Source organism: Hesperophylax consimilis, chromosome 18 (assembly GCF_061612785.1).
Source record: "Hesperophylax consimilis isolate HC1 chromosome 18, BYU_Hcon_1.0, whole genome shotgun sequence".
Classification (NCBI taxonomy): Eukaryota; Metazoa; Arthropoda; class Insecta; order Trichoptera; family Limnephilidae; genus Hesperophylax; species Hesperophylax consimilis.
The window spans coordinates 33,166,073-33,238,161 of NC_142853.1; the positions used below are offsets into that span (position 1 = coordinate 33,166,073).

Below are 72,089 nucleotides of genomic sequence, written 5' to 3' on the forward strand. Positions count from 1 at the left end.
CAGAATAGTATAGGATCCCTTAAAGAACGACCGTCACCGAGATGTTTATTTGATGAAACGTATTTTATATTCAATTTAATATGTCAATAAATATATTGCATATCGGTTGCCTAACAAATTTTAGTCCAGGGTATGATTAATTAATAATTTAAAAAAAAAATTTAAACATTGCACCGGTTTGATTATTATAAAAATTCTATACCAATCGAAAGTATGAAACCCATAGAATATGCAAACGTTAGGTTGCCTACGCTTTTCCGGTCACAACTCTCAGGTTGCCATGTATAAACAGGAAAATCGAAAAAGCATTTTGCACCGGTCTGATTATTGAATAAAAATTATATGAAATTAAAGATTATTTCATTATGAACACGATGGTATAAGGTTGCCTGCTAAAAATCAGTCCCGAATTCCGGTTGTCAAATTTTGAAAACTAAAACTTTTTGAAAACTAGCCGGGAATTCTCGTGTGCGACTGAGAGGTCCCAACCAACCATCCCATGCGATAGAAGAGGACAAAGCATACCAGCTGTCCGTCCATTAAAACAAAGAGAGTGCGCATTTTTTTTTTTTTTTTTTTATAGTGAATACCTCACAAGAGTCCCAACTGCTCCCGTCTGGAGCCAGTGAGACTATGGCATCCCCAATTGGGGGATGTTGTGAGGCTGAAGGTAAGTGGGGAAGGGAAAGAGGAAGGTGGGGAAGTACCTGGCTATTCAGATCTAGTCACTAAACACGGCTAAAGCCATTTGGAGCAACGTTTCAATTCTGAATGGTGGTCTTACACCAGGGCGATACTGGTAGTATCTTCCACTCTGGAACGTGCCGCAAATATACTATATATTATTTTAATTAATTTTTAATTACTTAATTGTGAAATAACACAAATTAATCAAATAAAATTTATTTGCGCACGCCGGGTTCGAACCCGCGACCTTCGGAATGGCAGTCCAATGCGTTACCACTGGACTATACCGGCCGTCGAATCGTCGGCGCATGCTATTTGTTCTTGAAAATGAAAAGGATAGCGATAGACTCGTGCACTCTGTGCACTCTAGACTAGATAATAATAATTTTAATAATAATAATAATAATTTTTTATTAATTTCTTACACAATTACAAATTAGGATTTAATACATATAAGAAATTAGGTTATATAAATTTTACAAAAGATGGTTTTAAGTATTTATACATAGAAAAAGAAATTTCAAGAAATGTGGAATTTCCAAAAAAATTCAGGCAGTGGTGAAAGATCTCGTCAATGTGGAGAGACTCTTTCAAGAATCAGAAGAATTTCCCTTCTGAATCTCTCCTCACTGACGCCAAATATATCAATCTCGGAGGAGATTTGGTTCAGGAGCAATATACTCCTCCCTACCGGGAGAACCATTGGTAGGTTAGTTCTGCAGGCAGGAAGATAGAATAATCTATGATGACGTTGTCTAAGATAGTCATCTGGAACATAGAGACTCACGCGCTCCAAAATGGCTGAGTTCTCAATATAGCCTCGCAGCAGTCTGAATAAGTGGGTAGCGGCTAGATGGTACCTTGATGGTACCTTGCTTAATCAAACCGGTGCAATGTTTAAAATTATTTTTTTTTAAATTATTAATAATCATACCCTGGACTAAAATTTGTTAGGCACCGATATGCAATATATGTATTGACATATTAAATTAAATATAAAATACGTTTCATCAAATAAACATCTCGGTGACGGTCGTTCTTTAAGGGATCTTAGACTAGAAGAAAATATTTTGGAACCATTAATGCATACTTATATGACACTTTTTCAACTAACAATATATTTTATTTCGAATGTGAATAATATTCCCAGAGGTTGGGAACCTCCATTGAGATTGGATGCGGCCAAAAATTGACGGTGTTTATTATTAATATATAAGAAAGGCGTCAAAGCCAGAGGTTCCCACGTGGTCTATTGACAGTTGACAGTTCTGTTGACAGTTTGTTGACACCCTGTGGTATAGTGAACAACACGAGACAAATATATCCCAAGCTGTGACAGAGGACATATTTGGGTCCCATCTAACCCATGTTTGACCAATCAGTAATGATGTCTGGTCCCACCTATATCGTGTTTAAATTAATTATGTTTGATTTTCACCTAAGCTAAAATCTTAGAGATTGTATGAATACATGTTACTCATACTGTTAATCGTCATTGTTAAATAAAAACATACACATTATGATACTCCTTACTTAATATGTCAGCGCGGAGATGCACTGGTGCCTGAAATGTTAATACGCAAGTCTTGTTTTTGAATAAACTATAATTTTTAACGTACTTGATTTATATAATTTTTGATATTTGTATTTTTATGTTGTGTAACCAAAAGGGCTCTTTCCTTTTTTTTATTCTGCAAAAAACAAAGATAATGATGCATATTTATTTTGACGAATACATTTTCTACTTTTAATATATGTGTAATTTTTAACGGTAGAAAGTGTTTTTGTCAACAAAAACTTTAGTAACGGATGATTTGGAAACATTGATCCCATTTACTACTTCTTACTTGCGCGAAAAGGCATCTCGTCTATGGAAGCTTTAAAAACTACAATCGTCTAATTATCATATGATAATAATTTTATTACTTGTGTAGAATCTTTAATGCGAAAACAAGGTCAACCATCGCATTGATTAACCCATTTTTTTACAAGGCGAAATTTGTCTCTAAACAGTATAAAACAATGTCGTCATCCGTATATTTGTGCGCTTAGTTCTTCTAAACTACGCAACGGATTTATATCGGGTGTTCACTATTTATTAATCTTAACGTAGTTCACATCGTCTTGTTTAAAATTTTAGAAATATATTTTAACATTCTTTGGCAAACACAATACATAATTAAATATTTTAAATTTAAACATACAAAAACCCAAACAAAACATCAGTACTCGAGGTGAGTATACGTTCTTAATAGATTTATGTTATCTCTATTTATTATAAATAATATATAACACGTGGTTATTAGATACATATACCTTGAAAAGTCCGGGTCGGTATATGTCTGTCTCCAAAAGATAACCCACAGCAACGAAGGGTACAAGTCATCTAGTTATTTAATAAAATGATATTTGGTGTGGGTACATGACGTATTTCTTTGACCGATTGAGAAACGATGCCCTAGATTATCAGTTGGTTATTTATTTGTATGAATACAAATTATCTCCCCATTTCGAGAATATACTGTACGATCCGATTTGTCATCTGAGATAAATAAATCTGATCGTTAAAAATAAATTCTTATGATGACCACTAAAGTTGTTCGTAATATTCCAATTAAGTCATATTAGGTCCCTTGTCCTCTCATTATAATATGTTTTATTTGTTTTTGATGCTACTTCATTATGGAGATAAGATGTTCGATCATTGAATTATTATAGACGATCAGAAAGATTATTAAAATTAAACGGCTATTTGGTTAACCAAGTGACTTGAAAATAATATTTGACACTTTTTGACGATGATTATCATTAATTGATTACAAATTTGATGATATAAAAGAGTGGGAAAAAGTTGAGTTTTCGGGACTAGTCTTTAAGTAGTGAAATGTTTTGACTTTTTTTGACATTTTTCTTTAGCGAAACTAAGTAATTCTGAACAATTTACATCGCATATTTAGATGATGATATGCAGTATCTACCAGAAATGTTTTAAATTTAACTATTGTGTTTAATTTTCGGGAAAAAAATATTTGACTGATATTTACGTTCTTATTCAGTATTTCTTTTTAGTTTTTTTTATCTGATCTCTAGTAGAGCAGAGTATTGCGACAAAACTTGTTCAAATCTTTGTAGTGATTTATTTTTGGGTTATTATGTCGTGCTGCGTTACCTCCTTCTTCAGCCAAAGTTTTGGACAGCATTATAGTGTCCATCGTCAGGGCAGATGTGTAATGCCATGCCATGTTGATGGACACTGTAATGCAGACCGAAACATTGGCTAAAGGAGGAGGTGGCGAAATACGGCAAAATATCTCAAAAATATATCATTATAATACGTGAAATCTTAAATCATATTTGTCCAAATCTTGTAAAATTTTAACATCATTTTGAAAGTTTGAATTTTCTTTGAGCGATTCGTGTACGGGTGTCTTAAAACTTTTATTTTTTCTTTGAAACAAATAACACAATCTTTTTAATACTCAACAACTCACTAAATAACGATTCCAGTCAAAAAAAAAATCACATCAAAAATGTTTTACTTAAAAATAATTTCGCACGTGCAATGATATCTAAAATTATTTTTCTCAACTTTACACGCATTTAAAAAATCTGTGCGCTTCGTATTGTTTGATCTGATATTAACAACTTTTCAGCAATGTTACCCGTCAAAAGCACATGATTCTACATGTTGCTGTATCAAAAAGCATAAATTTATTTCACAACAGATTGAGTCATTGTTATCTCATAGATAGTTTTTCTAAGAGATAATGTATGTTCGTATCCCAGCTGATATTTATATCTAGCGAGAGAAACAGTGGATATACATCGGCTATACTGTACATAAAAACAATGTCTTAATTTCATACTCTGTTACTCTTTTTTATCGCTTAAGAATGTGCGTCTAGAATAAATAAATCATCTATCAAATGTCTGAAGACACAGAAGCATGTCAAAGGTAATATTTAGATCAATATTCTTGAATTGATTTAATTTTAAAAAATCACGTAGTTTGAGACACTTAACAAAATCGTCAAATCTGTAAATATATTGGAATTATTGTTTGATGTTGTCTGAATAGAATCTTTTGATAAAGTGGTTAAATTTTGTTTGTTTGATATGTTTACTTGTTTGAGATTTAGATTTTTTTGTTGGATCACCTGCAGTGAAATGTAAAATACCTTCAGTAGAACAATGGTATGAAATGTGACTGCAGGCAATGCTTATTGTTTAATAATAATTGAACCCATTGAATATTCAGATATAGAAGAAAGCAGATTGGTTTTTTGATTTAAAAAAGTTGTTGGAACATTTTTGGACTTCAAAAAGCATTTAAAGTATATTACATTCAAATTTTTCTCCAAACTAGCAAAACTTAATATAACTTGTAGTGCTTTAACGTGGATTAAAAAAAATATCTAGTAAAGGGCAATTTGATAAGCTAAATGGCTTTCTGAGTAATTCACAGACCACGAATATTGGCATTCCACAGGGAGCTGTTCTGAGACCTATTTTATTTATTATTTATGTCAATGATATTTTTAAAATTCCTAAGTCAAAAGTTATCTCAAACGCTGATGACATAGCATTATTAACTGAGGGTTTAACCTGGAAAAAAACTCAGAGAACGGCCGAATTAGACATAAATTTGGTTCAATCAAAACCTATTACCGCTAAATACTGACAAATCATTTGTGAATACCTTTAAATTCCAAGAAGTCCACCCGATTAAATGTGTTATTTTCACGACAGGAATTTATCTGCTTAAACCGGTGATCTTACGCGACAACACCCAGAACTGCCGTGTTCCATCAATACGTATTGTAATAATATTGAATTATTAATTATTAACTGTACCCCGCCACGCGTTGCTGTGGAGATAGAGATAAAATCGTGCGTTTTCAATCGGAGACTTAAGACATAAGATTTTGAACAAACGAACATTTTTATTTATATTGAAGGTAAAAGATAGATGACAATTTTAATGTTTTATCGACTGTGGCCTGGCGATTTCATTCATTATTTTTTCTTAGTTAGAGCAATTGTCCGAAAACATGATTTACTAGGTATTTATTTATAATTATCATATTTACTAGCCAGCGGATTTTGCTTTCTAAACATCGATTCAATCCGGAATTTTAAATGTTTAATATAATTTTTCACTAAAATTCATATAAGTTCATACATTATAAATTATAACCTTGTGTAGTATTTTCCACTAATAATTTAATTTATTATATCAATATAATTGGTTATATTATACTAATGTAGATACCTACATATATCTCATACATTATTTATGATTACAATAATCTCTCACTTCTTTTATGTTCAAGCCCATTTCATATACAACCGGTTTTATTATAGGTTATTCTTGTAATGACAATTGACGTAACGTATTATGTTATAGAATATTTACATCTTATAATATCTAAATTTATTGTAGGCCCTTTCTTTTAGTTATACACTAACTAAAAGGTATGGTATAAACGTTACATTAATGCCTAGACACTATCATCAATGTTTTTAATTAAAAGCAGTGTTTTACTGTACTTACCCCGAGCTTGATAAATTAAATCAAATGAAATTTCATATTTGTATTTTACAATAGAGTGACAAATTTTGTTCGATGAAAACAGAAACTGGATGTCTGGGTAATGATTTGCCGGTCTCTTCGAGACCCATATTCACACCTTCATCTTCTTACTCATCTACACAGCATCCCCAAAAATTATTTTCCTTCGGGCCTCCTGGATGGAGTTAATTTTTTTTTCAAAAACTGGTGTACTGATATCACTTTCAATAATATATATTTTTTTAATTCTGATAATGCCTTGGGATAAGTTACCCATATTAATGTTACACTACTACGTCAACTGTATTATTTTTCAAAGAATTCTATAAGTACCAACTTACAGCATCGACCTCCTAAACCTTTCCACTGCCAATAGGGGTAAAAAAAGTCTCCAAAATCACTAGTGATTACTTACGCCAACCTTTCATTGAATAAACAACACTATACGTCACCCCAAGTGGTTCGCCAAGTTTAGTGACTTGGCAGGGGTGCACGAGTTCGTGGGATGAGGATCGACTAGGTCTTGACGTGTGTACTGTGTTGTGAGCTGGATTTAGAGATCTGGTTGAGGGACATCTTTTTACTTGTTCTGTAATTAAGATTCTCTCAACCCATTGCCTTGTTCTGCAGTGGGAGGGATTTTCTCAAAAGTCCGTCACTCTTGGACATACTGACCACCAGATTCCTACCCAACCTTCGCATTTTTTCCTTCCGAGATATTCCTTTCTTCAAAAAAAACCTCCACACAGCGTCTCCAAAGATGATGTCGGCCCCGAGAAGAACTATTTTCAATGATAATATTTTCATAATTTACTCAAAATTTAAGGGATTTACTATCCAACAAGAAGTTTTGGAGCACTAATCTTATTAACATTGAGGTATTTTTCCAGTCATTAGTCACTATGCAACAAGAAGTTCTGGAGCACTAAACCTATTAACATTGAGGTATTTGTCCAGTCATTAGTCACTATGCAACAAGAAGTTCTGGAGCACTAAACCTATTAACATTGAGGTATTTGTCCAGTCATTAGTCACTATGCAACAAGAAGTTCTGGAGCACTAAAACTATTAACATTGAGGTATTTGTCCAGTCATTAGTCACTATGCAACAAGAAGTTCTGGAGCACTAAACCTATTAAAATTGAGGTATTTGTCCAGTCATTAGTTACTATGCAACAAGAAGTTCTGGAGCACTAATCCTATTAACATTGAGGTATTTGTCCAGTCATTAGTAACAAGAAGTTCTGGAGCACTAAACCTATTAACATTGAGGTATTTGTCCAGTCATTAGTAACAAGAAGTTCTGGAGCACTAAACCTATTAACATTGAGGTATTTGTCCAGTCATTAGTCACTATGCAACAAGAAGTTCTGGAGCACTAATCCTATTAACATTGAGGTATTTGTCCAGTCACTAGTCAGTCTAGTCACAATCCAACAAGAAGCCGAACAATGCAAAAGTCACAAAACACAAAATATTTCCAACGATTCTTTCACACGAAAACTTATCAATATTCGCAGCTCATCTTTCGGCTGAGATGACTCGGACAATGGACAATTCATATGCGTCGAAATAAATTACACAAGATAAACCCACCACCGAAATAAAAAGGTATACTAAACCCATTATTTACGCTCACTTTCGAAGTAATATTAAATAAAATACATACTTCACGAAATAACTCTTTTCGCTAAAAGTTACAAAACTTAAAGGTCGAAATTTATAGATAGGTGAGAAAAATAGAGTAATTTAAAAAATACAAATTTTACAATCTTTATAATATTGAAATACAACTTCAAAAGCTCTTTTTGCGCGAATTTTAACCTTGCGTTTTCGATTGTTTACAAATTATTATTGAAAATTTTACTAAATGGGATAGGTTTAATGAAATGTCAACTTTCTTCTGTTAGTAATTAACCCAATAGATCATAACGGAAATGACGTGAAGCTCGATATTATGTGTTAACTCTGACATTCCTGACAGAAAAGAGATGTGCCATTTTTGAACAATTTTTTTACATTCCAAAGCTCATCGCTCAAGAGTTATTGCTGCTTCTGTTGACGTTCTCTTAGTAATAATAATATTATTTTGATTTTGTTTACATATATGCCACTTAAGAGTCCCAAAATTGCGATAACATTTTTTAGTCCGCATAAATGTCAGGAATCAATGAAATGTGAAAGAAAATCAGATTGTGTCTAACATCCTATACAATAAGTCTAAATAGTTATAGAAATGCGCTGTAAATTCCTATTATTATTATAAACTAGTTGACGTATACTCGGTGTTGCTGAAAGTTATCCTTAGGAGATAGACATATATCGTCGCGGACTTTTCTGTAGGCCTTTTAAAGTTATACAATTCCGAAGTACATTATTTTGATGTATCTTACAAGGTTTAGCCAGCGTTGGCAATATAAGCGCCCGAAAATATTTTTTTACAACTTGATTTCAAAACATCGACTTTTCTCAACTTTCTGTACTTGTAATATGCGTGTATTATATATATATAAACCTTTCGAAAGAAATTCTCTAAGTGATAATGAAAACCCTATAAAAATCCGTTGCGTAGTTCAGAAGAACTAAGCGCACAAACAGACACGCAAAGCGACTTTATTTTATAATATTTAGAGATGTAATGCATTGTATTAATATTATTTTTATTTATTTTATTTTATTTATCCCATGTAAAGCCCAAAAACGTCGTTGATTAATAAATTAATACATTTTTTACAGCTTTTGCTATCGTATTGATTTTTTTATGGAGTATGTTTTATGAGTAGTATGTTCTTCCTAGATTTATTAAAGATGGTGCTGGAATATGGTTTTACCGTATTTTTTCGTAATAAAAATAATAAAGTGAAAAGGGAAGACAATTGCTTCCATATCTGCAATTCAGTTCGTGTGAAGTGTCAACTGCCAACCTCGTGATTTATATCTCACTGCCACATAATGCTATTTATTTAGTTTGTTGATTCTCTACACATACTCCTGCAGCCCCCGACAGTCCGACAAGAGAGTTAGATGTGCCGAGGGCCATCATTCGACGCCGGCTCGACGGGCTAACGAGACCTGTGATCGATCTCATCTCAACAAATGATATTTCTCCAATCTTCGTCTCGGCATTTTTTTTCGATCATTGTATGCAATTCTTAACGGGCTAGTTTTTGCGGCGAACTTCGCAATGGAGTCAGCAAGCATTTTATCGGCCGTGTTCGACTTTTTATTTCCAGGATAAATTGACAGTTGGAGTGCTTTCCTCTCAAAGCTTTCTGTATAAAATTAGCGAGAGAATTCGTAAGCTTATTACGTAATAGAATGCAGTAGATTGTAATTCATATAAATAGCCAAAAAGGTGTTTTACAAGTATGGAGTGAGTACAAATTGTGAATGATGAGTACTTGGAGCAATTGGATGAGTTTGTGTATTTAGGAAGTATGTTTACGTGAGATGGGAAGGCCGATAGAGATATTGAAAAAAGGTACATACAGGTAACTCTATTAATATTGTAATGTATTACATTACACTGCCCCTGCATAATTTCTGGAACAAATTATTATTATTATTAAACACTCTGTACTCTGGAATAAAACCATTTTATTTCACATTTTTCAGTCAGGTGCTCTGGACCACTGCGCTACATCAGCTTATTCCCAACCCGCCATTTAATTCAATATGTACAAATACTTAAATCGATAATTACTGCTTATTATATGTTTATAAATTTTTTCACCTGTAAACAACCAAATTTATTTTAGTAGGAAAGGCTTTGTTAGTGCTGAATTTCCCACTAGATGGCGTCAAGACATATTATATCTACATTTGTTGGTGAAATATTTTGACTTGTGTCAAATATTATTATTTTTTTAATGACAAATTAATGTTTATTAGATAAGATTTTTATGCATAGCACAAAGGCTAACACATTATTATAAGCATCAATTACTCGCCTGAAATATCCATGCAAATTGAAAATATCTCCCGAGTAAAAATAAATGAAATATCCATATCCATTCAATTTGTATGGATTGATGCTTTTAATAATTTTTTAACCTTTTTGCTATGCATAAAAATCTTGTCTTATTATCATAAAAAAATAAATCATTTAATAATAATATGAAGATTCTCTGTATTTTAATAGAATTACAATCTAAGAATGCTGCAGAGATTACTCAGAATAATACTGATCCGTCAAAAGATATGCTTTACTTACATTAATATAAACATTTTTTCTGCATTTCTTAATAATATAAAATTAAACAGTAAAAAAACATGGTTTATTTTTAGAAGTTGTTGTAAAAAAATGGTATGACTGAGGATTAAGCCATCCTCCCCAGGGACTGGCTCTTTACTGCTGTGAACTTTAAAAATGTCTTATAAAACTTTTTTTTTGTTTTCTGAGGATTTAGTCATCCTCCACAGGGACTAGATTGAACAGGAATCATCTTAGCCAAAATATAATTGGATGGTACCAGCATTTATTTCTAATACTAATTGCTGTCAATTTTTAAATATTCAATATAATGTCATTCAATTTCAGAAAAATGCGTGTGTGTGCATTAGGGTGGAGTGACGTTGTATGGGACTTTTTTTTTTAAAGATGCCAGTACTGTAATAGCAAAAAAAAGTTGCCTTTATATAACACCTCTTTCGTCTAAAAAAATCAACTCGATCGAAACATTCCTTTATTCAACAACCAGCACATTTATCTTTAGAAAAAAATTGTATGAAAAAAGTCGCTGAAAACTCTGCCAAGCATTATAAACAAGCGATATTCATAGCAAAAATACAATTTTATTAGAGGTTTTATAGCTAATAAGGTGCATAACACATGTGAAAATAAAAATAAAATTACCATAGTTTCAAGGCGGGGTCTATTTTTGGTTTTTTGAAGAGGATTATTGATTTTTTATTGTTTTTTTTGTGTTTTTGAGAAGCATGTTTTTTTATTAAATAAAACACTTTAACAAAGAGAAAGTTTTTAAACATTATCGAAGTTTTATAATATTTATCGTGTTTTGAAATGAGATTCTGTGTGAAATTCGGGCATTATATGTCTAGATTTTATTGTCGCCCGAATGAATCCATCTCTTGCTTCAGGCCCAACTGTAGACAACGATGCCTGGGTAACTAATTTGATGCACCTCTTGACTGCTTGAGTGTGGCAGGGAAATCTGGGAAATTCAATACTGTCCTTTTCTTCACCGAAATTATTTATCATTTTGACTAGGTCGTCATTACTGATTTCGGATAGTATCGGTGGCGGTGTAACTTCGCATTCCTGCCAGTTGATAATATCGTAATATTTACTTGCTGAAAAGTTTATTGTTGGAATAATAAAGTCTCTAACAACAGATGGACTCGGACATCTATCTCGCGCCTTTAATATTCGTCTCAAACCCAATTCTCTTACAATAAGGTTGTCATCCATTATCATGGATAGTAGCAGATTTTCCGGGTGGCAAAAATAGGCGTTTCTTTGAATTACTGGATTAATTATATCTCGTAGATCGGTGCTCAAATATCGGGTGAGTTTTATTATAGTAAAAACATGTAATGCCCCATCTTTACACGACGGGTGCCTCTTTATCTCAAACCATGTCGGAGCATATGCTTTAACAACATATTCAGCAAGAATTTTTAGGTTCACTGAAGGGTTAGTTGTTCATATATATAATCGAAGTATTGAGTTTGCTGTCGTCAACCAGCGTGAGTGACAAATACTACCTGGATGACGGTTTGCTAAATTTGGTGGGCAGTGACCTGTTGTAACTGCAAAACATATTTCGTACAAGTATTTTTGGTCCGTGCTCAAATTTTTCAATTCCTCTGCGTTGAGTTTGTGCATCTCAAAGTGTATTGGTGAATAATTTATAACGGTGTTTTTAGAGCTGCTTGAAAGAAGTTTTCCAATAGGTCCTGAAAACCCTTTAGGTCCTGTTGTAGCACCATCTAAGTGTTGAAACAAGTGGCGAAGGGGAAGTTGGTTTGCATGCAGCTGACAGATAAACCATTGTAACGGATGACCTAATTCCAATTCCATGAATCTAATAGTTCCATTTTTTTGCCTGTATTGACAGCAGTCCCATCACATCCAATCGCTGATAAATCATTCAAATTAAAACCGTTCATTTTTAAATGGTGTAACATGCTCTTTGCTATGTTTTTGCCAGTTCCTGATTATGGTGTAACATGTCCAACATATTGAGACCCCGGCTCAGATAAAATGGAATAATGTTCTTCTGAAATCGTTCTCCGATGAGAAAAAGTTCTCCGATCTATCCCCTATTTTTTCCTGAGACAGTGTTTTATCCTTCCTTCCATCGAAATATAGACCTCGAATTTTTGTTGACTCCGACGACATCTGCCATGTTTTTATTAAAGAAGTGTGACACGTTTGTCTAGCTCGTCTGAGTTTGCTCCTATCAATCACCATTTTAGAGTCGTCTTCGGTTACTATGCCAAAATCTTGTAATGTAGCACTTGCGACAGCTGATGCCGACCTGTCTGACAAACCATACTGATCGCAGATTCTGGCCAAAGTGGGGAGTTTTAACATCATACGGAAATTTTCTGGAGGTTGCGAAGAATGTGAAGAAAATTATTGGTTTTCATCAAAAAAGGGTTGACGTGGTTTTGTCGCTGATGCTGTAGATGAGCTGACCTTCGAAGCAAGTTCAGATAAAAGAGCTTGCATCCTCATTTTCCGATGTAATTTTTTTGTTGTGTCGGTGTCTATTGCTCCCAGATCATTTTTCTCGAAGATCTTTGGTCTTGAAGGAATGCTTGTTCTTTGGTGGGTACCTTGCGCGTCTTTTCGCAGGAACACATATTCAGATTGTTACATTTGCATGAAGCAATATCCAAAAGTTTATTCATTTTGATTTTATAAGAATTTAACTTAACATAATAATGCACACTTTTTTTTGGCCAATTTTTAAGTTTTAAGTATTCGTTATAATGATCTTGGATCAGTTTCATCACTCGATTGTGTGAAACAATGGGAATAGAAGCGCTTCCAAATTCCTTCAACAAATGCAGATATAACACTTTTTATTTCGAATACTGACGGTTTTTTTGTAGAGTTAAGATTACGCTCATATCGTAAGAACAAATAATGTTTAATCACTTCTGAGACAGTAGGTAACACTTGAGAGTTCATTTCAGTTGGTGCCCCGAATATTGGACATAAAATTTTGCTTCTCGTGTAATTTGCATTCATTTTCACAACAATTATATGTGTTAAAATTTAATCGGACAAGGATTCTAACACGTCTACGGTCAGCGGTAGCCGAAACGAAACTAGATGCAAGTCGCATCTAGTTTCTGCGACGAAACAATAGGAGCGAAATTATCCCCCCTACCTCCACAGCGCTCACAAACTCACTAGTTTATGGAGCTAGAACAGCAATTTATGCAGTGTTTTTTTTTTATAAAACATGTAATGTTCAATAAGGTAAATGCAATTGAAAGTAATGGATATTATTTTATATTTTTGTGACTGTACTCAGATTTTGGGAAAAAAAGGCTAAATTTACGTTTTTTACGTTACAAAATCACTAGGTTGTTGAATGAAGACATAAGTTTAGATTTTTTTAAGTATTTTTACGAGAATATGAATGACATGAAGCATCTTTTGGCAGTTATTACAATACCGAGATTTGATTTTTGCAATGTCGCTCCATGCTAGTGTGCATTAGTGCCACCATACAAAGCAATGTCATCGACAACGAGCCTATCTGCCGAGTTTCAGCGCGATCGGATATAGGAAAGTGGGTTAATTTCCACTTCCAAGATTGAAATTCAAATAGATGTATTTAAAAAGGCAGTGTAAAAACTACGAGTGTATATACAGGGTTTTCCAATAAGAGGCGTTATTTTGATATTCAATCGTAAAAGATCATTGGTTATAATGTTATATGGTTATTCAATTCCAGCCATAAAAAATCATTAATCATCTCCCGATAACGCAATTCATTCACCGTAACTGTTGCTCCAGCCTCATTTTCAAGGTAAGGTCCAATGACTCCGCCGGACTATAAAACGCACCAAACAGTCACACGTTCAGGATAAAGAGGCTTTTCAACAATAACTCTTGGGTTTTCCGAGCCCCAGATGCGACAATTTTGCTTGTTGATGAAGCCACCGAGGTGAAAATGGGTCCTATCACTCAAGATGATTTGCTTTTGATTCACTCAAGTGAATTTTAATAAGTTCAATGCATTGTTGATGCGTGTATCGTTCCATTTTTATTAATGGCGTAGTTTTTACTTGTCAAATGTAAAAAAATGACAGCTTCAAAAGTAACATCTACCGAAATAACGGGCTATTCAAAGTAACACCTCTTATTGGAAAACCTAGCTACCCGGTAATTAGAGAAACATCGTGGTCAAAGTGAAAAACATCCTCAAGCGATTTATTTCGTCTCGAATTGGGTCAGGCTCGCATCTTATTTAGTGTTTGGCCGATTGAAGCACTTGCTGCCAGCGAATGCACTGAGGCTGCTTGAGTATGGTAATCTGCAAGGGCTGCACCGAGATGCTATAAGATGGCGAGATGTCCAACATATCCTCCTTACACTGTTTTGACAATATTACAAAGAACCATTAATTAACTCGACGTTCGCAAAGAGTGTAGCGTGGGGTGAGTTGCCGAATTGCCGACAGGATGAAGACTTTCTCATTCGAGTTTCTTTAATTTATTTATGCAACCAATCTTATACCAATCATGGTGACATTTTAATTATTGAGACTTTTTAAAACGTATACAACAAAATAATTAACAATATTTTTGACAACCTACTTGGTAATTGCGATAAAATTTACAAACCGACTTTTAGTAAAAGGAATTGTGAGATTTTCAGAATGAAAAAAAAATTATTATTAAATTTACACTATTATTGTTTAATGATAAACTAATGTTTATAAGACAAGGTTTTTTATGCATAGCATAAAGGGTAACAAATAATTATAAACAATAATTGACAAGTCAAAAAATATTTCACCAATAAATGAAGATATCATTTGTCTCGACGCCATCTAGTGAGAAATTTAGCACTAACAAAGCCTTTCCTACAAAAATAAAGTTTGTTTACAGGTGGAAAAAAATATAATAAGTAGTAATTGTTGATTGAAGTACTAGTACATATTGAATCATTTATGTATTAATGTAACTATGATCTATATTAAAATAATAAAAAATAAAAAAAAAAAAAAAAATTTGCGGGTTGGAAATAGGCGACATAGCTCAGTGGATACAGAGCACCTGACCGGACATCACAAGGCACGGGTTCAATTCCCGTTGGCGGAATTTATTTTTACTCGGGAGATATTTTCAATTTGTATTAATATTTCGGGTTATATTACTAATTATTGTTTATAATTATAAGTTACACTATGTTTGCATGTCGTTTCAGATTTGAGATATACTAGACCCAGAGAGGTCGTACGTGAAGTTATACAAGACGTGTGAGAAGGAAGAGTTTTTTTCGTTAACCTACGTACGACATTTCTCTGGGAAATTAAAAAAAATTTGAAACCTTTCTCTGGGGCTGCTTTACTATATCAATGTCAGAATTCAAAAATCTTTTTTCGTGATTTGATCTGATTAGGCGAGCACTTATTGGCGTAAATTCCACTGGTTGCGCCGCAAATATAATATAACATAAAATGAATAAATTGTGAAATAATACAAATCAATCAAATAAAATAACTGAAATTGATCCCGCGACCTCCGGATTCGTAGATACAGATCGTAAATACCCCACTTTCTTCTTCACGGGGGCCGTCAAGTACCTACTCTAAAAATAAGTAATAATAAATCCGTTCTTACTCCACAGATTACTATCACCCTACTTTAAACGACATGAACATGAATTTCACGCTGATTTATAGGGTCTGAGTTGCAGTATTCATCTCCTTAAGTGTTGAAGGCGATTCTGAGACCGAAATGCCCCGAGGACCGCGACGAAAGCTGCACTTACAGGCTGGACTTCCCGGACCATGTTGCACATAGTGCGGCATGTGCCGTGCGCCACGTGCATTACTTGCAAAGTGAACACTTCACCCATTTCGGCTTCAAATTGTGGTGGGCATACATAACCTGTCCAGGAGGTCTAGCATGGTTGAAGCCCTAAGTCAATACAATATTGCCCAAATCCATCATCTATGGTTAGTTAGCAATATTTGCGAGCACGGTCAGAACATGATTCCGACACCCGGTTGACAAAAACCGCTACTTTTAGCGCGGCCTCCAAGGTGTAGGATAAGCTGTTAATATGTACAACTGTCTAATGTCTTCGTTATGCAAATAACTGGCTGTGAATTAAGGCGATGCCATACGTAGTAATGCAAAATCATGTGTTTTTGGTTTGAAAATTTGTTCGCCTAGAAATGTTTCAGATGCTTTAATTAAATAGAATTAATTAGTTGAATACATCTTGGCCTTTAAAATAATCGAGTAATTTTTTGATAAGTAGCCTATGAAAACTGCTTTAAAGATCAAAATTTCCTTCTTACGAACCCATTTTCGGTTATAATTTTATTGTATTATGTGGAAAATTAAGTTATTTATAAAATAATCGAAAAAAAATTAAATATTTATGCCTGAACATCCACAAAATAAAATAAAAGGCACTTTTTGGACATGTTTTTTTCTTGTTAAAATCAAAAAAAGGCGGATGGTGTTAAGCGAGAATTTAAACCTTATCGCCATTTTCGTAAGGGTTGTTATTGATAGCGGCTCAATTTAAAATATTACATGGCGTAGTGCATTGCCTTAACTTAGTTCTTTCAGCTGAAAGAATTTCTATATAATATGATCAAAAGACTTAATTCATTCATCCAAAACACGGTCAATTGATTACGTTTCAACTTGTAGAAACAGTCTGCAGTCAGATTTACAGCCTCCGACGTCAAGGGGTAAGGCTCTCGACCAGCAAGCAGGAGGTCGCGGGTTCAAATCACGGTGTGCGTAAGTAAGTTTTATTTGATTAATTAATAATGACACATCATTTCACTTTTTTTTTTAAATATAGTATATTTGCGGCAAGTTCCAGAGTAAAATATACTAACAGTATCGCACTGATGTGAGACAACCATTCAGAATTGAAACTTAGCTTAAAGTGGCTTCGGCCGTATTTGGTGACCAGATCTGCATAGCCAGGTACTTCCCTAACTTCCTCTACCCCATCTCCTTCCCCCTCCACTACTTCCAGCCTCACAACATACCTTAATTGGGGATGCCGTAGATTCACTGGCTCCAGCCAGTCGGGAGGAGTATTATTCTTTGTTTGGCGGTTCCTGGAGGAGTATGTTATATCGAGATTTCAAAAATTTCTATATAGTTACCTTTACTTCTTTTGACGCGGCGGTTAGTTACCATCAAATAAATTATCGCCCTGTATCCTAAGGCTGTAACATAAGAATTAATACTTAACCATTGTTATCCAATTCGGAGGTCTTCTAATCCCGCTCCAATTTTCATGTTGCCATTATAAAAAAAATGCAGAAAGAACACCATGTAAAAAAAATTACGTTCTCTTTCCTTCAATTGATGAGACTAACCAAACATCTTTAATATTATTGTGCCAGCGTCTGGACGGTCTGGGCCCTCTGATTGGTCGAATTCAAATTGTCTGTTTCGGCTAAATTCCGCTAACTTGAAAATTAAGACGTGATTTCATACTAAAATAGGATCACCAGATTTCTTCAAAAGCTTCGTTTCTGCTAATATAATTTTTGAATAATATCGAAGAAAATAAGTTTTAGAAAGTTCACAATCCATTGGATTAATTACATTACAGTAAAAATGATCCATAATTACGTTTTATATATTTGACGTCTGTCAAGAATCAAACATTCCAAGGTTCCTTAAAAATGTCAATCCCTCCTTTACCGGCCGCTGGAGTAGTTTCGCTATTGGCCGACAGAGCGCATAATAGCGATATGCAAATACGTACAATTTCATTTATTCAAACAACGGTAATTATTTAAGGGGAAACTACCGTTTTAATACGCATTTACAAATAAAACAAACATTTGATTCAACTTAATGACAATAAACAACAAGTCTTTGCATGTACGATTTTGAAAAATATTGATATTTAATATTATTTACGTAAATAATAATTTCGCACTATTTGACAGAACACCGACATGAAGTTAACAATACGCGGAAGTATAGGCACTGCCAACCCAATAAAATAACATGAAAGACAATCGGAAGATAGAAACGCTTCGTTGATTGTAAAATTAGCCAACAAATCTCTAAACTTACATGTACTTATATGTATAATAAAACAATCATTTTGCCAGGTATATAATATATATTAAGGTATTATTCGGAATCGCTGGACAGGGATAATACGAAATATTTTTGAATAAAACCTTCGGATTTACCTTAATTAATATAAAAGGAATCTGAATGCATTTGGGAATTTTTTAATTTAAGCATTTTAATTTTTAATTACGTAAAATTAAAATTCGCTTTCGTTGTATTGGATGACAGCCGGAATAATTTCTATTGATGATATTTTCTTTTTTTGGTATTCCTGGTATGAGTGGCTAGAATTTTTACCATTTACTCTATGCAAATACCAGGTAGGTGGTACTATTTTAGCCAAGCTCGAAAAATAAAATAAAGGTATTTTGGTTTCTTTTACAAGTAAGGAAATATTAAAAAAAAAATTATTATAGGTTAGGATAGGTTAGGTTGGGTTATGCTAGGTTAGGTTAGGTTAGGTTGGATTAGTATAGTTCAAGTTAGTTTATAGGTTAGGTTAGATTAAGTTGGATTATTATAGGTTAGGATAAGTCAGGTTATGTTAGTTAGGTTAGGTTAGGTAACGTTAGTTTGGGTTATTATGGGTTTGGTTAGATTGGGTTATTATAGGTTAGGTTGGATTTTTATAGGTTAGGTTAGGTTAGGATAGGTTAGGTTAGGATTGGTTCGGTTAGGTTAGGTTGGGTTAGGTAAGATTGGATTATTATAGGTTAGGTTAGGATATAGGTTAAGTTAGGTTGGATTATTATAGGTGAGGTTAGGTTAGGTCAGGTTAGATTATTATAGGTTAGGATAGGATATAGGTTAGGTTGGATTATTATAGGTTAGATTAGGACATAGGTTAGGTTGGATTATTATAGGTTAGGCTGGATTATTATAGGTTAGTTTAGGTTATTATAGGTGAGGTTAAATAAAATAATAATGATAATAATAGCCAAATAAATCATTTGTGCTTTTTAAGTAGGCACTATTTTGCCGGATGTATTACATTATATTTTTTTAATTTACGTTTTTCAATTGTCTCTAGCCGCTCATTTCAGGAATACCGACAAAAGAAAATGTTATCAACAGAAATTATTCAGGCTGTCATCCCATACAGCGAAAGCGAATTTTCATTTTACGTAATTAAAAATTAAAAAGCTAAAATTAAAAATTTCCCAAATGCTGTTCGATTCCTTTTATAGTAATTAAGGTAAATCAGAAGGTATTATTTAAAAATATTTCGTATTTTCCGTGTCCAGCGATTCCGAATATGTTAATACTTAATTATCTATATTAATTAACATTTAGCCATTTAGGCAATTATTCGGGAAAGGTAAAGTTTTACCCGAACAACTGTCATTCTTATTATGCCTAAACTCCTTCCTGTTCCGTGTTTTAATAATATATACTCACCCTCTCTCTGTGAATGACCTAATATCTACCTATTAAATGTAACTGTTGTTAGTATCACTTAAACTGGGCGAAGCCCAACCAAGTGCCGCCCGAAGGGCCTAGCAGAAAAAAACCCGCGGAGCGGGTTTTTAACTGCTAGTACCAATTATTCTATCAAAAGAAAACACCATTAATTATAAAATATAGATTTTATTTTTGAAATACCAACAGAGGTTTTAGAAAACATTATCAAATATAAAAATTATAACAATTAGAGCTATCAGGCTTCTATAAAATTTGTAGTACGTACATACAAAGCTAAGTATAAAAATATTTAAAAGATTTAGGTAATATACAAGCATTTTTACAAAATTAATCGTAGGTGCTTACTTATTGCGGAAGCAAATAAACAACGTATAAAAAGTGTATTTTAAAAATAAACAAACATGACTTTTAAAAATCAAGTAATTTCTTTTTACAAAAATATTATAATAGTTCAGTTAGCAATAAACATTGGATTACCAATTTTTATCGATTATTGGTATCGTTTTTAATATCTACTATTTATGAAACAAAGATATACAGTTCTTATATTTCACATTGTGAACAAAATGGCACTTGTTATAAAAATTCAACGGTAAGGCATGGTTTTAAAATAATACATTGAATCATGCTTAAATATTAATGTTTTCGCTGTAAATAAAGAAATATAATATATGTCATTTGTAGGTAGGTATATTAATGTATTTACATGTGTAATAAAATATAATAGTTTGTATCTAAGTCTTTCAGATAAGTACATATATTGCATTTTTTACAACCATTATTGCATTTATATAAAATAGCATTGCCAAATACATCCGAAGTTGTGAGGAACAAATTACAATTCTGTGTGAAATACTGTTTCGGGTTACTAAAAGAATAACGTAAGAAAATCATTGAGATGTTTATTGTATAATGAGTGTAACAAGACACATCCAAAAAACTTAACACAGCAATTCCTGAGCTTATTTGAAGTATAAAATATACGTATATGTTTATTGTACACTGGGTGTAACAAGATAAATCCAACAAACCACAGCAAATCCTGAGCTTACTTGAAGTATAAAATATAGATGTTTATTGTACACTGGGTGTAACAAGACAAATCCAACAAACTTAACACAGCAATTCCTGAGCTTATTTGAAGTATAAAATATAGATGTTTATTGTATACTGGGTGTAACAAGACACAACCAACAAACTTTACACAGCAATTCCTGAGCTTATTTGATGTATATAATAAAGATTTTTATTGAATACTGGGTGTAACAAGACAAATCCAACCAACTTTACACAACAATCCTGAGCTTATTAGAAGTATAAAATATAGATGTTTTGTATATACTGGGTGCAATAAGACACATCCAACAAACTTTGCACGGCAATTTCTTAGCTTATTTGAAGTATAAATTATAGATGTTTATTGTATACTGGGTGTAACAAGACATAACGGACGTTATGGCCGAGCATATCATGATGGAGAGCAAGAGATATGGTGTTGCTAAATGATACCTCTAGGTCTCTTGACATTTTCAACCTTGGCCTGGAAGATTTCAAAAGTCATTTTAGGCAAGAACTCTAAAATATGGGTTATTGTAAAATGTTTCATTTAAGGCTTTATATATTTCACGTGTATTGTAATAGGATTACATCATTCTGTAATGCACAAAACAAAAAAAATATTCAACAAACTTTACACGGCAATTCCTGAGCTTATTTGAAGTATAAAATATGAATGTTAATTGTAAACTGGGTGTAAAAAGACACATCCAACAAACTTTACAAGGCAATTCCTGAGCTTATTTGAAGTAAAAAATTTCGATATTTATTATATACTGGGTGTAACAAGATACATCTAACAATCTAAACACAGCAATTCCTGAGCTTATTTGAAGTTTTAAATATAGATGTCAATTTATGTTTCAAGTGACAGTGTTTTTGTATTTAAAACTTTTTCGTGTCACTACTGGCCAGCAGATTACGAGAGTTCACTAAAAAAAGACGATGGGTGTCTTTCTTTTTTCGAGTTCTTCATTTTGTTTAATATATATTATTGAATTATGTTTTTGCAAACCGCTGACAAACTGTCACATCACCATCGTTATACATGTATAAATGTGCATTACATTATTTCAGCATACGTTTGCAATGAATCATACTAATCTGTTCGGCAGAACACTCGAATCAAATGCAAATCAAAGAATTATTACACTTTAACATATCAGAATGAAATTGAGTCGATGTTGAGACAGCATTTATGGACAAATGAGTTTGGTTTAATTGGTGATTTACATATGCCAGATTTACATACAGCTTTAACTCAATGGTGCAACAATTGTAATGATTTGATTGATACCTCAATCTAAATGGCATGTTCTTGAATAGAGTGGGTATTTTCCTCCTTAAATATTGGATTATTTAAATATTCAAACGCACGACGTGTCTGAAGGTTGATCTGAACAAATAAATTGCTGTAGGCGAAATACGATGATACATTTTTAAAAGTATTGTCTTACACGTGGAATCAAACACATTTGTAAGAACAGAATAAATACAACATCGGTCATCATAATAATACGTGTTTTATTATCTTCTTTTTTGTAACAATGGAGATAATGATATACTCACTGGGATCTCCTTACTATATACTTTTTGCGATCACTGATCACTAAAATTCTAGAAGTATATTATACGTTAATTCGTTTTGTAAATTGCGTAGCAAAAGAAACAAAGATTCTTTCATTGAAGAACATTATAATAAGAAATCTCAGTAACACGTGACCTCAGTAGCTCAATATGTAGTGTTGTCCCGGCAAGACAGATGTTCTCATTAGATCCACACAGGAGTCTCTGGGCAATGTAGTTTTCCTCAGGGCCTAATTCATCTATGATGATGCTGTGTGCGGGGTTTTTGGTTTGCAGGAAAGGAAGGAGGGGAAGATCTGGGAAGGAAAAGGGTAAGCGGAGTGGGTAGGAACCCCGGGGACAGTGTGTCCAAGAGTGATAGACGTTTGAATCGATAGGTCGAGAGAGTCCCGTTGGAGTGGTAAAAAGATCTCCTTCAACCGGTATCTCTAAATCCGACCTGCCACACAGTCGGTGAGCAAACGCATCCGCCGCCAAGACATAGACAATTCTCACTCCATGAACCCGGGCACTCCTACTAAGTCACCAAATATAGCGAACCACTTGGAGTGACCTATGGCAGAGGGATTGGTAATCCCACTAATGATGCCACGGGGGGGCGGTACCCATACCCGCCTCCCAAAGTGGTTCTGGGTTCGATTTTCAGTTGCGATCGTTACCCTTTTTATTTTCTTTGTCTTTTTCTGTTTTCATGTTTCATCGAGATTATTTGTTAATATTATGTTCTTCAATGATTAAATATTACAATGAGGTTTATAAGCCATTCTAATAAATTAAATACAAGGATTTTGATTTTATTACGTAAACCCACATCTGATATCCCAGTCAGTACGTTTTAAGTATGTAGTGGAAATTTTTTCAAGCTCTAAATATTAAAAAAAATACTTGTAAAACACTTATCAGAATAATATCGTACAGATAAGTAGGTACGCCTGTTTTAAAAGCGAGTAGGAAGGTACCTACTTACTCCATAGATTAAAATAATTGATATTTTGTTCCTTACATAATACCGCACACGCAATCAATTAATCATTACGTCGAATCACAAGTCACGTCATTCATATTTTATTCATTCATAAAAAATATACATTTTATTGTCTCTGCTACCAACACACTGTCACAATAATACACAGGTGACAGCCCACGCTGGCCCATAACACTCATTCTATCGTTATTCAAATTCACTTTCATGCGTTCATTCATTGAAATATAATATTCGAAGGCACAATTCTCGTAGGTAAGTTTCGCATTAACATTTAAAACTATCGACAATAAAACATGACAAATGATAGCGATAAAATAAATAATCTCAAATAAAATTCTTTTTTACAAATATATTGTTTTTTACACAATACGGCAAGTGCCGTATAAAATTGGTAAAAATGCACACTTTTTGTCCAGAAACTAATTCAGTTTTGCACTGTCATGTTAGAAAGTATTCGCTGAATGTTTCAGCTGTGAGTGACGGGTCCGTGAAGGCATCGTGCAGCAAGGATGGACTGTCGAAGTCCAGAGGAGAAAGGCAGGATTCTGGTAGATCAGGAGACGTAAGCATTGGACTATATGACTCAGGAGAAGACATGAAAGGACTGTCAGGTAATCCCAAATCGGGACTCAACGAAGAATCAGAACTCAGTAACGTTTGAGGACTGCATGTGTTTCTGCTCTCATCTGAATCAAGCAAGTTGTCAAACTCGTGATGGAACAAGGGTGGGTCTCTCAGTGCTTGAGTAAGAGAGCCTATATACCTCATTGCTAGTCTAAGTGTTGTTATTTTGGTGAGCTTTTCTCCTTGAGGAGTAGTTGGGGCTGCTGCCCAGTTGGGTACACATCTTCTCAAAGCTTCAAAAGCTTGGTTAATTTCCCGCATTCTACTTCTTTCTCTAGCGTTTGCTGTCTTTCTTCTGTATTTGCTTAGTGGAGCGGGTCTCGGCCTGGCTTGACTTTGTTTCTCGTCCTTGATCTGTCTCGCTGTTGCTGTTCGTCCTTCTCTCGCCCTTCCTCTAGGACGGAGTTGGTATTTCTCAGCGTTCTTGGTTCCACTGTCTCTGCCTCTTTTACCATTATTGTTGGCATCGGGGAAGAGACGTTGTCCCTTAAAACTAAACTGCATCATCATGTGATCCATGATTAGGATTTATGCATAACTTACTTAAAAATATTTGAAATCTCTTTAGGTTCCTAACGAAATTCACCTTTAAAAGATATGTTATCTTTTAAAATTCACAATACTGGAAGGCTATACCGGTCCTCCATTTTTCACAACCATATTTAGAATTATTTCAGACACTATTTTCTGGATTCTTCTCACGTTGTGAAGGTGTTTGTGGTCCAATCTGAAACAAAGAGAAATATTGTTAAGAATGTGAATATTTTACAGCGTTACTAAATCAGAGACAAATTGTAAATCTCGGTAGTTCTTCGTTTGGTATTATTTGGATAGGAAAATAAACATAATCTTGTAAGAAGTTCATGGCTGTAATGGGGTTGGCCATGCTGAAAGAATGCCAAACGATTAGTGCCAAAAATCATGGTATCAGTAGAGAAATAACCTGGAAGAAGTATTCTGAATTTAAAAACTATTTGAAATAATTTAGGATGAATAGGAACAGAAAAAAATGGCCAGATTATCTACATTCATTTGTTCTTTATTATATTTTTAAAACTTCATACCAATATTGGCCGGTATCATTTCTTCAATGAAACCCATATTGGCATCAACTTTTTATATTTTCTAGAACATTTGGCTGTCCTGAAGTGGTTTTATAGCCAAAGTAGATCGTTTCAGTAATAAACATCAGTTATTAAATATTCAGTTAAATAAAACGAATATTCATATTAAATTAATAATAATAATACAAGTTTTATTATCTTCCATTTTTGTAACAAATAGAGATAAATATATCCTCAATGGGATCTCCCGTGCTGAAGATTTAAAAATGTATTATGAAAATTTTATAGTGTGGATAGTAAATTATGTATGGTTTTGTCTGAAATAAAAATAAATATACCATAAAAATATGTAAATATATTTTAGACCACTTTAATTTTAATTACACTCTAATGGTTTCGGAAGCACCCTTCCTTCGTCAGGAGAGTATTAAAACTAAAACTAAAATCAGTTTTAATATTCTCTGACGAAGGAAGGGTGCTTCCGAAACCGGTAGAGTGTACTTAAAATTAAAGTGGTCTAAAACAAATTTTTATATCTTTACTGTAAATTACGACGAGCCACAAAGTAAATGCTTATTACAAATATGAAAAATAATTATATTACGTGGTGTTTTTTTAGTGCGTGGTTTCGGTTTCAGTCTGATTTATTATTTCTGATCTCCCTATATTGTGTGTCCAGTTTTTATTTGTAATTTAAATTTTATAATACTGTTGTGAGTTTCAAATGAGAGTGGGACATTGTTATAGAGTTTAGTACCATAGTATTGGAAGTTTTTTTTTCATTAACGTTGTATTTGTAATTGCTTGATGGATATATTTTTGACCTTGAGATTTAGTGTATTTAATAAAAGCGTATTGAATGTAAATACAATACGCATAAGCGTATAAAGAAATAATATTTATGAACATAGATAATAGGATCCGTTGAAGACTAACTAACCATCACGCCGTTTCTCCGCAGGGGTAGGCAGAGAGGACGGACCGCCAAACAACTCGGTCTTGGCACACACTTCTTGCCTCATACACATTCATACATCATACATACTCTTCTATTATTCTGACTCTTGATATGGCCCGACTCGAGTATCTGATTCACTTGATCGTGCCATGTCTTCGAAGACGACTTAAAAAATATAGAAACACCGAATGCACAAATAATACTAGCGAATGCATAAATAATCTTAATTCTCGAGAAATCAGTTCCAATTTTGAAAATGGCAATCAAAATAATTTTCTTTTAAAAATATTATGTTATAGGTAGGTACTTTATCGCTTGTATGAATTCTAAGCAATCAGATCTAAATTATGAAATTGATACTAAATTCACAGCAAAATTAAGTTAATTGAACCAGATTTCCTGCAGGAATAACTAACGCACATCACAGACAACCAAAATTAATATTTTTGATGAAATATAATTATTTTTAAAGGTATTTTATTACCAATAAGTTTATGAATCCAGGAAAACATTACATTCAGTGAGATTCCAAATAAATACCAGTTAGAATTTAAAATTCCCACCGCTTAGCAACAATGCTGAGCCATAAATTTATAAACAACACAATATTTAATCGAGATAAACATTTTCAGAGGTAATTTATCGGCTGTTAATATTGGATGAGTAGGAGTGACGGAGGAGTGAAATTTTAAGTGTGAAATACAATATCGGTTCTAAAAATATTTTTTCTTCAACATTTGATCATCAATGACGTGACCATTCCGAAATGTAAAAGGGAAAGAAAAAATTTTAAAACCACCTTTGTGATGAATGATTTAAGATTTTCACGGCCAAAAGTATTAAAGTCATTTGTTTTTGGGGTACTATGCCGTGTTGCTCTACCTCCTTCTTTAGCCAACGTTTTGGTCACCATTACAGCGTCCATCATCAGGGCAGATGTGTGTGTGCTTAAGTATGAAGATGCGATAGCTAGATAAGATGCTAGCTCCAACCCTCTAAGAGCTGACATTAACATAAAATTTTAAAGTGGTTTTCAGCGATTAGTTTTGGTGTAGCCGTCAATTACCAGATACCAAGAGCTACTCAGCTTAGCTCAGTATCACATTAGCTCACATTTCACCACAACCCTAGATTACACATCTGCCCTGATGATGGACACTGCAATGCTATCTAAAACGTTGGCTAAAGAAGGAGGTAGCGCAATACGGCATAGTACTAACTAATTTAAGTGTCAATGTTTCCTGAGTGGTAACCAGAATTATTGCAGATACACAATGATCATAGTCGCCCACCGACTCAAAAAACGTCCCATATTACGGTACCAATAGAAAACACCATGTATTTTATATTCATTTCATTATAACACTAAAAGAAACGTGATGATATTCGATACGTTTATCAGGAGCACAGACCGCGCCAGGAGACCAACTACAAGAAAAACGTAGTTTTATATTTAAAAAAAAACTGGTGTCAGAAGTGATATCTCCTTTACGATGTTTACAAGGCCGTCGAGCGTGTGACAGGTTATACGTCTTATGTCTAATGATGAATGTATCTGGTGTGAATGCACCGAGACAAATAATAATCAGTAATCATGGCTAGCCACAGTAATGAATTTAGCAAATTGATTGACTGATTAGCCTAGATTTATAATGGGTTTCGAGATTTTATAATTTAATAAAAATTATATTATAATCTCATGTGATGTAATGAACGTATATCTAAATGTATGGAAGAGACATTCGTGTATGAAAGAGATAGTATATGTATAAATTGGTATGTCTGCTTTGGTATTATTTTTTTTCTACCAGTGAGATTCTACCAGTTAACTTGTACCATAAGTGTGACAATAAATAGTGTACCAAAACTGTCTACATTACTGTCCTAAAACAGGTAATCTCCTAGTCGGACAGCCAAAGATCACTGTAATATGTAATATGTCATGTTTTTAAAAAATTAATAAATAAATAAAACTCTGTATTATTAAGTATCCAGAATTACTCAAAGAACACTTACTAAATCTCTACCAGAAGTACTAAAAACTGGAACCAGTTCACACAAAGTAGTGCAGTTGAGATCACCACAATGTGCTATAATAGCATTAGGTTGAAATATTAGTAAAGCGCTAAAGTTAAAATTAAAATAATATAATATACCGATTGTAAATTATTATTTTTTTTATTAAAATAACAACTTTGCTTTCCATGATTCAACCCTTTTTGTGTACCTACAAGTTATCAAATCCAAATTATCTGGGTACAGTGTAGAAAATTAAGGCAATTCATTTTTTAATAATTGAAGACAATATTAACGAATCCCAAACGAAAGATGTGAAACAGAAAAGATTCGGTCGCATCTAGGAATTGAACCCAGGACTTCAGCCTTGCTCCACTACTGAGCTATTAGAGCTGGTGATCGGATAAATCATCAAAATGATAATTCATCACACATTTAAAAATTTATATAAAGTCATGGAAAGTGATGAAACAAAAACTTTATTAACTGGGTTAAGTAGGTAAGGTTATGTTAGGTTTAATTTTTTTTCATCGTTTCTAATGACTTCATATCACTATTTAAAGGTGTGTTGAATTGTCCATGTGTTGATTTATCATGGAACTATTAGAGCTACCAACATTATCTTCGTTTTCTTAAAGTTCATTTTTTAATGGCTGCTTTCTTTATGTATGATTGCACGATTCTACCCGAGCTATATACAATATAGGGTATTCAACACAACTTTTAAAGGTGGTATATAGTCATTAAAAATTAATGAAATAAAAACCAGATTGAATAGTTGCATATATACCCTATTTAACCTAGTTTTTGTTTCATCACTTTTCATAACTTTATAACACTTTTTATAGGTGTGTTGAATTGTCATTTTGAAGAGTTATCCGATCACTGCAATATGGGCAGTTTCTTGAATAAATGTATCCATTTTAATTTTTTTATTTTAATGTGCAACATCTATCGACTTTTCTACAAGTCTAGGATGAATTAATTTATTACTGTAAACGGTTGTGTAAGAATCGAATTAATAAGATAATTAATGCTAAGATATTAATTTGATTACTTCAAAATGTGTTAAGCATATTTTTTCGTGATTAATTTCTGGGTTATTATCGTGTTTCGAGCTGCTTCCCGCTTTAGCCAACATTTCGGACAAACTTACAAAGTCTATTTCAGGGCAAATATATAGATAAAATACACTTGATGAAATGATTGATGTCAATTTTTTTTATTTATATACATACTCGTAGAAGTGATACCGTGCTGCGCATTTATCGTGCTGCACATCTTCCCTGATGACGAACACTATAATGCTGTCCGAAACGTTGGATAAAGGAGAAAGCACAACAGGGCATAATTACCTAATGCAATTGGCGTGATTATTTCAAATAATACATTTTTATTCGACCTAACCTTACCTAGTTGCATCAATATTTGTTTAGCATACATATTTAATCTAACGTTTACTTAATCTTGTTTCTTTGCCATTTTGTGAGCTTATTTGACATCGAAAATTAATATCAGTTCTTACCTACACAATGATGGCAAATATATCAATATTCTCCTAATATATTAGGTTTCTTGTCATACAAATAATATTCACTGGTAGATAGTATTACAATGTTGCCAAATAGTAACAGCTTGTGACTTCTGTCCCACTGCTGGGCGTAAAACGAATAAGGACCAGTAACATAAAATTTATTTAGTTGTTGAAATTTATTACTTTGGGTACTATCTAAATTATGTTCAACATTTAGGATACTTATTGTGATCAACTTTAAAATTCACCCAAATGGTGGCTGTAACCGTAGAATTTAAAAAAAACGAATATTATTTATAATAGAATCTTACTGATATTCGAATGTTATAAATAATCGAATGTTACATATAATCGAATGTTACATTTAATCGAATGTTACATTTAATCGAATGTTACATTTAATCGAATGTTACATATAATCGAATGCTGTAAAATTATCTTATGTTACAGTTAATCGTATATTACAACTAATCGAACGTTACAATTGTGTCGCTCGGATAATAATTGTGTTGATTTACAACATTTTTAGTGCGGGTGGCAAAATGAGTATTTTTTTCACACGAGGTGTATGCATGTATTTCAGGTATGCACGGAATCTAAGATAGCGACGCCCCCAATTGCAAAATGTCTACATACGTAGTCGTCATAAATGTCGTAGGTACAGTCATTGTTTTTTCACAAAAACGATTTTATGTCTAATAAAAAAAAGTTCCTACCTACTTTGGAAAATAGTTTTTTTGACCCGATAATCGTATTCAATCCGATTACTTTTAAACCTCATTCGATAACCAATTTAACACTTTATTTCATTATTTATTTAAAATAATCTTGATTTTTCCACCGTTTTAAATGAAATCGACAGTAAAATTATTAATAATCAATATGAATACGTCGATTAAGTCCATTTATAATAAATGCAAAATAAACACAACTAATGGGCAATATAAATTAATGATTAGATTTGGTCGAGACAATTCTAAAAAGAAAATATATTCAATTTTAATGTCCGTGAATTTGAGATTCATAAAAAAATATTACATTCACCGGAAGATGAACAAATTTAGCGGAGGTGTACTACGATCAAAATAACATAATTTTAACATCAGCCGTGGGCTTTGGTTGTTGAAAAATGGTTTAAAATAATCTCCGGTGTTTAGGAGCAAGCTTGGCTAAGTGGGGGTCTAAGTGGGCGGCTAAGTACGGGCACGCTCACGCTCAGCGGGCCGGCTGCAGCTCAGCGATGTTGGTAACATTATACTTTCGATTGCCGACTCTGAAATGAATATATAATTAACACGGAGAATGTAAGAGCGTTTTTTCTTTCACTGCGCGACAGTAAGGATAAGTAATATTTAATTTTATGTGACGTTTAGTGACTGTTCAGTTACACTGTTGTTTATTTGTGGTTCGGTTAAATACAGTATACCGATAGAGTTCTACAGTGAATTCAGTGGCTTTATTACGACCCTCGTTGGGGAAACATTGCGTGTGATTGAGAAATCGTGAATGCGTGAGAGATGAATGGAGTATCAATATATCCGAAAAGAAAATAAGGGTAAAAATTTGCATTACTTACCTATATGCATCAATAAACGGGACACAAGGGATTAAAATTTGCTGAAGGTACCCATATACATCAATATGTGGGACAAAAGCGTTAAAATGTGCTGTAGGTACCTAAATGCAGCAATATACGGGACACAAGGGGTTAAAATTATGCTGTAGATACCTATATACATCAATACACGGGACACAAGGAGTTAAAATTTGCTTTAGGTACCTATATACATCAATACACGGGACACAATGGGTTAAAATTTGCTTTATGAACTATATACATCAATACACGGGACACATAGGGTTAAAATTTGCTTTAGGTTCCTATATACATTAATACACGGGACACAAGGGGTTAAAATTTGCTGTAGGTATGTATATGCATCAATACACTTGACAAAAGGGGTTAAAATTTGCTGTAGGTACCTATATGCATCAATACTTGGGACACAAGGGGTAATAATTTGCTGTAGGTGGAACACATATCCTGGTAATACAAGTATATTCGTAATTTACTAAAAGCTTACCAGGAAACCTGTTAATTCATTCGTAAGACCTGCAATCCCGTTTTAAACCGGATCACCAATAATTTGAAGAGATTCTTAATAAATTAGCAATGCTCATTTTTCTCCGGGTCTAAACGAAATAATGTCATCAAAAAATTCAAACTTAACATTAGATTTCAAATAGATTCGCTGTTTTTTAACGCAGACTTCCCTAAATTAAATAATGTTTTTGAAGGCAGATGAAGGCAAAAATAGCAACAATTTGCTGATGGTTTTTTTTCTTATCAACTTTGTATTACCATTTCATAAGAAGCTAATATATTTTTAGACAAAATTGTTTAAATAAATATCGTCCGTTTGAAAACATGGACGTGTCGGAGCTTGGTATACGGTAAAATTTTGAATGCAAAGAGAACATTTTGTATTCTCTCTTTATAAATCTATTTATATTATATGAAATTATTAATTAAAAAACCTCGATACAGCAATAATGAAAAAAACCCACTTTCCCGATCCTATAACTGAATATAAATGACGCGTACACGCTGTTTGGAGGAATTTAGCATCATACTCATAAAAGATGGACGAGATGAAGAATATAATTTATTATTAGGGAAGAGAACATTTGTATAGATTGTTTCGATGATTTTCGCTGCTGCGATTATTTTAATCTTACTACTGGGCATCAAGACCCCGTATTCCGAATTTCCACAGACATATCACACTTCCCTTGAACACTTTAAGCTCTTAACCCTCCGACGACCAACATACTATTACACCCTTAGGATGGTAAATGTGGCTTCGCCTGGCCGTATCAGAGGTGTGAGCTATTAAACTAGTTTTAGATAAAGGCAGGTATTCAAATAGTGTACATGAACTTGTCAATATGTTGTATAAGTGTATATAACAGGACAAACGTTAGTTTGCTCGTATAATGCCAACGATGGCAAGTCCTTTTTACATTATAATTCTGGCCAAATCGAATGATGAGAAAAAGTTATTGCAGTATACTGGTCGGTTGGTTTAGCGATACTAATACTTGTCAACTACTTCCAACACCACTCGTTCACCCCGATTCACTTCACGATCAGAATCTGGAATTTTTCCGGTGTAAATTTGACGTCTGAGCAGGTAGTTGGTATCCGAATCCCATACCCACCAGACCTTGATACCATATGCGATGGCCTGTCTAGGCCATTTAGTACAGTCATTGAAGTTTATGTCTTAATTTTGTTGTAATTCTACCAAATACATGAAACTCATCGGCAATAGCACCATTCGAAGCAGCTCGCCTAGTTGTACAGTATATTGATACCGTTTGTTAAAAAGTAAAAAAAAAAATCACTTTTGAAAATAAAAATGGCCTGGCCAAGCCACATTGCCTATCGGAGGGTTAAAAATAATTTTTGGAAATAATTTCCGTACATTTGTCGAGTTGAAAAAGCAATAAACTACATGAAATTCTCGAAAGTTTCGCAAATTATTTTTAAAAACAACTGGTTTTGTTACTTAACATGCCAGGATTTTTTTAACAAGGTTTCTTTAAATGCTACTTGCGACATTTGTTGTCTAGAGATTTTTACTCTATTTTAAATAAGTCAAGCATTAATAAATAATTTTGCTTCCGCCTATTAAATATAATCATATATAAATATTAACCAGCTCCCATATAATTGGTGTTTAAACAAACCTTATTCTTTTCGAACTGTAATAAACAGAGCCTTAACCTATGTGTGTATTTCATTTCTGTCAATCAACTAGCCATAATTTCCAACATATTCATTCTGGGTATTGCTTTTTCCCAAGAAATAATATCGTTTCACTCATAATTTTCCTTGTTCCCATACGAATGTATATTATTTTCCTCAACCTGCTAAATAAGAAAGATGCAAGCAAAAACTTAGCGTAACACACACCAAGTATTGTACTGAAGATGTAATTAGCAATCTCGTCGCGTATTATCAGAGATTACAGACTGCAGCTAATATAACTTTTAAATCTCGTTATTTATAATATACCACTGTTTCACAGAATTTATCAAATCTAAAAAATAATAATTGAAATGTTTAAGTTCTGTGAAAGTTCTATTATGATCAAATAAAAACAGGACTTTAATAGAACTATCACAAGAAACTGAATATTTCTTTTAAAATTTGATGAATTGTTAAAATTTTCAAGCAATCCATTTGAGTACTTTTTAATAATGAAACAGAGTTTTAGACGTAAGAATACATTGAAATGACAATAAGATCGCCAACGATTACATTAAAAGTTCTAAATTCGGTTGTACATCAGTGGCGGTCGGTGACTTTTTGTAGAAGGGATGCTGGACATCAAATGTTTATACTCGTACTTACTGCGTACTTGATATAAAACATGCACATCTAGGCGCTAGCCCACGAACAATATACAATTAGGTACCGTCTAAAATTATCTCCATAAATCTATTAAGCTCCATAACTCAATATTTCCAGTATCAAGAATAAGTTTTTTTTCCGCAAATGGCCGAAACACGAAACTTTTTCGCAAGAATGATTCAATTATACAACCACACAATTCACTATTATCATTTAGAAAACGTTGGCGAAGTATCCATTTTACTTTTGGGATTCATTTTTATTTATTTAAATTATGATTAAAAAGTAAATCGCAGGTTAATAATATTCAATAAGAATTAGACTTCAGTATTCAAGCTCAAAGCAAACTGTCAAAGCAGCGCGCGCATACAATACAATGGATTAGTAATAGCGTACAATACTGTGCATTAAACATATGAGCAGTAAAATAGGTTTTTGTACGTTGGATGCTGTCATTAATATCGTATAAAGTTGACGAAGATATTGGCTTGCGGGTCTCAGTGCGCATGGGCGGAAAGAACGTAAGTTCTAGCATTTTGGATACGGTTTACAGATCGCTTCAACACCACAGTATTATTGCTTGTATACGTGTGTTTTACGCGTTTCAGAGTATTTTAGAATGTATGTGTATTTAGACTCGCCCGCGCTATCGTATCGTGTCGTTTGTTGTCGTTCGATGTCTTATAATCATAATATTTGTATGATTTTTAACAGCGAAGTTTTTGTAAAAAAATCACATTAAGGTCGCTGTAAAAATATTAAAATATTTAAATTGCAGTATTAATGTTTTCAGCTTTTTACTCTAAAATGCAAGGGATGTGGAGCATCCACAGCATGTATGGATGGACCGCGACTGTTGTACATGTGTTTGTCTATAACTCTGGTTTAAGGAAAATTTGTCTTCAAGTGTCATTGTTTAGATTGGAACTAATTGTAATTAAGCGATAAATCGATACAGTAGGTGCCTATCTATGATATAATATTATTGTACCGAATTTCATTTAGTACCTACCTATAATAATATTATATTTTTTTAAAACAACATTTTTTTTTGTTAATATATACTACTATAAAATACTAAAAAAATACATGTAAAATGATGAATTGTTAAAATTCTGCGAAACAACCCGTCCTAAATCTTGGCAAGCATGTGATTTTTCAAGGTTCTCCGCTTTTTAGCTAACATGCATTTATTCTCAATCCTACATTGTATTTATAATAATGTTTCACGTATCTGTACTGTTAAATAAAATAAAAGCGTTTGATTATATATAATAGTGAAAGACATAAACAATGTATTTTCATCTCCGTTTGCACGATCCGCAATAAGTTCTCTCGCTCTGTTCTGAATAATGCAGAAAGCTCGGCGATAATTTTCGCATAATAAAGTATCAAGCAACGATACTCCATTCGTCGATTGACACCCGCCATTGGCTGGAGAGGTGGAACGGGGAGTGGAATAATCAAGTATCTAGCGTGGGCACATTGAGTGATTGAAATTTACTAGGACAAAATCCACGGAACGTAAGAAGTCCCACCTAAAGCTTTCAATATTTATGAGTTTGTCAACTGAAATTGGTTCAGGACATGCACATTTCATAATAAATTTTATGAGTTTGTCAAATGAAATTGGTTCATGACATGCATATTTCATAATAAATTTTATGAGTTTGTCAAATGAAATTGGTTCATGACAAGCATATTTCATAATAAATTTTATGAGTTTGTCAACTGAAATTGGTTCATGACAAGCATATTTCAAAATCAATATTTTGTGAGTTTGTCAACTAAAATTGGTTCTAACATGCATATTTCATAATCCATATTTATGAGTTTGTCAACTGAAATTGGTTCATGACATACATATTTCATAATTAATATTTATGAGTTTGTCAACTGAAATTGGTTCATGACATACATATTTCATAATTAATATTTATGAGTTTGTCAACTGAAATTGGTTCATGACAAGCATATTCCATAATCAATAATTTTTAGAGCATTTTTCGACTAACCGTCTTATGTTATTGAGTGTCGTTGACGAGAACAGGGTATCTGAACTAAAGGATTATATATGAAAGCAAGTTAGCTATAATAAAAGATAATCTCTTCAAAAACATGATATTTTCAAAGATAAAATAATACAATTCATCAGCTGAGTCTCTACTTAATTGTTCTAACAGTACCTAATCTCTCGATTTTACAAATAAGGGTTTAAAATAATGAAGGATTAATATATTTAAAAGGACAATTTAATCAATTTACTTTATAAAATATTGGCCATTTTTAGTGTTATTTCACGATTAAATTAAATGTATATTTGCGGCACGTTCCAGAGTGGAAGATACTCTCAGTATCGCCCTGGTGTATGACCACCATTCAGAATTGAAACGATTCTTGAAAAGGCTTTGGCCGTGTTCGGTCACTAGGTCTGAATAGCGACCGTCCTCGTCTCCGTCTCTTTCCCCTCCCCCCTACTTTCAGCCTCACTACACACCATACCCTAATAAGAGAAGCCATAGTCTCACTGGCTCCAGACGGTTGAGAGCAGTTGGGACTCTTGGGCGGTGTTCACATAAAAAAAGAAGAATAATTAAGAACTCGACCGATGATTTTCCGACAGGTAAAAAATGTCCATTGTTATTTATTTACTTCATTGAAATAATATTTAAAGATTAGTAAAATACGAGGATTATCGGGTTCTCCGAATATGCTGATAGGTAATAAAAGCCTATGTTGAGGGGTAAGGCTCTCGACTAGCAGTCCGAAGGTCGCGGATTCAAAATTTCGGCGTGGGCAAGTAAATTTTATGAGATAAAATTGTTTTATTTCACCATTTATTCATTTAAAATATTATTTAGTATATTTGCGGCACGTTACAAAATGGAAGTCACTTTCAGTATCGCTCTGATTCAAGATCACAGAGCAGAATTGAAATGTTGCTTAAAGTGTCTTTTGCCGTGTTTGGTGAAAGACCAAATATGCCAAAAGGCAATGTGTCGGAAAATAAATAATAATATTTCGATCAAATTTTATCTCGAGGCGAAATATGAGGAAGTCTAAATAAGTAGAAAGTCACAATTTCTAGAAATGAATAAATGTCATTCAGTCAGTGCAAGTAGTAAATATTATCAAGGATAGGTGAGTAATTGTGAGGCGAGGAAGCAGGCAGCCAACAACCAACAACCAGCACTTGTCCCGCGGAATTAACAGACAAAGGCGAATCTACCCACTTGAAAGCTCACCTGCGAGACTCGACTCTACTGCCGCTAGTTATTGTAATGCGCCTATCTACATACAATGAGGGGACTTGACGCATTTACCTAACCTAAGGCACTAAACATTACAGGAAAGTTGTCTTAATTGCTGCTACTTTTGTCAGGTCTCAGGCATATTCTGTCAGAAGGTCGGAGTATTTCCGCTTTTCAATAAAATCCAAATAAATGTAAAATTTCTAAATACATCCGAAAACTTAACTGTTTTTGAAAATGACAAAATACGATTTCAAAAAACACATATTAAAAGAAATACATTTTTTTTTAGAAATATTATAATCTTGAATACAAAAACAAAAAAATATTGAATACATATTTAAAAAAATATATATATATTTTAATAGACAACATATTACAAAGTTAATCTCACCTCATTTTTTGTCGTTTCATATAAAAATAATTATTTAAAAAAAACACTATTTGGATTCATCTTTAAAATGAATTGATTTACATTATGAAAACAAGAAATATGCTTTAGATTAATTGAAGGTTTTCCTATCGTTTCGCTTGAGTAGAATACAAATAAAAAAATATAAATGTAAACTACTAAAAAATATTTTTTTCAATAGAAATGTATGAACGCGTAAAGGAAACAACTTTAAAAAATGCAGTATTAAAGCTAAGATTATCTGTGACAGTTTCATTTGATTAACTTTTTTGCTTTCTTATAAAATTATTTACAAAATATATTAAAACCATTTTTGTGCTTGAAATCGAACGTTTATAGACTCAGTTTGCCAAGCGATTTTAAGACATATTACCAACAATATAAGAAATACCAAGAATATGCACATTTTTAGCTTGTAGCTTCCTGTTAAGTCTCATCACATTTCTTACGACAAGTGGGGGGAGTCAAAACGATTTTTGTGTCATCATATTAGTTGTTGTCACAAGTGAACCCATTAGCCTGGAGGGTTGAATATATTATTGATAGAATAACCTACATTTTTATTTAATCAAAATAAATAAATAATTAAACATTACATTGAAAAATCTTTATTCTATACAAAAATATTATTACAACATAAAACCCATGTAAGAATCGTGGCTCCCTGATCAGACACAAGAACTCCTCTTTTTAAAATATTTATGTTTCTTTATTCGTTATATTACAGTGAAAAAAAAAGTATGTTGCTTACTTGCACTATATTCGGTATTCTTTCTTCTGTGTCTATTTATCTTTTGATTTGCTGGGGTTCTCTCTCCCTCGGAAGATGTTGACCTTGTTAAACCGTGTCCGGTGCAGTCATTGCCTTTGTGCATCATATGCACGCATTAATGGAGCCTAAAAGATTCTGATTTGTGTGAAGGTGTACTAATTCAAATAACAGAACACGTCGTAGAAAAATGTCCGTTTATCAGTTCTCCGCAAATATGTGTTGAACCAAGTGTCTCCCGATAACGTCGACCGTCTGAATAAGTAGTATGCCACTTTAAACTACATCAACTGTCCTCCACCATACAAAGATGAAATTGAATTTATATTTACAGTCATAAATAAAATATTTGCCACTAACTGCAGAAAAGCAGAAAGGAATACTTATTTTGTGCAAAAAACCCCCAATGAAAACATTAAGTTATTATTTTCATTTACAAATAACAAATCATTCACCAGAATCAAAAAAATATGATCCTCTTCTATAAGAAAAGTAAAAGAGATTCGGTGGAGAAAAGATGTGGCGGATAGCGTATTTCTAATTTTGAAAATGACTTATTTTCAGAAAGACATAAGCTGCAAGAAGATGTCTTGACGTAGTGTTGTGTAAAGTAATTAAATCTTTTTTACATTAATTCCACAAAGGAGGCCCTGAAGATAATAATTTCCCTCAAGGCCTTTATCATCTTTTATACATTAGGATCTTTTTTAGGGAAATGAAGTAGAGGAAATTCTGCAAAGGTAAGGTCTCATGAGGGTTGGTTAGGTATCTAGTTATCAGAGTGTCCAGGAGTGACTGACATACCAATATATCCTTTCCATTAGGAGGTCAAAGGGTCTCCCAAATTGGCATGCCATGCAGCTGGTTGGCAGGCACATCCGGAACACACCTCACCTAATGCACCCGGGTACCCCTGCTAAATCACCAAACGTAGCGAACCACTAGGGGTGACCTTTGGCAGAGGTGTTGGTTATCCAAAAAATGGTTAAACTAAACAATTCCTAACTAACATCCCAAAAAGCCTACGAATTTCGACTTGCGAACATAGAGGGAGGAAAAGCCCTCGACTTCAAATACAATTTATCGTAGTATTACCAACTTGATTTATCAATTTTACCACTATGTTTGAGATGTCACAAATAATACAACACAAAAAGCAATGTTAATCCGAGGAATGCACTTAAGACATGTTATAAATCGGACATAAAACATATTCTATGACATAAATCAAATAATGAAAAGGAATATCTTCTTATAAATATGAACACATCGCTTTGCTGGCACGTGGATTTGATTGAGTGGGTGCCACTTGGCTCATTTGTTCGGTATCATACTGTACCCCGTTCCTCCTAGAGGTCTTAAATATGTCCGACTTTGTTGAAGTATTTAAAGATGGCCCGAAGTCTGGACACTAGAAAATATTTCCTAGTACAGGGATGAATAACAAGTGATTTTTGAACACATGATTTAATTTGTTTTATTTTCATAGATTTTGGGTACCGCCGCTCCAGGAATCAAGTGTTGGATAACCAACACCTCTGACATATAGATAGAAAATATTAATAAGTTCAAAAATGAATTAAGAAAATATGTCTATCTCAATTATTAATGTTTCTTTTTTTTGTGACTTTAGTGAAATATTTAAAGAAAGATTATGTTTGCCAAACAATGTACTTACATGTTTATATGTGTATAAAACTATTAGCACACACGAAGATGTGAGCTAACTTAAGATTAATAAATAAATAAATAAATTAATAAATATGTCATCCTAAATGGTTTGTTGCGTTTGGTGACTTAGCAAGGGTGCTCTAGTTCATTGACCGAGGTTTGTCTGAGTCTTAACGTCGGATCTGTCTGCCCACCAACTGCGTGGCAGCACCAACTGTCAGTTAAGAGAAACCTTTTGACCTCTCCAACAGGACTCTCTGTCAACATCGCAGGGATGTATTCATACATCCGTCACTCTTGGACACACTGACCCCAGATACCTACCCACCCCTTATATCGTTTTCTTTCACAGACCTTCCTCTACTTCCTTTCCTGAAAAAATCCTCCACACAGCATCTCCGAAGATTACATAGGCCCTAAGTAAAAAAATCATATTCTTTAAATGATTAATAATTTTATAAAAAAATTCGGTTATGCAGCTAATCTATACGTATTTTTCAATTCCGTGTTTTTGACCCAAATATTAGTCCACTGTTATATTACATTTTAAAATAGAAGTTTGAATCATTAAAATTTATCGCCATCGAAAACCAAAACAATGATACATACTGCACATACCATTTTAATATAGTTTTTAGATACCAATGAGCCTTAATTAATACAACAACATTTCTTCTACTATATCGAAAAAATATAGGTATAAAAATTTTTCAAGAACATCAATTATTTCACGAAGGTTTAACCGGTGAAAAGGTGTTGTGTGGAATACTGTCAAACTTCAGAATCGTGCACAATATTTATGAATCCACGCGTACAATCAAAGATTTATATATGAGTATTGAATACATCACGAGAATCTCATGTCCCTATCCTTTTTTCCTCCTCCTCTACCCTTTACCTAATAATGATAATAAGACATAATAAAATTCCTATTTCTAAGAAACATTGCCATAAGAAACTTTTTTGGCTTAACCTTATTTAACCTCATATTGTCCATAGATAACGAGTGAAGTAGCCTTGCCCACGATGAAAATTAGAGTTTGTGTCACAATCCTCAGCAATGAGGAACCGACGAAGGAGTAATAATAAATATCTCTATACAAATCAATGGATACAGATAACTAGGCATTAGGTTAAAAAAATAACCATCTGATTTGCATCGCAAGAGATGATTCCCGCTCCATATCTAATGGTTGGCCTCCCCTGTCATGCCCTTCGTTAATCCTAATGAACTCTTCACCAAAAGCCCTAAAGCCAAACTCTGACGGATAGTGGAGGTTAAAAGCCAAACAAGGCAATATATTTGAAGTAATTAACAAGTTAACTAAGTGTGGATTGTGAAAGATACCTTGTTATTAGGATAATTACCAAACAAGGGATCACACCCCACTTTGAAAGTTGAAGAATTAATGAGATATTTTGAGAAACAATTATTTATGTGTCGCCCGTAGCAAAAGGGTACTAGATCTATGGATTGGGAGATACTTAAGTATACTATCCAAGTATAAACATGTTTTTTTGAAAGAAAAATAATTAAACATAAGTGATATCCGATTTTTTCGGTACCCTCTGATTATAGAAATTAATTATAGAAAAATTGTTTTGATTGCGTTCAAGCATGAGGCAAATCTATCTTAAAAAAATTTACAAAATTTCTTCAAGCTAGCGACTGGCCTACTCGAGATATATCATTTCTCGGCATTTTCAGAAAAAAATATCTTCGTAATACACCATTTTTATTGAATTAATATTTGACAGCGAATTGGGTTTCACTTATCTCAAGCCTCTGCAGGGCTTATATATTAACTAATCATAAATAAATAAGAATATTATTTTTGAATAATTTTTAATATTTAAGTATTGAAGATAATATTAGCGATTTTTAAACGAAAATTTAAAATAGAAAAATCGGTAAAAGATATTTCATTCACTAAGTTATTCCAAAATTTAAATGAAATATTCATTCTAGAAATAAAATAATTAAAACACTTTGTTTTTACCACGATAATCTTTATTTTTTATATAAAGTCAACATGTTTCGAGAACGATGTTCTCTTCATCAGGACAATTAATGTACTAAAAACTAAATTGTCAAGTATATAGAGACAGGTGTGGGTAGAAAAGGAAGTAGTGTGGGGGGGGGGGTTGAGGGGTGGAAAGGGGAGGTGCTTAGAAGATCAAAGACAATAATATATTAATAATCAAACAAATTTTGTGAATAACCCTGTCTTCAACATATTTCCATTGTAATTTTTTGTCTTTGATCTTCTAAGCACCTTCTCTTTCCACCTCTCACCCCTCCCCTCAACCCCCCCCCCCACGCTACTTCCTTTTCTCCCCACACCTGTCTCTATATACTTGACAATTTAGTTTTTAGTACATTAATTGTCCTGATGAAGAGAACATCGTTCTTGAAACATGTTGACTTTATATAAAAAATAAAGATTATCGTGGTAAAAACAAATTGTTTGAATTATTTTACTAATAAAATGGTGCCACAAAGTGAAATAGCAAAATTTGAAGAAATTCATTCTAGACTTGCAGAAAATTCAAATGGTGTCGCACATTAAAATGAAAATAGGAAATATTTAGATGTAGATTGTAGTACTATGTAGATTGCTTAAACTTTCAAGAGCATTCTCGAACTTTCCGGAACCTTCTAAATTCACTGACACACTCCGCCACTCTGTTTGGAACCTTATAGAACCTTCTTGAAGTTTCTCCTCCCAGAACCTTCTAGAGCATTTGAGAACCTTCATGAACTTTTCGGAACCTTCCAGACTCACCGACATAGTCGGTGGGTCCATTCTGAAATAATCTGAAGCATTCGCGGCCTTCCCAAAACGAAGCAAATTTTCGCCACCCACTCCCGCCCACGCTCAGCCACCCCCACCAAACTCTCTTACATTCGATGTGACACCAAGGGCTGCCTACCACTATAACCAGCAATAGCCGGTTATGAAGAAATTTAGGAGGGCAGGGAAACTCGGGTTTAGATACTATTGGGCCAAGGCAAATGTTGTTCTGCCACAGACCGCCTTCTATGTAGGGAAGTTAAAATTTATGGTCGCGTGTGTTTTTGGATGAGAAATCTGAGTAAAAAATTAAATCTCGAAAACAGCACCACCTATCGGGACCAAAACAATCCTTTATTTAGAGCTGGAACCAACCATACACATTTAGAAAATTTTATTGAAATCGGTTGGGCGGTTTCGAAAATTAGCGTGTACGAACACAGAAACAAGTGATTTTTATTATTTAAAATATGAAATTAGATTTTTTCAATACATTGTGTAATTTTTTACATTAAACTTTTCAACCTCATTAGGACAAGCCTATGTAGAGGTTAATAATTAATTTTACTAAATAATGAAAATAACACACGGATTTATATATTGAGAGAACAATATTGTTACATTAATGTTTCTACAAATTGGTTACCTATTAATCTAATTCCAGCCAATTCATTATAATATAATGCAATCAACAAGTAGGGTGACCATATGTTGATATTTGATTGAAAAAAAAATTATATTATGTTTTATTATTATTAAACAATACTATCCCATAATAATCTCTTCAGTTGACGCTTCATCTCTTTCTACATAATATGTTAACCCATTATTTGTCTCTTTCTCTCCCCTACATCGTTATAATATTTAATTTCATGCTATCTATGTTAAAATTTTAATTTTTTTTATTTTGTCTCAAACTATATGTATATATAAGCACGTGTAAAGTATGTCTTGATTAGTTTAATTTGTACCTGTTTAATTTTACCTGATGTTGCATGTGTTGAGCGAAACTGGTTGATATTAAAAAATTGAACAAATTTCGTGATTGTAAACAAAGTTATTGTTTTATTTCATCAATAAGTCATACCACAAAATGACTGCTTTCTGTCAACATTTATATCTAGTCCAGGGTGCCCGCCTTTCCCCTTTAACTTCCTCGCCCACCCCTGCCGTGATTCTTGCGATAAATCCACTTCTCCGCAGACAGAACCATTATTCAAAGCCCGACGGAGCTCGTCGACTTCTCATATATTCTATCTTGTTATGAAATGAGAACAAAATCGCCCGATGCGATGATACTGTAATATCGCAGCAAAACTTTTAGTTATTTTATGTATGATGATTTAATGCACCCCTCTGTTTTTGTTTATTTATTCAGATGAAGTGATATTAATTTTATCAAGTCTCCTGTAGTTTTGTTTGAATAATTGCAAACTTTGTGCGGCCTATACAAAATTGATCGTCTTGTTTAGTGAAGTCGCAAACCATTTCGACGGTCCTGAATGTCGGATGGGCAAATTTGTAGTTTTGCAGTAGAGCTGTTTAAGGTTTCGTTTCTGCTTTTTTACTATTTTTGATGATATATTTCTTCAATTAAATAAATAGGTGTTAATGCAAAATATCAAACGACACTATATTTGTTGATCTCAAAAACAGTAAAAATGCAGAAATGAAACTTTGAACAAAACTAGAAATTTGCACATCAAACATTGCTCTTCGGGACCGTCGATTTGGTTCTGCCGCTAATTTTTAATATCATTGTTTTAATCCCCAAAGCCTCTGACATTTCGCAATGTATCTTCTCTTAAGTGAACTGTCAGAATGCAGATTGTGTGGAAAATATTTTCGCATTACATTCGATTCATGATAAATTCGCTGTTTTTGAACGCTTTTCAAATTAAAATACTATATTTAATTTTTTAAAGTTTTTTTTGTTCACTGAACATCAAGCTATTTCCCCGCAAAGGAAGGGAGATATGATAAAACCGTACAACTTGGAACATCGGACGTGGTGGATTGGTTGCGATCCTTGGCTATGAATCCGGAGATCACGGGTTCAAATCGTTTCGCAATGTATTCATTAAAAATAATATATATTACTTTTGCGGCACAATACAAAGTGGTTGATACTTTCATTATCGCCTCGGAGAAAGATCACCTCTGCTCGAATAGCTTCAGCAGTGTTTATTTACCTACTTCATTCAAGTATCATATTATTTTCCCCTGACACTTTTACTGTGTTTAACATTAATTATAAAGTATAAAAAAACAGCCTTATGTAGCTCTCATAAAAATATGTAGATTAGTGCATTAAAAACTGTTCTCTGCAAATTAGTCTTCATGTCAAGTTGTCAACTTCTCAGAGACAAGCAACAAGTATTCTATAAAACGATCTAGCAACGTACATAATTTGTTATTTTCTCATGTCGTCTCTCCGTTAGCTAATAAATTTATTTTTCAATTAGCCGAGGAAAAAATCGCTTATCTAGGCATAGCTTCCAACCGCTCACACATAATTTTATCTGTGCAGGAATTCTCGATTAGGTAGTAATCGCACGGTGAATTCTCTCACGCATCTGGACTCTTTCTAATGACTATTGAAAAGCAATATTTGTAATTATTTTTCTCTACAAGGAGCAGTCTGGTTGATTCTTGATTGTAGAAATGTAGAGAAATGAGAGAAAATAAGATTGAAATACACAATGTCAGTATAACTTATTATTTATTCATCAACACTTAAAAATATGTGAACTATGTTTTTTTATTAAGTAATCATTATTATATCTTTCTTTGTCAATATCTTTAATTATTTCCAATATTCCAATGTAATCGTAAAATCATGTTCAAATATGTTTAGTGTTAATATTTCCGTAAAGAAGTATTTAGTGTAAAGAGTACTTTAAATTGAAAGTTAGAAGACAAAAATCCCACTAAGCGCAAAATGCATATAATAGGTCGGGCTCTCGGAGCAGCCTGACGCGTTTTGGTCGGTCTCGTCTTTCTTCGACAATTACAAGTGAAATTTCATATATTCCGCCCTTAAAAGTGTCAATAAATGTTCCTTACTGTATTTAAGTTGCTTAAGTGTACTAAAAACTAATTTTACTGTGACCAGTGTGGACGTATAACGACTTTAAGAAAAGGTGACAAATAATTTTGTTAATCCTAAGATGTGTGAATTCCTGTGCCTATAATACGAGATCAGTGCTTTGAACATTCACCAGATGTGATCATACCTTCGGCCCTTGCCCCTTGCCCCTCGTCCACCCGCACCAATACTGCAAACCCCGCTGTCCGACGCATACAGTGCTTATTCAGTGCCGTTATAGAATGTGGGCCATATGACATTGCTTAGGCCACAGAATCATCGTTTCTCGGAATCTACCCTGAACCCGCACAAGAAAAGAGTCATTTGGCGACTCATGCAACCCCTGCCGCAACCTCCGCTCCCCACCGCTCGTGCCCTTCCGCGCGTGGAATAATGACATCGGAAATGAAGGATGAAATCGGAATGAACCCGCGCTCTTTGGTTTGCTGTCTACATGGAGTGTTTTAAAACAATTATATAGTGATAAAATAACTATTTTTAGTGGTAGTTTATTTGTTAAGTTAAATGTTATATTAAGCGTATAAATATGTATTATTTGTTTTATGTGTGTAACGATATGATAAGTTGTATAATTAAGATGTTTAAGTAGTACTTGGAAGGGAATGGCCGACAAAGATGTCGATGAGGTTCGCTATCCATCACATCGCCAACCCTTCGGTGGCGCAAAGAGGAGGACGGAACGTGATCAATGTCGAATTGGTACATGGAACATTAGAGGAGGAATGGAAAGAAAGATGAACGAACTGTGTGATACTATGGTGAGCAAATGTTTGGACGTACTTTGTATAACAGAGAGTATGAAAAAAGGTAGCGGTACAATGCAGCATAATGATAGGCTCGTCATTTGGTCTGGGAGACCAGATACGGAGAGGGCTTGTCAAGGTGTTGCAGCGCTACTGTCTCCCAGAATGATTGAATGTATGTTGCAGTATGAATGTGTAAGTCCGAGAATAATGTGGATCAGATTTAAAATCGGTTTGACAAGGGTGTTTCTTGTTATTTGCTACGCCCCTGTTAATTCTGAAAGCGATGAAGTGAAAGATGATTTTTGGACTGGTGTGAATGTTGTAATGAGACTAAAAAATATGAACGAAAGGATTATAATGGCAGGCGATTTGAATGGGTGGGTGGGAATTAGACGTGACGGATTTGATTCGGTCTTAGGTATGTTTGGGGATAAAAGAACGAATGACAACGGGAACAGAATGCTTGAAGTATGTTTAGAGTGGAACCTGTTTGTGTCGAATACTTTCTTCGATCATAAAGGTATCCACCAATATACGTGGGAAAGAGGAAATGAGAGGTCAATTATTGATTTTGTAGTAATTGACTCTAGGTTGAGAGCTGTTACCGAGGACACAAGAGTTTTCAGAGGGGCTGAGGTCGAAACTGACCACTTTCTTGTAGTGTCGAGAGTAAACCTCTTTCGCGGTTGGCGCTCTAAAGTGAAAACGGTACCAGCTCCGACAAGAGTCAAAATAGAAAAACTGCAAAACGATAATGTGAGAAGTAAGTATGTGAATTGTGCAGAGATAAGATTGAATGCGAAGGAAATGGATGGTCTAAGCAAAGACGAAACATGGAACCACATAAAAGTGTGTCTTTGTGAATCTGCTAGGGAGGTTTGTGGAATAAGTACGCAAGGTAGGAAGAAAGGTGATGCATGGTGGGATGATGAGATTAAAGCACTGGTCTCAGAAAAGAAGAAAGCATGGTTGTGTCTGATTGCGGCTGGCAGTGCTTCCAGCGAAGAGAAGTATCGAGCGAAAGAAGTATATAAGGAATGTAAGAAAAAAGTAAGAGTTGGAGTGAAAGAACGAAAGAAACGCCTGGAAGAGGAAGAAGGAATGAAAATGACAAACCATTTCCAAGAAAACATTAAGTTGTTTTGGAAAGAAGTCAAAAGGTCCCGGAGTGGCCCAGAAAACGGAAGCATGAAAGTGATAAAATCAAAAGATGGAAAAATGTTGACGAATGAGGAAAAAATAAAAGAGAGATGGATGAATTATTTCGAGGAAGTCTTCGAAAGCGAAGTGAATGACAGTGATTCCAGTGGCGAATCAGATATGAATGACGATGGAGTGAATGTTACCGAAATTAGCATGGATGAGATAGAAAGCTCGATTAAATGTATGAAGAATGGTAAGGCTGTTGGGTTTGACAATATTGCTGCTGAATATTTTAAAGGAGGTAGCCGTGTAATTCTCACATGGTTGTGCAATCTTTTTAACCAATGTTTAAAGGAAGGTTACCCGCCTTTAGATTGGAGAAGGGCTGTGATCATGCCATTATACAAAGGTAAAGGGTCACGTATGGAATGTGGGAATCATAGGGCTATTAGCCTGCTTAGTTCAGTTGGCAAGCTGTATGGTAGAATTTTGATTGAAAGAGTAAGAAAGGAAACAAAGGATAAAATATGGGATGTGCAAGGTGCTTTCATGAGTGGAAGGGGGTGCATGGACCAGATCTTCTCATTGCGTATGCTCACTGAGAAGTTTCTGGCAAAAAACCAGAAACTTTTCTGTGCCTTTGTAGATTTACAAAAAGCATACGACCGAGTCGACAGGAAAAAGCTATGGAAGGTGTTGTCCAAGTATGGAGTGAATACGAATCTGATTCAGGCAATTGCGTCTCTGTATGAGGGAAGCGTTGCATGTGTTAGGGTAAACGGTGGTTTTACGGGGTGGTTTGATATCACAAAAGGTGTTAAACAAGGCTGCGTAATGTCACCGTGGTTATTCAATCTATACATGGATAATTGTATGCAAGAATTGAAAGAGGTGGGATTGGGCGCGAATTTGAATAATTTTAAAGTATGTTGCCTGTTGTATGCTGATGATGCGGTGCTGATTGCTAATAGTATAGATGATCTACAGTCTCTCGTGTCTAGGATGAACGAAGTATGCATGAAGAATGAGTTAATGATGAATGTAAGTAAGTCTAAAGTAATGGTGTTTGAAAGAGAGAGTACGAAAACAGTGTGCAATATAATTGTGAATAGGGAATACTTGGAGCAGGTGGATGAGTTTGTGTATTTAGGAAGTATGTTTACGAGAGATGGGAAGGCTGACAGAGATATCGAAAGAAGGGTAAATGCAGGTAATTCCGTTAATGGAGGACTAAACGCCGTAGGCGCTAACAAAAAATTGTCCAAAGAAGCGAAGTTAGCAGTCCACAACGGAGTGCTGGTACCTACCTTGATGTATGGAAGTGAGGCATGGAACTGGCAAAGAAAGGATGAAAGTAGATTAAATGCTGTTGAAATGAGATCCCTGAGGCGTATGTGTGGTAAAACCATGTTTGATCGTGTGAGGAATGTGGAGATCCGCAAAGAGTGCAAGGCTGATGTAAGCGTAATGAGTAAGATTAAGAAAAGGACGCTTAGATGGTTTGGGCATGTAGAGCGAATGAGCGAAGATAGGAGTGTAAGGAGGATATATGATGCAAATGTGAATGGTAGCAGAAGTCGGGGACGCCCGAGGAAGACATGGCACGATCAAGTGAATCAGATACTCGAGTCGGGCCATGTCAAGAGTCAGAATAATAGAAGAGTATGTATGAGACGATGTATGAATGTGAATGAGGCAAGGAGTGTGTGCCAAGACCGAGTTGTTTGGCGGTCCGTCCTCTCTGCCTACCCCTGCGGGGAAACGGCGTGATGGTTAGTTAGTTAGTTAGTTAGTTACATTAATTCCACTCAGGAGACTCTGCGGAAAGTAATTTCTCTCAGGGCCAATATCATGTGGAAATGCCTTGTTGAGGGTTCCTTAAGGAAATAAAAGATTTGAGATCCTAAGGAAAGTATATCCTGGAGTGACAGATGTATTTATCTATCCCTTCCACTGCGGTGCAAGAAAATGGGTCGAGAGTTCAGCTGAAGAAGCGAAAGGCTCGCTTTCAACTGGCCCGGTGGATAGAAGTATAAATTGCGAAGATCTGGACAAACCTCACCCCGAATCCATGCATCCCTGCTAAGCGACTAAAAGTATTAAACCACTTAGTGTGACCTATGGCGGAGTGTTGGTTATCCAATTAATGGTTCCCGGGTGGCAGTACACATACCCGACGGATAAAAATATGTACATAGTTGTTTAATATTGCAGTTTTCATTAATCTCAAAGAACTGGACGGTGCAGTGAGCAAACAATTTTTATTACTTTCGTTCGTGCACACTTTCTCGGCATGTTTTATTTATTTAATTTACTTGTATTGCTAAAAAGTTATTTAATCGTGATGTTTACTAGGTAAGTTATTAACACGATTAAAGCGTTACAGGTGACTGTGGGAACTAACTGTAATTGTAATTGTAACTGTGTTTAGCTAAAAATATCACTGTAGAATTAAAACATAAATTTTGAAAATGAAAACACTGATTTTAATACTGTGAATAAATAAATATGATATAAAAAGTAATATTCCCAACACTTTGGAACTAGTTCAAACGAGGCGGTGCGTTGTGAAAATCCTCTATACAAAACATAGTTAAAGTCATTTCAAAGAACATGGGTCTATTATATGGGTGATATAGTAAACTTGAAAATAATGCTGCTGTACTATGTAAAACTGAAATTTGAATAACATTTTTTCAAAACTAGATAGAAAAAACATATCAAATATACAAATTTCAGTTGTGTGTCTTTCTTGTTTAACTCTTGTTCTTTGATAAGAGTCATTTTCAAAATCAGAACAAAATGTTTGAAAAAACCAAGTTTTCTTCAACCTTCCTACAAAATAATATGTATTTTTATTAAAAATTATTTTTCTGAGAATTTCTGAAAGTGTCAAATATTCTACCTTGTGATTCTAGATTAGGCATTTTCATCCCTTAGGCTCATTGGTTTTTTTTTAATATTTTGGGTCAATTAGTTCCCTTACTGTCATTGTGAGAAATATGATCTAAATGGCATTAAAGATAGAAAATACCACACTTAACTTTATATCAAGATCTAGAATTTAATAATAGAATAATTTTAATGTGCACCACTATGAAACAAAAATTTTGGAAAAATTTATGAAATTTTGTGATTTTTTTATATTTGTTTTTATGTGAGAGGATACAAAAGTAGGATTAACATGTTTATTACACATTTATCTAATGAAATGTGTTTTTTTCATAACTAAAAAAAAATTAAAGTGAGCCATTTTTAAAACTTTTATGTTTTTCTAAAAAAAATGTATTTGGATTATAATATGGGTTTTCATAAAAAAATGAATATGTTTGTTCCCTAAAATTTAATTTTACAGTTTATTTCAAAAAAATTATTAGTTTTCGTATGCGTTCAGAAATATTCTATTTATTTGGATTTTATTGCAACGCGAAAATGCACCAAAATTGTCCTTCTTCCTTGGTCCTTCGGAAAAAGTCTTTAAGAGATATAATTGTCAATTTGCCATAGTGTTGGGGAGATCAAAAGGAATTCCCTTGCAAATAATTCGTGGGTTGAGAAGTGAAAATAGTCAGGTAAGTAAATATTTGTGCGAAAATGTTTTAAAATCAATATATTTTGTTAAAAAAACTTTTTTTTTTGAGAATTTTTTCTCACCTTTAAACAACCCATTTTTCAGTTTGCTTGTATCGGTTGTGTGATAAGAAAATATTGAAAGGATCACAACTATAAGTTAGAATTTCTAACTTCTCTGCCTCCACACCCGATCCACGAATTTTATATTAATATTTTAAGGGATTTTCACGAATAATATGTACAATTATTGTTAACATTACTGTTAACAATAATTTTCTTCTCTCCAAACACTATCTTTTCTTTATAAGTATTAGTAGATAATAAGCCTTCTTGGCAGATGTATTATATATAACCATGTAAATATAATACATCTGCCTTATAATTGGTAATAATATAATGTGTAGGTCTAAAACCTTTCAAACCATATTTTTTGTGAATGTTTCTTTTCGGTGGTTTCACATAGAATAGTCTTCAAAGAATGATATGGTAAAGTAATTTGTGCTGATTAAACTGTTTTTAACATTTTAAGTTTAATTGATGCGTGCATTTTTTAGGTTATCTCGCGAAAACCGAAGATGAAATAGTCAACCCTCAAATAAATCATATTTATAAATATGGTTGTAATATTTTATATTGTAATTTTAAAAAACAAATTATAATAAATTCCAATTTTCTTTCATAATAAATTCTAATTTTAAGTTACTTTTACGAATTAGGAAAAAAACCTAAGTGTACATTTAGAGGATTAAAGAGGTTTTCCAAACACACCTGATAATATAAGAGGAACACCCCAAAATAAACTACAGGCGATATATAAGAGAAATACCAAAAAATAATTTTACTATTTGCCTAAATTCTTTATTTTTTTAAATTTAAAAATGCGGAATGTTCTTCATTGCACTAACTCTGTATTCTTTCTGGAATAAACTATTATTATTTAAGAAAAAAACATAAGACTCGACTACCGATAAAAAAACCATTTCAACTTATTAAATAATTTAAGAATTTTACGCTGCGACGGGAACTTACCCTCTACACTAAAGGGGTCGTAAAATATCGTTTCAAAAAGCCAAATTGGTTGAAGAATTAAAACAAAAATCTTTCTTAAAAGATTTATGTCTGCATTATTTTTTGTCTTAGATTCAAAAAATTTTAAACTCCATTTTTTATATCAAAGTAATATGGTAAATATCAATGTTCAGAGGTCATGATAATATTTGTAATCGTTGGTATGTACATCAAATTAATTTTTGTTTATTATTTTGGTGTAATGTCATGTTTCAAACTAATATTAATTTGAAAGTGAAAATTAAACTTTTCACTCCATTCACGTGTACAACTGAAGAACACAAACGAAAGCAATAAAATGAGGACTCTGTATTTTCCAAATTTTGTTAATGCTTGTCCTCGTATACCCCTAAGATTTTTATTTTATTTTGTTAGATAATTTGCATATCAATGATGATGTTGAGAAATAAGACATAGAGCCTTCAATGTTTAGACTTGTCGAGGTTTTGTTCACTCTTTATTATCGCTTATAAATTAGCAATATAAAATTTTAAAAAAAATATTACCTGTTATAAAAGACCAACAGTCAGAATGACACAAGTCACAATCCTTCACAAGTCAATTGGCATAAATCAACAGTTCACAAAATCACAATAATTCACAAAAGCTTACAAATAACCACAATTCCTATAAAACAACAGTTTTCATATTATAAATCGACTTATTCGAATTTCGCACGGTGTTCTTAATATTTGTCACTCGGAACAATAACGATTCGGAGGTGCGCGCGCACGCAGGCTGTGTTTACGAATGAGGTTGTATAAGAGGACCGGCGCCAGCGCTAGTGGACCGACGACTGAGGTGTCCGCCTACTGCCTAACCCTATATACGGTCCACGGCTTGTGGAGGCTTCACCGCTGAACCTACTATTATTATGGTGACCTCACAGATTTCGTTGGAGATGAGATATGAATGATTTTCGTAGAAAAGGCATGATTCGTTTATTGTGTGGGTTTAGTTAAATAATAATTGTCGCGGTTGTTGTATAATACTGAAGCATCTTAATGATTGGTCCCTGTTTTTCTGTCACTTTTAATAATGAAGATAATTGTGGAAAATAAAGTTGGTGGGGAAGATACAAAATTAACAAACACTACAATGTTTAGTTTTAACTATATAATATATGTTAAGATTGCATGAAAATGGAATATTTAAGAAGATAATACTAATGATTTTAAACGACACCTGAAACAGAGCAAGATAAAGTATATACAAAAGATAACGGTCACAACTAAGAATCGAATCCAAGATCCGTCATCTTCCGGGACAGCGTCTTAACCACTATTATTAATCATTACATATTTCGATCTCATATTTCAAATTCAGAATTAACAATATCATCTTATTTTAGCTACAATTTTTCCCGTAATATATTTTCCTCTTATTCTTCAATCATGTATTACATGGATGGGTATAAAAAAGTTAAAGAAAAAGTTGTTTCGGAATATTTAATATTTGTAATTTAGCGTGCGATAAAAACAAAACCTAATTATTTCGGAGCTTAACATTAATTAGTGGAAAACACATATATAAACTCACCAGAGTTGGAGTTATATAGTGCTCTGCACGTTTACTATTTTATAAAACCGTTGTCATCGAATTGTAAAAAAAATAAATTAAATTAATACATATTAAGAAAAGGTTTAAAACGTCGTTTTCACTTTAATCTCTATAAACATATAACACTAATACTACCCCATACAGATAATGACATACTAGATATCTTATATAAATATTGCTTACTTTGTATATTTATAATTTTTTCACTGTTTGCTGGGAATTTGATTTTCCGTTAATTACTTTTCTTATCTCTGAATTATTATTTAATGTTTTATAAATATTTTTGCTTATTTTCCCCTTTTCCCTTAAAATTTAACATTTCTTTACATACATTTTACAAGTATACAAAAAAGCTCCCATATAGTTTTTTTTTGCAATCGGCTGTTCTTGAAACTGGATAACTCAACACAAAAAATGCAATAAATATGTGTGTAGGTACGCCTTTTATACCAGACCCACCAGGTTCAATCTAGATTCTAAATTCATAAGATTGTGGTTTGATGCCATAAAGACAACAGCATTATTGATTTAAAAATACATTTAAATTCCAACAGAGACCCTTTATGTTTTGAATTGGAAAAATATTTATTTTTAACAATTCGAAGTGCTTAAATTTTCGAATCTGCGAGGGTGTCGCTCTACCAGGGTCCAAATATTCCAAGAAATTCGTTTTTAGGGCGATACATATGTTTGCAAAAAATAACATCGGCTCATGTTCTATAAGTCGTTGGATTTTAAAGTTGTATATTACGAGAGTTAACGTGTTAGCTTTGGCAGTTTGCGAACCGACAAACGAGCTTTCAGACCATATACGGACTTTTTACTTAGATATCACTATCTTTTGAATCAGCTTCTGAAATGTGTATCAAGATGAGAATGGCGTTGTTAAATTGTTTAAACATTCATTAAGCTTTTTATTTTTAAAACACGGTTTCGATTTCTGTTTTAAATTATCCGTGTGGTACCTAACTTAAATGGTAATATACTGGTGATTCACATGTGTGCTGATTTTAAATTTATTAAGATGATCATCACAATGAAGCCAATAAGGTAAGTACTATTTTCAATCAAATTCAGTAGTAGCTATGTACGGTGTCCAGAAACTTGTAATACCTACATGCGAGAAACTGGTAAATTTACACCACATACAGTACCCCAAAAACCGATCTAAAAACTTTGTTTTTATTTTTATTTTTTTTTATTTCATTAAAAAACTTCTGGAGCAAAGTTTACTTTTGGATGCATTTCAAATACATATTAACCAACGAGCGATAACTATTTTTTTTAAATATGGCCTTAAATATTTCAACTTTTTGCTGTTGTTTGGTTAATATTTTTCATTTACTGCTTTAAAAGAAATAATATTTAAATTTTTTTAATTATTACTACGCAAAGCCGCGTAGCAACTTTTAGTTGGTTATTTTTTTATTTATTATTATTTTTTTTTAGTTCCTTAATTTTTCCCAATTTTTATATTAATTACACACAATATTGTATAAATCAATACGAATAATTGGAACCCACTAAGGCGCAGCGTGTGCGTGGGTAATATATTTAAGTTATTATATTATTGTACCTAGAAATAAACATACTGTGGGCATATAAACCCAAAATAAGATTACATTTTGTCTAAGCGTTTCGTATAAAAAGTGTTTACAATTGTGTATAGTGAAGTTATAGTTTGAAGTTATTGTGTATAGTGAAGTTATAGTGAAGTTATAGTGAAGTTATAGTGAAGTTATAGTTAAGTTATATAAGCTTACCTTTCGTAAATATAAAAAAAATAACTTTTTAACATATTTTGAATGACTAGTTTTGTTGAAAAAGCCAAGTCATACCACTTCTAAACACATGATTCGCCATTATTTCTTCAAAACAAAATCAGCAAGCTCATTTACCACCGAAGAATCGGATTCCAAAATGCGTCCGATCCACTGTCTGATCTAATGTCGAATGTCGGAATTTAATTAATGCATTTATTGGAGTTTTGAGCAGTTACTTTAAAGTGTCACAGTCGGTGGAGAATTTTTACCATACAAAACTCCATTGTTTAATCAGATTTAAAATATTTCTCGGCTCTTTGGAGCATCGGGAATTCGCCTGCGACGCGATCCCTTTTTAGTATTTTGAAATAAACACGACCTCCAATGATAAACAAGAAGTGGCATTGTTTTTTAGTCAAGTGTCCGAAATGCAACGATAAGAGAATCAGAGAATACAGAATGGTAAGCATATTATAAGAATTTTCGGAAAGCTAAATATTTATTGCACAAACCTTGAAATCTTTTTCATTTTATTTATGTCTTTTTTCCATAATTTTTAGTAATTCCATAAAATGCACACAGAGAGGTGGCTCGAAACTAAAAACAAATGAAGATTGGGTTATTTCGCAACAATTCAAATGTTACATTACTGTAAAAGAGCCATCCTGCGCCATTTAATTTTATTTTTTCATAAAAAAAAGTAAAAGATTTTTAAAGTCTGATCATAAAATTTTTGTCAATTTCCATTTTCTACTAATCTTTAGAAAGAAAAAAAAAATCACAACAAACCACACACGCTAAATGTTTATTACCGTGACCAGGACCTAAAAGTTGTGTAAAATCTTGGTAAAGTATGCTTTACCAATTCCGAGACCAATACTAATACGGTTTTACATTAAAAAAATTTAAAAAAGAAAAATATTTTTTATGTGTTTATGTAGTTTTCTCTGTAGGGACCGACTTCCGTATTCGAGGAGCAAGGCTTTTGACTTCAAATCCCGCCATGCTCAAAGAAAAAATAATGTCTACTTATTTTTTGCGAAAGTTTCTGAGATGAAAATACTCTCGAAATCGCACTGGAAAAAGACAACTATTCAGAATGGAATAGTTGCTTTTTTTATTTTTCCCAAAGTACAATACCATAAAACCGCAATTAAGCAGTTTGTCAACAGGATGTTCATGATCAATTACAACATAACTTATTAACATAATATCATTACTTATTACAATATAACTTATACATAATATTTATCACTAATCACTGCCATAATCAAAAGTATTACTAATACAAAGTATCTCTCCTTAGTAGCCATCTTCTCAGAATAAATCTGAATCTTTGAGGAAATTCGCTTTTTCAAAATTTTTAATATTGCTTTTTAACATGTTAAATATTTTGGGCACGTTTTACTCCAGGGTTCGCTGTCCGTATTTATTGTTATGTTTTGGTACAAGCATTCCTTCATTTTTTGTGAGCCTAGTATTGAATAATAAATGGTTTAGCCATGTTGATGATCAGATCTGAATTTCCAAGGACGTCCCCACCTTTGTCTTTCCAATTTTCTCTCTCCCCACTACACACAGCCTCACAACATTCCCAGATAGAGGATGCCATAGTCTCACTGGCTCTGGACAGTGCGGTGTTAAAATAATAAATGTAATAATTAAATACAATATTAACAAAAAATCGAGAGTAACAGAGCCTGTATGTTTCAAATTTTCGTTTGGGTGTCGCTAATATTATATTTAAATATTCTACTTTATAGGTTTTAGTCCTTAAGATATTCCAAAAATAAAAATAATAAAATTATTCAATTAGAAGTATGTTGGGATAACCTGCGTCCTTTACAGGTAGATAGTCAGCCAAATCTTTATTCCTGTTTGCCGGGTATGAAAAGCTCCGTCGCCGAACAGCTTTCTCTCAAACTCTCAGCGAGTGATCATTGGAATAATTTGGTCCCCAGAGACATCAACGCGCGAGATTGTGGACGCGAAACCCACACTTATACCAACGGCACCGAGGCTCATTTGCAAACCATGTTTTAAGAAGGAAAACTTTTGAATTTAAATAAACTTCTTGAAGATTTTTTTTTAACATATGAATCGTTTAATCCAAACAATTTAATATTTACCTTCAAAACATTTTGTCAGTAATTTGAACAAACAGTCTTAAATGCGGATAGTCAATGCTTTGTAACTGGAAAATCACATGTTTATTGTAATAGAAATATTAACTGCATCTGTTTTTTACACGAACAATCATTCTATGATCAAGTTATACACGGTGTTCAAAAACACGTAGCACAAGCCGGATATTATTGAATCTATATTACGTTTGGGGTCATTTTTGTTGTATAACTTTTTTGATTTTTGCTTTTGCTATCGAGTAATTTAGTCCGACGCGACGTTGGAGTTTTGTAGGTAAAATTTTGAAAAAATGGTCGCTGGGGGGTTAATATTAGTTATTTTGTCTTTTGGAATGGGTTGAAGCGAAGATCCGGATCCAAAATTTTTTTAAACTTTAGTTCCCAAAAAATACTCAGATCGAAAAAAAGGTTATTTGAGTTCTCTATGTATTGTTGGTTCACTAATTTCCCGCTTGTACTACGAGTTTCCGAACACCGTGTATAGCAATTTGATGAGATAATTCAATATTGAAAAAAAAATTCAAATGCATTATTTGATTTCAATTAGAGAAAAATACTTAATAGTATTATGGAAGCTGTACAATTAGTGGTACAAATCGCCAAATGGTGTGAGATTCATTTGAATCTAAAAAAGTACCTTTCAAGCTTCTCCGTTTTAACGTGACATGTGTATCGAAATCAGGATCTTTACTAGCGTCTCTTTTTGATTTTAATTTATAAAAAAATATTTCAGATGTCCAGAGAACAAAATTCACATAAGGGAAGATAGAAATAATGCCATAATGAAAGGTATTTAGATACTATTAGCAAACCAATCCAACCAAAAAAAATTATGTTGCCTAAAATGTTATAAGTATAAAAGTAATACCCAGAACCTCACCGAGAAAACTTCACAAGGTTTGTAAATTTGCACCCGTTGCAAAAATTTGTGATAATGATCCTTTGAATTTTCAAAATAATTGTAGTGAACATTTTTATTCGTCGATGAATGTGTTGAATTTTGCGGAGTTTGTATGTGATTATTGTAATACAAGCCATCTGCTTTGATTTATTACTGTGTGGTAATGCTGTATCGGAAGAATGTTTTATTATTATTAATGTCAATTTTAATGGGCGCCTTTTTCTTCATAATGAGGGCACGTTATATTTTTTATATTGTTCAACCAATTGACACCTAAAGCAATACTTTTTTATGTGATGAACAGTACTCCGAATATTAATGGTTAAATATTTAACATTTAATTTTTCCGTTGCTTAAGTTGTAATATCAGAATTATTTTAAGTCATAAAATCAATATGATATAAAATTGAGTATGTCTTTTATCAACTTTAACGAAAATTTGTTAATTATTGAAGACAATATTAGCGATTTCTAAACGAAAATCTGAAACAAAAAAATCTAATTTTTAAATGTTTCAGTTTTTCGTTTAGAAATCGCTAATATTGTATCAATAATTACATATTACAATTTGAGGTTTTACTCAATAAAGTTATTCCGAAAAATAAAAGAAAATTTGTTAATTAAAACCCAAAACTTTTGTGCAGTCAGCTCAAACATAGATTATAATAGGATTTAAATTGATTAAAATCGCAAATTCATTAATATCCGATTTTCCTAATAGTGTATTATTGTAGGAAATAGTAATAAACGTGATTGAAAGATTATTAAAGTAATTATTTTTATAAGTGTGATGTTCTACCCTTCAGGGTAGTCAGCCGTGGACTTCTTGCCACAGACTTCCAACACTCCTTGGATGGAAGATACCTCTTTCAGTAATAAATAGGTTACTTGTTATTAACTGGTTTATTAAGAATATCGCGTGTACAATATAACCGCGTTGGTCAACCTTTATCGGAACTAGCTAGATTCGATCTGCCAGAGGGATTCCAAAAGAAACCTAACCTGAAGCTGAGACGCCCTCTGTTGTCGGAGGCTAAAACTACGAGCACTGCCATCTGTGTCTAAAAGCCCGAAGCTTTATACACAACATCTTCCCCCTGCTAACTAGAAACCTGTCTACGATATTTCATTGTTACAGTATTATTTTTAAAATCACGAATCTATACAATCGCAAACAGATGTCACTAAAATCAATATTATTAAAATCAAGAACTAAATATTTGAAAATATATCATTACACACAAAATTAAATAATTCATTAAGCACTGACTCTACTCCAAAAAGATGTTGACTCTATAAGTAGCTGATTCTTTCCCTGGAGGTCATTTCAAAGACGTCTGGGACGAAGTCGTCCCGCCCATGGTGCTGGTTCATTTTGTGGTGGGCTTCTGTTTCTCCCTGGAGACCTGAAATCAAGAGAACTCCGGTTAAAATCTCTCAAAAGGAGTGACGTGTCAACCTCATCTGCCCAGCATTTCGTCATATCAGACGCGAAAGGTTCACTCTCTGCCTCTTCCTCTCTATGCTGCGGACATCCTCTCAGTTGATCAATATGCCTTTTCCACGACATCTGTGTCCCCACAATTTTAATAATATACAGTTTTTTTCCCAGTCTTTTTTCAACAATTCCTTTTGCCCAAGAACATTTATTCACTTGTCTGAAGTCTCTCGCTAAACACTTCTGACCTATCTGAAAACTTCTACAAACAACCCCACCGAAATTTCTAAACTGATTTTCTTGACCTTTATTAATATTCGCATTCGCTAAATTCTCTGTCGAGGTTGCTACGTTTCCTTCAAAACTTTTAGGTAAAAGGCTACTAAAGGTTGATTTTAATCTCCTACCAAACATTAGCACTGAGGGTTCAATTCCAGTTGTGGAATGTGGAATATTTCTATAATCACTTAAAAATTCATATAATCTATCTTTATAATTTGACTTAAATACGTTATTAACAAGAATTTTCTTTAAAAAATTCTTCACTGTTTTTACCGAGTTTTCTGCCTGCCCATTGCTTTGGGGATGACGCACTGGCGTTGTTAAAAACTCAATATTATTATACTCTAAGAAATCTTTGAACTCCTGACTAGTAAAAACGGTTCCATTATCAGTTACAATACAGTCCGGGTACCCAAAATTTGAAAAAATTCTCTTCAACTCATTAATCGTATGACTTGAGTCTGCTTTCGGTATTTCCACGCAATCTACCCATTTTGAGAAAGCGTCGCAAATAACTAAAAACATTTTCCCCGAAATTGGCCCACAATAATCCAGATGCAGCCTCTTCCATGCTGATCCTGAATTAGGCCAGACTGATAAATGACTCTTAGGTGGTAACGGCCTAACTGCTGCACAATCTTTGCAACTTTGAACGATTTTCTCTAAGTCCTTGTTCATTGACGGCCACCAAAAATAACCTTTGGCTAATCCCTTCATTTTTACAATGCCCAAATGCGATCTGTGTAACAAATCTAAAACTATATTCTGAAGCGAACTTGGAATTATAATTCTATGTTGCCAAAACAAACAATCATTTTCAATAGATAATTCATTCCTTTTAATCCAGAATTTCCATAAAAAACTGTTGCGATTTACCCACTTGGGCCAACCTCTACGAAGATGCCCTAAAATTCCTTGAATTTCTGGGTCTGAGCCTGTCGCTGCGACTATACGCTTTACATCTAAGTGTTCACACTTTTCTATATAGCCTATGAAATCGGAACCTAGATCGTCTTCCGATTTTTCCTCTGAGTTTTCCAACGGCAAACGCGATAAATAATCCGCATGATTATTAGCGATTTCTAACCCAAAAATATCCATGAAATCTCTACCTACAATTAGATCTGAACCTCCCGCAACAATTATAAATGTAACATTATTGTTTTTATTTTTGAACTTCACGTCAAAAATAACTTTGCCAATAACTTTCAAAGGATTCCCTGCGTACCCAGTAATGATACGGTTATCCGACAATAATTTTAATGAACCAAAATGACGCTTAAAGATTTCTTCCTGCATTACACTTAACGAAGATCCCGAATCGACCATCGCTCTAAAATGCTTGTCGTTAATTATAATGTCTGCTGTGAACGGTTTTATTGAAGCTATCACATGATTATTACAACAAAAATCCTCAACAATTGGATTTACACTATTTGAAAAGTTATTATTCACACAATATTTTTGCAGATGACCTACTTCATTGCGTTTGTAGCATCTCGCATTGCGAAATTTGCATGAATTAGTACAATGGCCCGTTTTCTTGCAAATTCGGCACTGGGTTTTCGCACCCGATGGTACTGTATACGTCGATTTGTTTACAGATGAACTCGCGGCAAACTTTTGTTTATTGCCCTTAGAAAAATGCCTATTGCTAGAATTCTTACTGATGATGTTAACCTCTGATTTAACTGAATTATTTGGAACGTCTAAAACTGACATACTATTAGCTATTTCCTCTAGTTCGCTAAGTGACAATTTCAGCCCTTCCAAGTAAATCTTGTCTTTAATGCGACCCGGTAATAATCCACTGGCAAACATATCTACTAAATTTTTCTCCAACCTAGCTTCAAACTCACAATAAGTTGACAAAGACCGTAATCTAACCCCAAAATCTTTAATGGATTCGCCCGCCTCTTGTATTGCTGAAAAAAATACTTCGCGTTCTTTGAATACTGAACGCTTTTTACTACAATGTTTTTCAAGAAGTGCCCATAATTTATCAAACGATACGTCCGTAACACTAAGTGGAAAACACAAATTTATCAACAAAGAGAGTGTATCCGGCTCCAAAAGATTTAACAGAAACGCCCTTTTTTTATCCGCGTTAATCTCATCATTTATAACGAAAAACTGTTCTAGACGAAGCTTAAACACGAACCAATCTCCCTCGAGATGATTAAAACTCGGAATTCTTCCCGATTCCATATCTACACGAAGCACAGACCACAATAAAAACACACAAGAAAAAAAACAAAACCGGAACAATAACCTCCAACAAAAAAAACAACTACTTAACTCAGGAACTCTTCTCTCCGCCGCCAATCTTCCAGAAATTCCTTCAAAAGTTGTTATTATCCACCGCTTGCCTTGGCAATAGATAGATGCTGCAAACACCGCACGTCCTGGCAATGTTTTATTGTTCCAAATTAGCTCCACCGCTCGCCTTGGCAATGGATTATTTTCCTTTGTTAAAATGGTCCTCTGGTAAATTGCCTCTTAATTCCTAGAACAGAAATCGTCGCTCCTAGGCCTCCACGGCCCTGGATAACCAATCTTGTCTCCCTTCTCCACGAAGGAAAACACAATTGGAAGTCACCCCGTGACTTAGCCCTCACGTTCCCGGTTGACAAAATTTTGCTGCCGTGTGACAACAAAAAAAAATTCTCCAGTTATCCTTCGACTGCGCCAGCTGTGATGTTCTACCCTTCAGGGTAGTCAGCCGTGGACTTCTTGCCACAGACTTCCAACACTCCTTGGATGGAAGATACCTCTTTCAGTAATAAATAGGTTACTTGTTATTAACTGGTTTATTAAGAATATCGCGTGTACAATATAACCGCGTTGGTCAACCTTTATCGGAACTAGCTAGATTCGATCTGCCAGAGGGATTCCAAAAGAAACCTAACCTGAAGCTGAGACGCCCTCTGTTGTCGGAGGCTAAAACTACGAGCACTGCCATCTGTGTCTAAAAGCCCGAAGCTTTATACACAACGGGACGTTGGCGTCATGTATTTTTTATCAGGAGATTTTTTCAATGTGGATGAGTGTTTCAGGCGAACAATTATTGCTTATAAAAATAATTGTTATCCTTTGTGCTATGCATAAATAAAATCTTGTCTTTAAAACATTAATTTATCAAAAAAATAATAATTATTATTAAAGTAGTTTAAATACGGTGACAGTTCCGGCATGTTACATGGAAAGATGCGTCACCGTTTAAATATATTTCTGCATAAGAGTTGCATCGGGTTCAGAAGATCAATTACAAAGCTGATAATAGTTACTCCCAGAAGATGTGCAAGGGTAGAGGAACAATCCATAATACTAAGTTTTTAAAATATAAAATTACAATAAATGTATTGAATAAAAATATAAATAATTGAAAAAATAATACAAATAAAAGTGTATGCAAATAGCCCGTTTAAGGATAATATTTGATCGTTTTCCATCTCCTATCAATTGCACTTCAACCAGGCAGTAATGTCAGTGATGACGGTACTTTTGGATTAGCCTCGTCTGTGCTATAAGATCTCTTAGTGAAGAAATATTTTTTCTGTCTGCAGTAATTTCCATTAAATAAGTTTCAGCCACTAACCCGAAAACAGACATCCAGAAAGCTGAACACTTAAATAAATCACACATAACACGAAAACCGACCCCCAGAAATTGTAATCGCCGAAACCCAAAATAGGTTTCTGACGAAAAAATCGCAGATTTTCATGCATTTGGATAGCGACTAAGCTTTATTTTTGTGAATTTGTCAGCTTTCGGGATTTTAGGAAATTGTAACATCAATAAGAACTTTTTAATAATACGTCAACAAGAATTGCCGGTTTAACAGGTTAACTTGGTTTAAATAAGATTCTCACATCACTGAGTTATATTTTCAATATTTTAATCATTTGTGAGTATGAACATAGTTAAGATTCACGGCTTTAATAGGATCTACCCACTATTAAGTTACCATACCACGTCTCCGTAACTAAACACAATGCCGGGATAAAGGATGGAATGAGTCACCCTACAGATAACTAGTTCCAATCTTAATACATACAGTCTGTGCATGCCTATAATTATTAAATCTATTATTATATCATTCGCTCGTAAAGCCATACAGAATATGATTATTTACATTTAGTAGATATCAGTACGCAGCGCGCGATCGACATTTGACTTGTAAAGTGAACGGATTTAATAAAGGGGATAAGGTAATTCACTGGCGGGTGCCAAGTCTTTGCTTCAGCCGTTATATTACATGGGTTGTGTGTTAATTTTTTTATTACCATTTTAATATTAATGTTACCATGATTGGAATAAGGCGGGTATGGGTACCTCCGCCCCGGAAACCATTTATTGGTTTACCAACACCTCTGCCAAAGGTCGCCCCAAGTGGTCCGCGAGTTTTATTGTTTTAACAGGGGTACCCGGGTTCATGGAGTGAGATTTTTATAGGTGTTGGCGGCGGATGCGTCGGACGGCTACGAGGCGGGCCGAATCGGGAGAGACTGGTTGAGGGAAACCTTTAGACTTGCACCGCAGTGGGAGGGATGGATTCATATGTTCATCACTTCTGGACCCACTGACCTCCATATTTCTACCCACCCCTCGTATCATTTTCCTTCTCTGAACTTCTTCTGCTTTCTATCCTTAGATACTCCTCACCAAAGGTGACATAGGCCCCGAGGAAAATTATGAGGGAAGTAGCAGATATTTTGAATAGCACAGATGTAACTTACAGAAAAGCAATTAAAATATTTTTAAAACAGTTATCTGTATACGTTTTTTTTCATTGCTTCATTGTTATTTTTTAATACATTATTTTCATATTTTTATGCGTTCATCGTGTAATTTATGGTTTAGTAATCTTTTTCACAAAATGACTTATTCTGATATTACCGTAAGTACTATTACCATAAGTAATATTACCGTAAATGCGTAAATTACATAAAATGAACATTTATTTCTAAAGTTAAAACCGTAACCTCAAAAAAAATGTAAATATAAATGTTTACTAAAGTTTTGTGGGCTGAAGCGATGCTTATTTATCAAAGATGTTTTTAATGATATCTATTTTTACTTGGATTATTTATATGTTTGATGTTTCGTGGGAGTCTTTATAAATGTGCAATGCCATGTTATAATGACGTCCTTTAAGGAAGATTTTTGTTTATTTTAAGAATTAGTAGGCTTAGTGTTAAGTGTTTAAGTGCAGACTGGGCCAATACGGAGTTTTTGTAAGAAGGAGCCGCCCTCTTGAGATTATAAAACCTAGTTAAATAATTAAAATTATGCGCAGAATAAAACCTTTGTGATTTTGTTTTGAACTTAGCCCAGACTATGATTTGTAAGTACCTAAGCAAAGCGTATTTCCCCGCAGGGGTGGGCAGATATGATAGACCACCGCACAACTTTATTCACAAACTCTACAATACAAATATTTGTACAACCGCTGAGAGTTGGGATCGAGAATAGGATGAACCTGGTTTTATAAATAGACCATAGGTACTATATCTACATAATAAGATGAAGTGTGCGAAGTAGACACTTTCGTTGATAATTTGTAAAGTTACAGAAAATCCTACTATTGCAAAAAAATATGCAACATTAATTGTTGGGATACTTATTTTATGACATATCACTTTGTGTCTCTTATGTATTTTGCTTCTCTTTGTAATGCGTACAATTTAAAAAATAGTAAATTTGAATTCTTTGTATTATTAAACAGAGTAGGCAATTTTAAGTAATTTTATGTACCCACTAATCATAACAAGATTTTATAACTTACGTGAGAACATTTATAAGAACCCAGTATAAATAAATGTGCTCCGTGGTGTTTGTAAACATATTTTTTTTATTTATTAATTTTATGTAAGCCTTGTATATAACCAAATTTACAAATTTCAAAGTTATAATTAAAACCATGCATACATTATTAAATTTCTTATTGATTGATATGGCTCTTGCAATTCAGCTTGAATATATCTATTGGTATCGCATTATAATATATACATTATTTTGTACAGTTAACTATTATCCTTCTTACTCTTAATAGATAATACGGAGGGATAGGAACAGGTTAGTAGAAAACGTTACTCATAATCGCTCGCATGCGCACTGCATATACCGGCCGTAATATCGCAGTATCAGTGACTGATGACAGATTTTTAAACTGCCCTACCCCCATAATTAGTGACGTTTTAGACGGAGATCGCGGACTTTGTTAAAAATCCGGTTGATTTGACAAATATCGATCAGTCGCGAACGAAAATGTAAAAAAACATTAATACCCACTGGCAGCACTATCATACGAAACGCATAATCAAATTGGCCAAATTTGGAAGCAATTCAAAACAGACCGGGTCAATGACATCGCAAATGTCATCTGAAGATACGTTAAGTCAGCAACTAAACGCGAAATGCGGTAATGACCGTGTTTTTGAGGATTGGAAAAAACTGGTGCTAGTATGAACAAATCTCGCATGAAAATTACTATACCAGCGCTGCAGCGAGATATTAGGGAATCTTTATAATTAAGACTATCTGTGTGTTGGCTTAGTCCTTTTTTTGATAACCTAATTACATTGCACGTTCTTGTGTTATGTCTTTGAAAATCCTTATTATATATTATTATAATTGTCTTTGAAATGTATTTTGGTAATACGTTGTTTATTATTTTATGCATAAATATCATCGGGTTCTAAACCATCTGTTTCACCATTAGCCAGTTTAAGACCTTTTAAAAATCTATTTCGCCCAAGTATTATTAGCTGCAGGTTTTCAAGACACTTTATTACCTTTATAAAATCGATAATTAATGGCTGATGAATTCAAAATAGCATAAATAATAATATATAAGTACTGGCGCCACAGTTTTTCCTCTCTGAATGCATCAATAAAGTTCTGCTGCCAATAGAGGAATGCATCAATGCATCGATTAAATAGCCAATTTACAGGAGAAATGAAAATAAATTTTAATAGCAAGTTGGAAAACCTGTACGGGTCTATAGCCTGCCTTGTGACTAAATCATAATTTAATTAACATTACTAAATAAGTACTTAATTGCGATATTACAATTATTTTATGAGGCGTAGTTAAAATACATTTCGCCGAAAGTGTGCTTCTCTATATTATATTGTCTAAGGAGGGTTGTTTCACAGTATTCCAATGCTCATTTTCAAGTTCTGTGAAGGTTCTATTCAAGTTCTGTTATTATTTCAGTTTTGTGAAACAACTGGCCAAAAAGTATATAATGACATAACTTGAATAGAACCTACGCAGATCGTGAAAATCAACTTTGAAGTTTGATGAATGTTTCAAATTCTGCGAAACAGACCAGCCAGTTGATTTAATGTTTTAATTGTTAATTGTGGACTTTTTGTAGAAATAGTGATTTACTTCCTATTTTTTTACAGTTTCGGCTAAACTGCATATTTAGAAGATATATTTGTTTTTATTTCAACTAAACATGCTTTATTGAACAAGATAAGTTTGCTACAAATCTAAAACGGGTTGTCAAAGGGAATGAAATTTGTAGTCCAGAGCGGAATTCGGATATTAATTCTGATCTATACTGCACAACGGATAGGGGGAGATCTAAAAGAGACTGCAGATATGATTTTAGATTTTCACGGTCGAAAGTAATTTTTGTGATTTCTCTCCTTTAGTCAAAGTTTCGGGCGGCGCGCGTTGCAGTGTTCACAATCAGGGCAGATTTTAAGATTACGGAGAAGTGTGTGTTTATATATGTTGAACTGATCACAGTAGCAAGCGTTATCCTCTTGCGGCCAAAATTTCACTAAAATGATCAATGATGTTTTTTGCGATTATTTTTTGTGTAACTGTCAGGTACCAGGTACAAATAATTATTGAGCCTAGCCGTCGTTTCTAACGCTGTAATAATAATAACAATAACATGGCATTTATATAGCGCAGTTTAGTGTCATTTCACTTCAAGTGCGCTTAACTATAACAAACTTAAAAACGCTAATTTAGTATTAGTGGTCATGTTCTTAAAATCATTCCTACAGTGTGCCTTACCCAATACAGATCTAATATTATAACACTAAATATACTGTTTATACAAAGTGATGACAAAACTTAGAATAACAATAATAGCAGGACAGGACAAAACAAGAATGTAATATCGCTATACGGTGTAACATCGCCGTAACGCTGGCTAAAGAAGGAGGAAGCACAACACAGCATAATATCCCAAAAATTAATCACGATGAGACCGAATGCAGTTGAATTTATTTCGCCGAAGCTGATGTTTTGTAAAACAATGATTTTTCGTTTTTTTGTTATTTTTGTTATTTGTTTTTGGGGTGTTATGCCGTGTTGCGCTAACTCCTTCTTTAGCCAACGTTTCGGACAGCATTGCAGTGTCCATCATATAATGATTTTTCGTATTTATTACAAATTCCTTCTCTTTTTACACATTCCGCGGTAACTTAAAAGTCAGTGTCTTCCTTGATAATCTTAAGGAAAAAAACTCTGTTTGTAATTACCACGGCAGCATGATGTAGGAATAATTAATTATTTGTGTAATATGCAAGGCAAAAACCAGATAACTTCCTTTATGTTTTAATCCATGCAAGTATGCTAAGTGCAGTCAACGTTATGTTTCAATCTATTTTTCTTCTTCTCTTTTTGTTTGCTATACAAAATATGTATGCTAATTCATCCGAGTTTGACTATCCTAAAACGGGGGTTCCTCCTAGTTGGACAGTCAAAGCATTTTACAAACATGTATCCTGTACTGAATAAATAAATAAAATAAAATACATATTACGAAACAGAAAATAATGCCGAAATATTGAAAAAAAAACAAAATTTTTAAATAAATATTTTGTTTATATTTTCAGCACTAAATCTTAATGTACGAATTAATGTAATAATAATTTTAAATAACTACATAAACATATTTAAAAGGAGATAAACTATCCGGTTTATTGGTCTAAAGCCGACGTCAAAAGAGGCTGTGAATCAGAGGCTTCGATCGCTGGAATTTACCCGTATAAACCTACTGTAAACCCATCCTTACGAAGGATTTAAAATGTTTAGAGAATGCGTTACTTTTGTTAAAGACAAACTTTTTAAAATATCCAAAATGAGACGTGGTATGACTCAAAAATCATTGTTTCCTCTGTTCACAAAAAGTTCAATAATAGTAGTTACGTGGTAATTAATGGAAAAATAAAAAAGTTTAAATTTATGGTAGTGGCCTACTACTTACTCATTCCATTATTTTTTTACTCGACTTTCCCAGCTTTTTACCATCTTTGGACTACACGGCTTACTTATGAATGTAACATTTACTTATTTTTTATAGTAACTCCCGTATTTGTGAATTACTTCAATAGTTCGCTACGGAGAAAATGTGGTAAAATCCTGGGTTTACGCTCAACGATTGCCGCTGATAAATAGCAATTAAAAATTACAATACGGGTTTTTTAAATGTGAATACGGCACAAGAGTCCTATCCAGCAGTGGTGGCTCTTTATGGGGGTCATTTGGTCAATGTCCTCCCAAAAATACGCTGCATTAGTATTAATATAAAAAATGATTAAACAAACAACCCGATTATTAATTTAGTTTTTATATTCGTGCAGATTCGTTCCAGTGCCATCTAGCGTCCAAATGAGAAGCTATTGTATATACCAACCGTGGGTAAATTTCACAAAGCACTCTTTTCAGGGTGAAATGCCTAAAACCAAAAAAAAAACTTTAAATTTTGTCCCAAAACCAACTAATTTATTTCTCTTTGCTATACAGACAAAGGAGGTAAACACTATCTTATCTGACGTATGATTAGTATAACACTAACATTTAATTTTATTGGGTTTTCGGACATTTCCGCGGTGAGATAGAGATTACCAGGACCTAAGATTATTAAGGTATTAGAGGGAGATGTGAAATAATGTCACTCGAAAGTTTTTTGTGTGATAAACGATAGCCATCTTGAACATGAATATATGTTCGCGAAATCATGTTTATCATTGTTGACGTAATTTGCGTGGAATAATTTATAATGTTAAATTCTGTTGATATCGTATTGAAAGATATCGCTAACAATTCATTGAATCAATACAAACGTATACACAGAAAGTAACAATTAGCTTATGTTACACGAATTAAATATTTATTTAATTACTTTTTGTTTTACAACATGCTATTTCTGTACATCTTAACATTGTAATTTAAAGCATTAAGATTAATTTAAATTAATTAATTTAAAGCTACAATAAAACGGGCAAGGGCCTAGTATGGTGGTTGTAAAGAACACAAAAATTGCAATCACTTACATTTTATGAATAAAGAAACACTAAAAAAGAGAGAAAAATAAATAGGTTAATAACGACATTTTAAAACTAAAAAGAGTTGTGATTTTTGTCATTGAATTTGCGGGTGCAATAAAATGAACGTATAGGTACTTTTGTTATCATTTTATACTTTTTAAATCTACTTAAATTTACTAATGGACTGAGGTTGGAGTTTTAAAAACTTTTAAAAGGAAAAGATCTTTCAAAAGAAAAAAAAGAAAATATTGTACTGCCGGCTTTGGAATAAGTGAGTACCGGCAAATTAATTACATTCATTGGCGTTTTTAAAATATTCACTACGCATTACCAATAAATATTTACATTTCATATTCATTTGTTTTCGATTGACCTTCCATTTCTGGACCCCTAGAGCCGCCTTTGCTAGCCAGTTGAATGAATTACATTTTTTTCAGTATCTCAAATCGTCGATGCATCCTTAAAAGTTGTTTAATATAAATACTTATATTTGTTACCTAAAGCTTAATCCAAACATGTATTCAATAGACTGTCAATTCGAATGCCTCATGAAAAGGTTCGGTAAATACACAAGCTTGCTACAAGTGGTACGTTAGCTCTATGTGTTTTATTTATTTATTTATATTAGTCAAGACGTCCGCTTCTTAGCAATAATATTTATGTTGACATATTTAAACGCATTTAATTAATAATAATCATAAATATTCATGATGCAAGTTGACAAGTAGCTCATTTGGCGAAAGGAATTGATTTTTTAAGGATGTACATGTTGTAAGCAATTTGTTTTTGTCGTCATGGCGGTATATTTATGAAAAAATTAAAAATATTTTGGTGCAAATTGGAAACGATAAAAAGCAATAAGGTGTTTGTTATCTCTCAATAATTTCATATAACATTTTAATAATATTTGGCTAATTTATATAAAAAAAAATAAAAAAATAATAAGTGTTTTATTATC

At 33.4% G+C, this 72,089-nt stretch overlaps 1 protein-coding gene across 1 annotated transcript; it reads right to left on the bottom strand.

The window, feature by feature from the left end:
• Positions 1–23,472: 23,472 nt before the first annotated feature.
• Positions 23,473–53,519, bottom strand: LOC149415693 (uncharacterized). Its single transcript, XM_089642528.1, has 2 exons — positions 53,248–53,519; positions 23,473–24,939 (listed from the first exon to the last, which is right to left on the bottom strand). The coding sequence occupies exon 2, from the start codon at positions 24,729–24,731 to the stop codon at positions 24,027–24,029; it is 705 nt and encodes a 234-aa protein (XP_089498654.1). The 5' UTR covers positions 24,732–24,939; positions 53,248–53,519; the 3' UTR covers positions 23,473–24,026.
• Positions 53,520–72,089: the final 18,570 nt, after the last annotated feature.

Excerpts from the sequence above, each read along its gene's own strand:
- LOC149415693 (XM_089642528.1), bottom strand. The coding sequence starts at position 24,731 with ATGGATCACATGATGATGCAGTTTAGTTTTAAGGGACAACGTCTCTTC.